Source organism: Salmo salar, chromosome 01, assembly GCF_965601325.2.
Source record: "Salmo salar chromosome 01, fSalSal1, whole genome shotgun sequence".
Lineage (NCBI taxonomy): Eukaryota > Metazoa > Chordata > Actinopteri > Salmoniformes > Salmonidae > Salmo > Salmo salar.
The window spans coordinates 133,912,142-133,984,230 of NC_138291.1; the positions used below are offsets into that span (position 1 = coordinate 133,912,142).

At 42.3% G+C, this 72,089-nt stretch overlaps 4 protein-coding genes across 4 annotated transcripts; 2 read left to right on the forward strand and 2 right to left on the reverse strand.

Moving 5' to 3' along the window:
* Window positions 1-4,218: 4,218 nt before the first annotated feature.
* Window positions 4,219-14,702, reverse strand: LOC145884228 (uncharacterized). The gene is made up of 2 exons (XM_082978813.1): window positions 14,123-14,702; window positions 4,219-8,014 (listed from the first exon to the last, which is right to left on the reverse strand). Exons 1-2 carry the CDS (start codon window positions 14,433-14,435, stop codon window positions 6,888-6,890), a joined length of 1,440 nt encoding a protein of 479 aa, XP_082834939.1. The 5' UTR covers window positions 14,436-14,702; the 3' UTR covers window positions 4,219-6,887.
* Window positions 14,703-16,971: 2,269 nt separating this feature from the next.
* Window positions 16,972-26,910, reverse strand: LOC145884319 (uncharacterized). Its single transcript, XM_082978816.1, has 2 exons — window positions 26,022-26,910; window positions 16,972-19,614 (listed from the first exon to the last, which is right to left on the reverse strand). Exons 1-2 carry the CDS (start codon window positions 26,299-26,301, stop codon window positions 19,469-19,471), a joined length of 426 nt encoding a protein of 141 aa, XP_082834942.1. The 5' UTR covers window positions 26,302-26,910; the 3' UTR covers window positions 16,972-19,468.
* A 32-nt stretch (window positions 26,911-26,942) lies between these two features.
* On the forward strand, window positions 26,943-39,767 carry LOC106561187 (uncharacterized). Its single transcript, XM_014124870.3, has 2 exons — window positions 26,943-27,696; window positions 34,983-39,767. Exons 1-2 carry the CDS (start codon window positions 27,297-27,299, stop codon window positions 35,870-35,872), a joined length of 1,290 nt encoding a protein of 429 aa, XP_013980345.3. The 5' UTR covers window positions 26,943-27,296; the 3' UTR covers window positions 35,873-39,767.
* Window positions 39,768-47,573: 7,806 nt separating this feature from the next.
* LOC145878091 (uncharacterized) lies at window positions 47,574-48,896 on the forward strand (the record flags this gene model as incomplete). The annotated part of the gene is made up of 1 exon (XM_082973739.1): window positions 47,574-48,896. A coding segment is annotated over one exon (855 nt), but the record flags the coding sequence as incomplete, so codon positions are not given.
* Between the last annotated feature and the right edge of the window lie 23,193 nt (window positions 48,897-72,089).

A 72,089-nucleotide genomic window follows, 5' to 3' on the forward strand; every position in this document is an offset into this window, starting at 1 on the left:
TTTCTCATAAAAAAGCGATAGTATTCCGACCGGGAATCTGCGTTTAGGTAAACAGACGAAAGAAAATAAAGCATTCGGTCGACTCGGGCACGCGCCTAAGCCCATAGTACTCTGATCGGCCACTTGCCAAAAGCGATAATGTGTTTCAGCCAGAGGCTGCCTCGATATCGTTCAGCTTTTTCCCGGGCTCTGAGAGCCTATGAGAGCCGTAGGAAGTGTCACGTTAGAGCAAAGATCCTCAGTCTTCAATAAAAAGAGCCCAGATGAAACACAACTTGTCAGACAGGCCACTTCCTGCATGGAATCTTCTCAGGTTTTGGCCTGCCATTTGAGTTCTGTTATACTCACAGACACCATTCAAACAGTTTTAGAAACTTTAGGGTGTTTTCCATCCAAAGCCAATAATTATATGCATATTCTAGTTACTGGGCAGGAGTAGTAACCAGATTAAATCGGGTACGTTTTTTATCCGGCCGTGTCAATACTGCCCCCTAGCCCTAACAGGTTAAAAAGAATAGTATGTCATATTAAATATATTACTCTATTGTTATCATATAGAAACATCATGGAATATTGTACATCATATTAGCATCAACATACATTATTGTTTCATTCAATTTCACATGATAAGGATATTTCATATTTTCAAGTTCAGAAGTCACAACCCATCACCTGCTATGTAAAAGAAACAGAAGAATGCACAATGGTCAATGCTATCCGGGATCCTTGGGACATCCCTACCCTAAACCCTAACCTTAACCATTTTAAATGTCATCTTCAACGGGCTAGGGACGTCTCAAGGATGTATCTCTACCTGAAAATACATGATCTAAGTGATTGATAGCTGGTATTCAGCAGTCATATTTACTTTAATGAACTACTAAAATAGTGATTTTGTCAGACAGCACCTTTACACTTAATTGACTGACTGATCCATTCATCCTTCCATCCCTCCTCAGCCTTCCTCTCCTCTGAAGACCCAGTGAGGGTGGAGCTCAGTCAGAGAGCTGTTGAGGGACTGGTTAGGAAGAACACTTCTACAGCCAGAGAGGTGAGAGGTCACACATGGTTTAGAAGGTAAATATTTATGTCCCCTTAGCGGTTCATCACGTCAGCAAAAGGGAATATGTTCCATCATCCATGTTTACTTACATTAGTGCAATTGTCCACTGATATTGGTTGTAATTTCCCACCCCTTTTGGCTGTATGAAAGTTCATTTGCTCTCAGACACACACATTTGTTCTTTGTTATTATGAAGGTAATTTGTGTAAAATGTACTTTTCCCCACTCATTCACCCCATCTCTTTACATTATTGATGCATATTTGGTGGCCTGACTGCATCCAGACTACGTCAAAGGCCCATCCTGGTAGATCTGAACCTAATGCAGCTTGGTGTGATCGGATGACAGAAGTCACATTTAGGTGCCAGGTGTAACTGAGGCCGTAGATGCTCCATATCCATTACTTTGAGTGTTTTATATTTTTTATTTATTTTTTATTTCACCTTTATTTAACCAGGTAGGCAAGTTCAGAACAAGTTCTCATTTACAATTGCGACCTGACCAAGATAAAGCAAAGCAGTTCGACACATACAACAACACAGAGTTACACATGGAGTAAAACAAACATACAGTCAATAATACAGTAGAAAAATAAGTCTATATACAATGTGAGCAAATGAGGTGAGATAAGGGAGGTAAAGGCAAAAAAGGCAATGGTGGCAAAGTAAATACAATATAGCAAGTAAAACACTGGAATGGTAGATTTGCAGTGGAAGAAAGTGCAAAGTAGAAATAGAAATAATGGGGTGCAAAGGATCAAAATAAATAAATAAATAAATACAGTAGGGGAAAAGGTAGTTGTATGGGCTAAATTATAGATGGGCTATGTACAGGTGCAGTGATCTGTGAGCTGCTCTGACAGCTGGTGCTTAAAGCTAGTGAGGGAGATAAGTGTTTCCAGTTTCAGAGATTGGCAGTTCCAGTCATTGGCAGCAGAGAACTGGAAGGAGAGATGGCCAAAGGAGGAATTGGCTTTGGGGGTGACCAGAGCGATATACTTGCTGGAGCGCGTGCTACAGGTGGGTGCTGCTATGGTGACCAGTGAGTGGAGATAAGGGGGAACTTTACCTAGCAGGGTCTTGTAGATGACCTGGAGCCAGTGGGTTTGGTGACGAGTATGAAGCGAGGGCCAGCCAACGAGAGCATACAGGTCGCAGTGGTGGGTAGTATATGGGGCTTTGGTGACAAAACGGATGGCACTGTGATAGACTGCATTCAGTTTATTGAGTAGGGTATTGGAGGCTATTTTGTAAATGACATCGCCGAAGTCGAGGATCAGTAGGATGGTCAGTTTTACGAGGATATGTTTGGCAGCGTGAGTGAAGGATGCTTTGTTGCGAAATAGGAAGCGAATTCTAGATTTAACATTGGATTGGAGATGTTTAATGTGAATCTGGAAGGAGAGCTTACAGTCTAACCAGACACCTAGGTATTTGTAGTTGTCCACATATTCTCAGTCAGAACCGTCCAGAGTAGTGATGCTGGACGGGCGGGCAGGTGCAAGCAGCAATTGGTTGAAGAGCATGCATTTAGTTTTACTTGTATTTAAGAGCAGTTGGAGGCCACGGAAGGAGAGTTGTATGGCATTGAAGCTCGTCTGGAGAGTTGTTAACACAGTGTCCAAAGAAGGGCCAGAAGTATACAGAATGGTGTCGTCTGCGTAGAGGTGGATCAGAGACTCACCAGCAGCAAGAGCGACATCATTGATGTATACAGAGAAAAGAATTGACCCAAGAATTGAACCCTGTGGCACCCCCATAGAGACTGCCAGAGGCCCGGACAACAGGCCATCCGATTTGATACATTGAACTCTATCAGAGAAGTAGTTGGTGAACCAGGCGAGGCAATCATTTGAGAAACCAAGGCTATTGAGTCTGCCGATGAGGATGTGGTGATTGACAGAGTCGAAAGCCTTGGCCAGGTCAATGAATACGGCAGCACAGTATTGTTTCTTATCGATGGCGGTTACGATATCGTTTAGGACCTTGAGCGTGGCTGAGGTGCACCCATGACCAGCTCTGAAACCAGGTTGCATAACGGAGAAGGTGCGGTGGGATTCGAAATGGTCGGTAATCTGTTTGTTGACTTGGCTTTCGAAGACCTTAGAAAGGCAGGGAAGGATAGATATAGGTCTGTAGCAGTTTGGGTCAAGAGTGTCCCCTCCTTTGAAGAGGAGGATGACAGCAGCTGCTTTCCAATCTTTTGGGATCTCAGACGACACGAAAGAGAGGTTGAACAGGCTAGTAATAGGGGTTGCAACAATTTCAGCAGATCATTTTAGAAAGAAAGGGTGCAGATTGTCTAGCCCGGCTGATTTGTAGGGGTCCAGATTTTGCAGCTCTTTCAGAACATCAGCTGACTGGATTTGGGAGAAGGAGAAATGGGGAAGGCTTGGGCGAGTAGCTGTGGGGGGTGCAGTGCTGTTGACCATGGTAGGGGTAGCCAGGTGGAAAGCATGGCCAGCCGTAGAAAAATGCTTTTTGAAATTCTCAATTATAGTGGATTTATCGGAGGTGACAGAATTTCCTATCCTCTGTGCAGTAGGCAGCTGGGAGGAGGTGTTCTTATTCTCCATGGACTTTACAGTGTCCCAGGACTGTTTTGAGTTTGTGTTGCAGGAAGCAAATTTCTGCTTGAAAAATATGACTAAATGTTTTTATTTCTGTGTTGCAGGGGCAGTCAAGAAATGAAACAGCAAGGCCACAGAACATGACATAAGCAGAGCTGTGGGAGACCACCTCAAGCCCCTGGTTGAGCCGGGGGTGGTGTTTACCACTCCACCACACCTTCAGCAGGCTTGAAAAGTGGGATTGATCTGTTTGATCCATTTGTTTGTTTCGGTTTGCAGTAGTTGAATCCTTTGACGTATTGTTGAATTAAACATTTTATCTTCAACAAATGCACTAGGTTGGTTGAAAAGTGATACTAAACATACATACCATGCACTATTTTGACATAGTGGAAGATATACTGAATTTATACTGTTTTTCATACTAAGATGGACTAAGATTTTGCACGTATTTGTTCATTGGTTTTGCAAGAGTGTTGATTGGTCAGTCATTGGGTTCATTTATTTTACAATATGTTCAAATCAAGCTTTATTTATACAGCACATTTCAGACATGGATGCAACACAATGGAAAAAACGAATATGATCAAATCAAATCAAGCTTTATTTATACAGCATATTTCATTCAGACATCGATGCAACACAATGGCTTCACAGGAAAAAATAATATTAAACAAATATTTAGTACACAAACAGAAGAGGATACAAAACAGAATAATAACAACTGAAAGGCTAATGAGCATCTAACGGAAATGTCATTGATTAAAATATTAACAATTGGATGCTATATCCAACCCAAAATATAAGCTTGTTTTACTCCATTGTTTGTTGTTACGTCCCCCAGCAAGAAAACCAGAAATGTCCCTTAAATAGAAGAGGGAACTAACAAAGAGTCACTGACAACAACCACAACTAAACAGTAGGGGTTTTAGGAGGGGTTCTGAAAGACACTATGGGGGTGTCCACTGAAAGTTGACTAGTAACAACAACTGGGACTTAAAAGACAAGTAAGACATAGATGACACCAATCAGAGGATAAAAAACAGAAGATTAACGACTGAAAGACTAATGAGCATCCTAAGGAAAATCAATTGATTAAAATATTAACAATTGGATGCAATATTCAACCATTACAAGATGGACAAGCCAGCACAGGTGTAACACATACTCACTAACGAGGTGACACAAATCAGTGCGCCATACGTGCTAACGAGCTATACGTGCTAACGGGCAAGACGTGCTGAAGTCCAATCTCAAAACATAAATGGAAAAACCAAAGCCTGTAATTCCTTCCCCCTTAAGAGAACAAATATATGCTATATTTTTGTTGGACAAGTTTGCTCACCACCAACAGAAAACAACTTCCACTTCACATTATAATGCTTCACTTTCTACAATATAAACATGGTGTCTACTGGCTGTCAACAATTAAAAACAAGAAAACACACATTTTTAAATTAAAAATATTTTTTGAAAAACTCACTAGCTTCTAGAACACTCGTCCCCTTGGAACGAGCCCAAACAAAACTAATCTCCAATACAGAAAAACGTGCAGTCAAAATACACTGCTCAAAAAAATAAAGGGAACACAATGTAACTCCAAGTCAATCACACTTCTGTGAAATCAAACTGTCCACTTAGGAAGCAACACTGATTGACAATAAATTTCACATGCTGTTGTGCAAATGGAATAGACAACAGGTGGAAATTATAGGCAATAAGCAAGACACCCCCAATAAAGGAGTGGTTCTGCAGGTGGGGACCACAGACCACTTCTCAGTTCCTATGCTTCCTGGCTGATGTTTTGGTCACTTTTGAATGCTGGCGGTGCTTTCACTCTAGTGGTAGCATGAGACGGAGTCTACAACCCACACAAGTGGCTCAGGTAGTGCAGCTCATCCAGGATGGCACATCAATGCGAGCTGTGGCAAGAAGGTTTGCTGTGTCTGTCAGCGTAGTGTCCAGAGCATGGAGGCGCTACCAGGAGACAGGCCAGTACATCAGGAGACGTGGAGGAGGCTGTAGGAGGGCAACAACCCAGCAGCAGGACCGCTACCTCCGCCTTTGTGCAAGGAGGGGCAGGAGAAGCACTGCCAGAGCCCTGCAAAATGACGTCCATCAGGCCACAAATGTGCATGTGTTTGCTCAAACGGTCAGAAACAGACTCCATGAGGCTGGTATGAGGGCCCGACGTCCACAGGTGGGGGTTGTGCTTACAGCCCAACACCGTGCAGGACGTTTGGCATTTGCCAGAGAACACCAAGATTGGCAAATTCGCCACTGGCGCCCTGTGCTCTTCACAGATGAAAGCAGGTTCACACTGAGCACGTGACAGACGTGACAGAGTCTGGAGACGCCGTGGAGAACGTTCTTCTGCCTTGCAACATCCTCCAGCATGACCGGTTTGGCGGTGGGTCAGTCATGGTGTGGGGTGGCATTTGTTTGGGGGGCCGCACAGCCCTCCATGTGCTCGCCAGAGGTAGCCTGACTGCCATTAGGTACCGAGATGAGATCCTCAGACCCCTTGTGAGACCATATGCTGGTGCGGTTGGCCCTGGGTTCCTCCTAATGCAAGACAATGCTAGACCTCATGTGGCTGGAGTGTGTCAGCAGTTCCTGCAAGAGGAAGGCATTGATGCTATGGACTGGCCCGCCCGTTCCCCAGACCTGAATCCAATTGAGCACATCTGGGACATCATGTCTCGCTCCATCCACCAATGCCACGTTGCACCACAGACTGTCCAGGAGTTGGCGGATGCTTTAGTCCAGGTCTGGGAGGAGATCCCTCAGGAGACCATCCGCCACCTCATCAGGAGCATGCCCAGGCATTGTAGGGAGGTCATACAGGCACGTGGAGGCCACACACACTACTGAGCCTCATTTTGACTTGTTTTAAGGACATTACATCAAAGTTGGATCAGCCTGTAGTGTGGTTTTCCACTTTAATATTGAGTGTGACTCCAAATCCAGACCTCCATGGGTTGATAAATTGGATTTCCATTGATTATTTTTGTGTGATTTTGTTGTCAGCACATTCAACTATGTAAAGAAACAAGTATTTAATAAGATGATTTCTTTCATTCGGATCTAGGATGTGTTGTTTAAGTGTTCCCTTTATTTTTTTGAGCAGTATATATTGTGATCCATGGCAACACACTGGCTAAACGCAAAACAAATCTTTTTGACGGGCCACTCTTGAGACGATCAGCAACCAAATACTCTTTCTACAATGGTTGATATAATGAAAAAACTCCTTCATGCATGTATTTTCTGATGTTTAATCAGATATCTTTTATCAGAGTATCTCTTGTCACATTGATCACAGCTATAAGGTTTCTCTCCTGTATGTGTTCTCTGGTGTGATATCAGGTGGCTTGACTGAGTAAAACTTTTCCCACATTGAGTACAGCTATAAGGATTATTTCCTGTGTGTGTTCTCTGGTGCGTAGTTAGCTGGCTAGATGTAGTAAAACTCTTCCCACATTGAGCACAGCTATGAGGTTTCTCTCCTGTGTGTGTTCTCTGGTGTGATATCAAGTGGCTTGACTGGGTAAAATGCTTCCCACATTGATCACAGCTATAAGGTTTCTCTCCTGTGTGTGTTCTCTGGTGTGATATCAGGGTGTGTGGCCAAGTAAAACCCTTCCCACATTGATTACAGCTATAAGGTTTCACTCCTGTATGTGTTCTCTGGTGTGATATCAGGCTGTTTGACTGAGTAAAACTCTTCCCACATTGACCACAGCAATAAGGTTTCTCTCCTGTGTGTGTTCTCTGGTGTACCGTCAGATTGTTAAATGTAGTGTAACTCTTCCCACATTCATCACAGCTACAGGGTTTCTCTCCTGTGTGTGTTCTCTGGTGTGATTTTAATTGCCCTGAGAGAAGAAAACTCTTTCCACAGTCAGAGCAGCTAAAAGGCTTCTCTCCTGTATGGATTTTCTGATGTACTTTAACGACTTTTGAGGAGGTGAATCTCTTCCCACATTGAGCACAGCTATAAGGTTTCACTCCCGTATGTGTTCTCTGGTGTGATATCAGGCTGGTTGACTGAGTAAAACTCTTCCCACATTGAGAACAGCTATAAGGTTTCTCTCCTGTGTGTATTCTCTGGTGTGATATCAGGCTGGTTGACTGAGTAAAACTCTTCCCACATTGAGTACAGCTAAAAGGTTTCTCTCCTGTGTGGATTCTTTGATGACTTTTAATGCCTGATGAGGTGAATCTCTTCCCACAGTCAGAGCAGCAGTGAGTTCTCTTCCCTGTGGATCTCTGCTGGTGTTTCTTGAGGTGTTCTAATGTGGAGAGACTGTTCTCTGCCTTGTCAGCATCATGGGGTTGTTGAAGCTCCCCAGAGGATCCACAATAGTCTCGTCTCTCTCCTGTGTGAACAACAAAGTCAGACAGATGGTTAAAGGCCCACAACAGCAGAAATACACTGTAAAAGGTGATGCCAACAGCGTAGCCATAACGTCTATAATGAATGTTAAAATGATTTAACAAATGTCTTAAAATGAGAAAGAATAGTCATATTTTCATCTTGTTTCCACATTAGTAGTGATATTGATGATTGTAGGCTAGAAGAAAGTTATTAAAGTTGTTGAAATCCTAAGCAGTGTGCCAGACGACTTTTGGTTTCCAATAAAGGACCCTTTCTGTGTTTGCTAAAATTGTGCCACGAGGGCGATGCACACACAATTTGGTTGCAGAAACTCCTCCATGCTCGCTAGTTTGGATGTAGCATATCTGCTTGGAGCAAAAATGGTGAGCGAAGATGTGTTTTTCACAATGTATTCTGAATATTACAGCGCACTATCAGTGCAAGATCAGGAGTGCTACTCAAGGAAACTCACATTAACTTCTTCAGTCTATTTAAACTCACAGTCTTAAGCCTAGGCGTCCCGCTTGCATGACAACATCCAGTGAAACTGGAGGGCACGCAATTCAAATTTATAATCATAAACATTATGAATATTAAACATTTAGGTACATATAAAGTTGAAGTCAGAAGTTTACATACAACTTAGCCCAATACATTTCATAATTCCTGACATTTAATCCTTGTAAAAATATCCTGTCTTAGGTCAGTTAGGGTCACCACTTTATTTTAAGAATGTGAAATGTCAGAATAATTGTAGTGAGAATGATTTATTTCAGCTTTTATTTCTTTCATCACATTCCCAGTGGGTCAGAAGTTTACATACACTCAATTAGTATTTGGTAGCATTGCCTTTAATTAAGGATAGGGGGCTGTATTTTCACGTCCGGATGAAAAACGTGCCCAGAGAAAACTGCCTGCTACTCAGGCTCAGAAGGTAGGATATGCATATTATTAGTAGATAGAAAACACTCAGAAGTTTCTAAAACTGTTTGAATGATGTCTGTGAGTATAACAGAACTCATATGGCAGGCAAAAACCTGAGAAAAATCCAACCAGGAAGTGGGAAATCTGAGGCTTGTAGTTTTTCAAGTGAATCCCTATCCAATTTGGAGTGTTAGATTATTGCAAAGTTTGCTTTCGCCGTGAAGCTTTTTTGAAATCTGACACAGCGGTTGCATTAAGGAGGAGTGTATATATAATTCTGTGCATAACACCTGTATATTTTGTCAAAGTTTATGATAAGTATTTCTGTAAATTGATGTGGCTCTCTGCAAAATCACTGGAGGTTTTGGAGGCAAAACATTACTGAACATTACGCGCCAATGTAAACTGAGATTTTTGGATATAAATATGAACTTTATCGAACAAAACATGCATGTATTGTGTAACATGAAGTCCTATGAGTGCCATCTGATGAAGATCATCAAAGGTTAGTGATTAATGTTAGCTGTATTTCTGGTTTTTGTGACGCCTCTCCTTGCTTGGAAAATAGCTGTGTGGTTCTTGTTAGACGCTGTCCTAACATATTCTAATGCTATGCTTTCGCCGTAAAGCATTTTTGAACTCAGACACTGTGGTTGGATTAAGGAGAATCTTATCTTTAAAATGGTGTATAATACTTGTATGTGTGAGAAATTTGAATTATGAGATTGTTGTTGTTTTGAATTTGGCGCTCTGCTATTTCACTGGCTGTTGTCAAATCGATCCCGCTAACGGGATTCGCGTGTTAAGGGGTCACTAGGAGGTTAAACTGTTTAACTTCGGTCAAACATTTCGGGTAGCCTTCCACAAGCTTCCCACAATAAGTTGGGTGAATTTTGGCCCATTCCTCCTGACAGAGCTGGTGTAACTGAGTCGGGTTTGTAAGCCTCCTTGCTCGCACACGCTTTTTCAGTTCTGCCCACACATTTTCTATAGGATTGAGGTCAGGGCTTTGTGATGGCCACTCCAATACCTTGACTTTGTTGTCCTTAAGCCATTTTGCCTCATCTTATGGAAGTATGCTTGCGGTCATTGTCCATTTGGAAGACCCATTTGCGACCAAGCTTCAACTTCCTGACTGATGTCTTGAGATGTTGCTTCAATATATCCACGTACTTTTCCATCCTCACGATGCCATCTATTTTGTGAAGTGCACCAGTCCCTCCTGCAGCAAAGCACCCCCACAACATGATGCTGCCACCCCAGTGCTTCACGGTTGGGATGGTGTTCTTCGGCTTGCAAGCCTCCCCCTTTTTCCTCCAAACATAGCGATGGTCATTATGGCCAAGCAGTTCTATTTTTGTTTCATCAGACCAGAGGACATTTCTCCACAAAGAACAATCTTTGTCCCCATGTGCAGTTGCAAACCGTAGTCTGGCTTTTTTATGGCACTTTTGGAGCAGTGGCTTCTTCCTTGCTGAGCGGCCTTTCAGGTTACATCGATATAGGACTCGTTTTACTGTGGATATAAATACTTTTGTACCCGTTTCCTCCAGCATCTTCACAAGGTCCTTTGCTGTTGTTCTGGGATTGATTTGCACTTTTCGAAACCAAAGTACGTTCATCTCTAGAAGACAGAACGCGTCTCCTTCCTGAGCGGTATGATGGCTGCGTGGTCCCATGGTGTTTATACTTGCGAACTATTGTTTGTACAGATGAACGTGGTCCCCTCAGGCATTTGGATATTGCTCCCAAGGATGAACCAGACTTGTGGAGGTCTACAATTGTTTTTCTGAGGTCTTGGCTGATTTCTTTAGATTTTCCCATGATGTCAAGCAAAGAGGCACTGAGTCTGAAGGTAGGCCTTGAAATACATCCACAGGTACACCTCCAATTGACTCAAATTATGTCAATTAGCCTATCAGAAGATTCTAAAGGCATGACATCATTTTCTGGAATTTTCCAAGCTGTTTAAAGGCACAGTCAATTTAGTGTATGTAAACTTCTGACCCACTGGAATTGTGATACAGTGAATTATAAGGGAAATAATCTGTCTGTAAACAATTGTTGAGTAATCCACTGGTTCAACATGCAGACAAAGGAATCCAAAAAGCTACCCCTAAAATTTGTTTCAACAACTCAAAATACATTTCTATTTACTCCTCAGATACCCTAAATGTAGTCAAACTATAATATTTCTTATGGAAAGAAGTATGTTCAATAGGATACCAATTTTAGCAGGTGGGTCCCGTCTTCATGTCGCGCGTGCAAACACTTATTTCCAAGACTGTCCGTGTACTAAAACTGATATTTATTATTCGTTTTGGAAATTACAAGCCTGAAACCTTGAACAAAGACTGCTGACACCCTGAGAAGCCATAGGAATTGCATCCTGGGAGTTAATATTCAGTATGCCCTTTCTCTTGCAATTCTAAGAGGATGGTCTCTCAACAAAAAACAAATTCTGGTTGGTTTTTCTTTAGATTTTCTTCTACCATATCTATTTTGTTATTCTCCTACATTATTTTAACATTTCTACAAACTTCAATTATATGCATATCCTGGCTTCAGGGCCTGAGCAACAGGCAGTTTATTTTGGGCACGTCATTCAGGCGGAAATTGAGAAAAAAGCTCTGTCTATTCACTAGTTCACCAACGTGGGGGAAAACTCAGGGGAGTAACCTCCATTTCCTGGTTGCTTATGAGTGCATTCACACAACTTTGGATTATAATTGTTAGGCTCGCTTGAATCTCCTGCTTAATATGTTTGTGTTATATTCGCAAATCAACTGCTTTTAACTTAAACACTTCAACCAGTAAAATGTACTTTGGCTAGCTTTGCCATCAGCCTTACAATGAGGGTTTGTAAGTGTTGGCCAAATTGGCCCATAACTTCACCTAACAATAATATAGACCTACTGTAGGACCCATAACGTCACCTAACAATAACATAGACCCACTGTAGGACCCATAACGTCACCTAACAATAACATAGACCTACTGTAGGACCCATAAGGTCACCAAACAACAAATATACCTATGTCGTGATGTTTGTCATGTGACTGTCATTCAGAAAATGATTTCTTGAATCAGCTGATGATAGTTGAACATGTGACTCACTAAACAGCTACAGTATTAAGAATTATGTGTAATTATTGAAGAACCACGTTAATGACAGTATCCATTTGGGTGTTGTTAATAAAGTTAAGGTGACTCTCGGTTAAAACCATTGGATTTAGCAAACTCTGAAATGATTTCGGATTTCTGTGCCCATGAAAACTGTTTTCCCAGCGTAACATAAGGAGACACTAAATGTTACGTAGTTAGAGTGCATTTCAGAGATCTGAATACAAAAACTGTCTGACAACAAGATCCCGTATTTAAGATTACTTCTTATCCTTTGCAAAAATAGCCTAAAGCTGTGTCTGTCCCGAACTCACTGGAAGGGGAAACTGAGGGCCCGGAATATTTTATACAATGTCACAAGCTCGCTATCGCGAGTTTCAGCCGACCCAGTTGATAGAATGTTTCAAGTTCGTGCAGCCAATGTGACTTATAGGATATTTATTTTTTATCATGATATTTTCTACCTGAAGGCTACAATGTTTTTATTTGTTGGCTTTATGTGGGCTATTTTTTACATAGTTGGAAATGGCAATAAAAGTTACTTTTAGATTTGTATAATTTTCTTCTTCTGGTTAGGTTATATTGATGACTGGCTCCCTCTAGTAATTTGTGTATCTGTAATTATTTAATCAAACAGCGTGCTTAAAGCATCAGACAAGTTATGTACATATAGTTGATTTTATAAAAACACATGGGGCGATTGGTAGAAAGAACAGATGACTCTTGGTTGACCAAGATGTATTTTAGTTGGGGACTTCCGAGTGTTTGGGGCTCCCGAGTGGGGCAGCGGTCTAAGACACCTCATCTCGGTGCTTGAGGCGTCACTACAGACACAGCCTGGATTCGAACCACGGTATCACAACCAGACGTGATTGGGAGTCCCATAGGGCGGCGCACAATTGGCCCAGCGTCGTTCGGGATAGGCAGTCATTATAAATAAGAATTTGTTGTTAACTGACTTGCCTAGTTAAATAAAGGTTACATTTAAATAAAATTTAAAAAAAAAAAAATGTGTTTTATGACAAACCATTTTTTACAAATCCGTCAAGGCACCAACTTTGAGAACAAAGTTAAAACAAAGGTTTCAAAGCAATTCATGAATGTAATTGAATCTAGGTATGTTTTGCCTTTAATGTAATGGCATTGAGAGAAAAAAATTGGCTGAATATTATATATCTAAGACACTGCATCTCGGTGCTCAAGGCTACAGACTTACTTACAAACCCTTAACCAACAAAGAAGTCAAGAAAAATGAGTGTTAGGTAAAAAATACAAAATAAAAGTCATAAATAATTAAACAGCAGCAGTAAAATAACAATAGCAAGGCTATATACAGGGGGTACCGGTACAGAGTCAATGTGCAGGGCACCGGTTAGTCAAAGTAATTGAGGTAACATGTACATGTAGGTAGAGTTATAAATGCCTAAAAATGTTAAACTGTCGTACCCCATCAGAACCCAAAATATAAGCTTTCTTTTACTCCGTATAAACACAGAATAAAAGGAGCAAGCAGGTATGATTTTCTCTTTCATTTTGAGCCCACGGGAAGAAGGCACCAGAACCTACTGTGCTAACGGGTTCCCTCTAGATAACACAACCACACAGTGCATGGAAAGCATGAGGTGTGGCTAATGTTGACAAGCTGTAGCACAGAGTAGATCCTCCATATGACGTTGAGAAATAGTGCATTGTGGGTAGTGTAGAAGACCCCTCTTTTACGCTGCTGCAACTCTCTGTTTATTATCTATGAGTCACTTTAAGTGATTTCTTCAAGAAACAATGGGTACATATCGTTAATGTATAAGTCCCAAAATGGATGTAACAACTGCTGATTGCCCCTTTAAGAGAACATCTTGGGCTAATCTAATAGGAGATATTGAGGACTACAGTATTTCTGGCATTGTCATTGGATGCATTTGATCAATTGTTAACGTTTTGTTGATGGTCCACTCTTGCTGTTCTACACGTTACAGTGTAGCTTCAGCCATTCCTACAGAACAACATTAAAGTGTAGAACCCCTTTACTGCATATTGGTTCAACGACTGCAGAGACGGTACTTACTGGTGTTAAACAGATCTCCAACCTCCTCTTCTTCCTCCAATGTGACAGTCATCTCCCCCTCCTCTTTCACTCCAAAAACTGCATCCTCCTCTTCTTTTACTGTAACATCCTCCTCCTCTTTCACTCTGAACGCATCTTCCTCTTCTTTCACTGAAACGTCTTTCTCTTCTTCTTTCACGGTAACAGCCTCACCCTCTACTTGTTTTTGTATTGTAACAGCCTCCTCTTCCTCCTCCTCTTTCACGAGAGTTTCTTCCTCCGTCCAGCAGACCTCCTCTTCTTTAGCAGGAGGAGAGTAACTTAGTGAACTCATGGTCGGGGATGTTAGCTAGCTAGCATTAGCGACTAGCTTAGTTTTAAGCTAACTTAGCAAACCAGCTAGCTGACAAACAACGTATATATATATATATAATTAAATGGGCCAACAAGTACATACAACAGAAGTGTGTTTAATATACAGCGACTAATATACACCAAAACAGTGTAAAGAGCGTGAACGTTGTAGCTATGTTTGCTAGAAAGCTACCGAGGTGTCTGACTAGCTGTTGTTGTTGAAGGAGCGTCCCGTCCACTAGATTATACGTCACACTGGCAGCATCGCCTGAACCTAAAAGACGCACATCGCCATCTGCTGACTGGAGTGGGCAACGCCGTTGAGGAACCAAACGTTTATTTTTCATTTATTTCATTAAAGTTTAAAATTATATTAAGTCGTTCAAAAAGAAGCATTTGTTGATTGAATCGTTTTTAATGAGTGAGAATTTAAAACAGACTTTACACTCACTACACATTTGCATTGAACCATACTTCTGACATGGATCATTTTGACCCCAGAGCCATATCTTGTATCATAGCCAAATGTGGTTTATTCCAGTCTTCAAATTTGTCATGTCCTTGTCAATCAACTTGTTCTTAATAAATCTAAATCATGGTTTAGTGTTTCTGTATCAATATGGACTTTTAACAAATTCAAATCCTTTGGAGTCATTTTGACTCCAGCCAAAAGCACCTTTGATAAAAAGGACATTTATTTCAAATCAAAATCGAATCACATTTTATTGGTCACATACACATGTTTAGCAGATGTTATTGCGGGTGTCGCGAAATACTTGTGTTTCTAGCTCCGACAGTGCAGTAATATCTAACAAGTAATATCTAACAATTTCACAACATATACCCAATACACACAAATCTAAGTTTTTGAATCTAGGTTTCTCTGTAGACATGATCCATCCCACCAGAGGATCGAGGGGCACCTGTATAAGTGGTTTTGACCAGATAGACACAAAGTATAGTGCCTCCCATGTACTCTCCTAAGATTGGGTTTTTCTTTACCATGTATCACGTGACTGTGTACAAAACTGCCAATGATAGAAAACTCTGCCAGTGGTATACAGTGCATTCGTAAAGTATTCAGACCCCTTCAATTTTTCCACATTTTGTTACGTTACAGCCTTATTCTAAAATGGATTAAATAGAAACATGTTGAATAATTTTTCATCCTCATCAATCTTCACACAATACCCAACAATGACAAACCCAAAACAGGTTTTTAGACATTTTTACAAATGTATTTACTTAAGTATTCAGAACCTTTGCTATGAGACTCGAAATTGAACTCAGATGCATCCTGATTCCACTAATCACCCTTGAGATGTTTCTACAACTTGATTGGAGTCCACCTGTGGTAAATTCAATTGATTGGACATGATTTGGAAAGGCACACACCTCTCTATATAAGGTCCCACAGTTCACAGTGCATGTCAGAACAAAAACCAAGCCACTAGGTCAAAGGAATTGTCCATAGAGCTCTGAGACATGACTGTGTCGAAGCACAGGTACCACAAAGGTACCAAAAAATGTCTGCAGCATTGAAGGTCCCCAAAAACACAGTAGCCTCCATCATTCTTAAATGGAAGACGTTTGGAACCCCCAAAACTCATCTTAGAGCTGGCCGCCCGGCCAAACTGAGCAATCAGGGGAGAAGGGCCTTGGTCAGAGAGGTGACCAAGAACCCGATGGTCACTCTGACAGAGCTCCAGAGTTCCTCTGTGGAGATGGGAGGACCTTCCAGAAGGACAACCATCTCTGCAGCACTCCACCAATAACACCTTTATGGTAGAGAGGCCAGACGGAAGCCACTGCTCAGTAAAAGGTACATGGCAGCCCGTTTGGAGTTTGCCAAAAGGCACCTGAAGGACTCTCAGACCATGAGAAACAAGATTCTCTGGTCTGATTAAACCAAGATTGAACTCTTTGGCCTGAATGCCAAGTGTCACATCTGGAGGAAAATTGGAACCATCCCTACAGTGAAGCATGGTGGTGGCAGCATCATACTGTGGAGATGTTTTTCAGCAGCAGTGCAAATTGTCCACTAACATTGGTGTAATTTATCACCCCTTTTGGCTGTATGAAAGTTAATAATTTCCCCTCAGACACACATTAATTCTTTGTTATTATGAATATTATGTAATTTGTGTAGAATGTACTTTTCCCCACTACTCTTTACATTGCTTACGCATATTCAGTGGCCTGACTGCGTCCAGACTACGTCAAAGGCCCATCCTGGTAGATCTGAACCAAATGTAGCTTGGAGTGATCAGATGACAGAAGTCACATTTAGGTGCCAGGTGTAGATGCTCCATATCCATTACTTTGAGTGTTTTATAGAATATGACTAAATGTGTTGCAGGGAATTTACTAAACCTACATACCATGCACTAGTGGAAAATATACTGAATATATACTGTTTTTCATACGAAGTTATGTGTTGCTTTTGCACATATTTGTTCATTGGTTTGCAAGAGTGTTGATTGGTCAGTCATTGGGTTCATTTGTTTTACAATATGTTCAAATCAAATCAAGCTTTATTTATACAGCACATTTCAGACATGGATGCAACACAATGGCTTCACAGGAAAAAAAAACTATGAAAATAAACTGAAATATTTACCACACTACAAACATAAGATAAAAAACAAGAATAATATCTGAAAGACTAATGCAGTCTAAGGTTAATGCCATTGATTTGGTCATTGGTTTTGCAAGTCTGTTGATTGGTCAGTCATTGGGTTCATTTGTTTTACAATATGTTCAAATCAAGCTTTATTGATACAGCACATTTCAGACATAGATGCAACACAATGGCTTCACAAAAAAAATCTAAAAAACAAGAGGATAAAAAAAACTGAAGTTTAAGAACTGAAAGACAAATGAGCATTTTAAGGAAATGCAATTGATTAAAATATGAACAGTTGGATGCAATATCCAACCGAAAATTTAAGCTTGTTTTACTCCATTGTTTGTTGTTACATTCACCAGCAGGAAAACCAGAAATGTTGCTCAAACAGAAGAGGGAACTAACAAAGAGTCATTGACAACAACCACAACTAAACAGGTTTGAGGAGGGGCTCTGAAAGACACTATGGGGGTGTCCACTGAAAGTTGACTAGTAACAACAACTGGGACCTAAAAGACACCCACCATGAGACAGCTATACGTAATAACGAGCTATACGTAATAACGAGCTATACGTGTACGTCCAACCTCAAAACACCTTCCCCCTTCAGACAACAAATATATCCTATATTGTTGTTGGACAAGTTTGCTCATATAACAGTGTAGGTTCCGTCCCTCTCTTCGCCCCAACCCGGGCTCGAACCAGGGACCCTTGCACACATCAACAACTGACACCCCACGAAGCATCGTTACCCATCGCGCCACAAAAGCCGCGGCCCTTGCAACGCAAGAGGCAACCCTACTTCAAGTCTCAGAGCGGGTGACGTCACCGATTGAAACGCTATTAGCGCGCACCACCGCTAACTAACTAGCCATTTCACATCGGTTACACTCACCACCAACAGAAAACAACTTACATTTCACATTATAATCAACTACAATGCTTCACCTTCTACAACATAAACATGGTGTCTACTGGCTGTCAATAATAAAAAAAAAAAACAACGTATTTCTAAATAATAATATACAATAGTATCTTTTCTCCTTTTTCATTCTATAGAATCCTAAAACTCACTAGCTTCTAGAACTCTCGTCTTCCTAAAACTCACTAGCTTCTAGAACTAGCTCCTTAATATCCGTAGTAACTTTCCACCTCACTACGGAGCTTCTCTCTCTTTTCAGGGTTCACTCGATAGGCATGGGGGCCCAGTCCCCAATGTCATGCTCTAGTACATTTGGGTTGGCACATCTGAGAATGAACCCTGATATTCTAAAAGCAGGGCAACAATGTCAATATAATTGTACCCAAAAATGGTCAGTTGGTTGCATAAATAATTATTATTACTTAATGTTACATGAATTGTAAACATGAATTATCAAAACCAAATGTACACACCTTTGTTAATATATATTGGCAATAATTCACTTAGTGGTGAGGCATGGAATAATAAAACATGTATCTTTTATAATGAATAATGAATTTTTTTAATATTTTGTCAGGCTGGATGTTTGAAATATGAGGTGATTTGAGACATGCTTCTTCAGTAGTGGAATAAAGACAATTAGCACATTAATGTTGTCATGAAATACTGGAGTGATGTAGGATTGTTAATAACATTGTAATAAATAATTAAATAAAAAATAATAATAAAAATAATAATAAAAATAATAAAATAAAATCCTTGAAGTTGAACTTGAAGTTGTTTTCAAGTAATTAAAAAAAATGACCAGAAAAACATCCTCAACTTTCACTTTCAACCAAATGTATATTGGACTTCGGACTTGGTCTTATTTTCAACATCTTTTCAATTACATTTTGCTAGGTGGGATATTTCATTGATATCATGAAACAACTGCTTCATGTATTTTCTGATGTTTGATCAGATGTCTTATCGGAAAATCTCTTGTCACATTGATCACAGCTACAAAGTTTGTCCACCTGTGTGTGTTCTCTGGTGTATAGTCAGATAGCCAGATGTACTAAAACTCTTCCCACATTGATCACAGCTAAAAGGTTTCTCTCCTGTGTGTGTTCTATGGTGCATCTTCAATGACCATGATGTTGAAAAGCTTTTCCCAAAATCTGAACAATGGTGAAGATTCTTTCCTGTGTGTATTCTCTGGTGCACTATCAAGGAGTTAGACACAGTAAATTTCTTCCCACATTGATCACAGCCATAAGATTTCTTTCCTGTGAGTGTCCGCTGGTGTACTATCAGGCTGTTTGGTAGAGTAAAACTCTTCCCACATTGATCACAGCCAAAAGGTTTCTCTCAAGTGTGAATTCTCAGGTGTACTTTAAGTGCATCTGATCTTGAGTAACTCTTCCCACAATCAAAACAGTGGTGAGCTTTCTCTCCTGTGTGTACTCGCTGGTGTATTTTAAGTTCAGATGAAGATTTGCAGTAAGATTTCTTCCCTGTGGGTCTCTGCTGGTGTTTCTTGAGGTGTTCTGATCTGAAGGGACTCTGCCTTATCAGCTTCATGATGTTGTTGAGGATCCCCAGAGGATCCATGATAGTCCCGTCTCTCTCCTGTGTGAACAACAAAGTCAGACAGATGGTTAAATCCCTGTAGCCCGTAGCTCAGTTGGTAGAGCATGGTGTTTGCAACGCCAGGGTTGTGGGTTCGATTCCCACGGGGGGCCAAGTACAAAAAGAAGAAAAAAAAAAATTGTATGAAATGAAAATGAAATGTATGCATTCACTACTGTAAGTCGCTCTGGATAAGAGCGTCTGCTAAATGACTAAAATGTAAAATGTAAATGTCCACAACAGCAGAAATCCATTGTTTATTTGAGGTAAAAGGTGATGCCCAGAGCATACCCATGAAGTTGTATAACAATTGACATCTGTTAAATTATTTGACAATTAAGACAGTCAAGTTAGTAACAATCATATTTTGTCTTGTTTTCACATTAGCGGTAGCTAGAAATAAGTTATTAAAGTTGTTGAAATCCTAAGCATTGTGCCAGAAGACTTTTGGTCTCCAATATGGGCCCCTTTCTGTGTTTGCTAAAATTGCGGGCAAAGCACATAAGTTGGTTGCAGAAACATGTAATATATCTGGTAATGAGGAAACCACTAGTTACGAATGTAGTATATCTGGTAATGAGGAAACCACTAGTTCTGGATGTAGTATATCTGGTAATGAGGAAACCACTAGTTATGGATGTAGTATATCTGCCTGGAGCAAAAATGGTGAGCGAAGATTTTAGTTTTTCAAAAAAAAAAAATAATATTAAAGTGCAAGATCAGGAGTGCTACTCAAGGAAACTCACATTAAGCTTTGTGTCTATTTAGTAAATCACAAACTGTGGGGGAAAACTCAGGGGAGTTCTCATAGGCTGAGTGCATTTCACACTACTTTGGATTATAATTGTAAGGCACGTTTGAATGTCCTGAATAATATAATGTTTGTGTTATTGTCGAAAATGTACTACTTTATATTTAAAAAACGACTTCAACCAGTAAAATGCTCTTTGGCTAGTTTTCCCATCAGCCTGACAATGAGGGTTTGTACACTAAGTGTTAAACAAATTGGCCCATAACTTCACCTAACAACAACAGACCTATTGTAGGACCCATAACTTCAGCTAACAACAACATAGACCTACTGTAGGACCCATAACTTCAACTAACAATATCATAGACCTACTGTAGAACCCATAACTTCAACTAACAACATAGACATAGGACTATATATAATTTAATATTTCAGGTGAAACATGGACACTAAAATGTCTTTCTCATGACATTTCATAACCTGATCACCAGATAATTTTGTGAATAATCCCACTAGGCTACTCTGTAATGTGTTGTCATTCTAAATGTCCTGAATAAAGGAAAATATCTCTGTGTGTTGTGCAATAGCCTATCCATCAAGGAACAGTTCTCTACACATTATGAGCTAAGTATCTCTGTTTCCAAACAGACTAACGAGACACTACAGTAAATCAAGCAGACAATAACACAATATAAACATCAATTTGTTTGAGATATTGGATCCAACGTGGAGCACAGCATAACTGTCTTTCAACCAGTAAAATGAGAGGGACAGAGACAGTTCGTGAAAGTATGTCTTATCTACTTTGAAGAACTAGTAAAATGATTTAATCAGACAAAACAAATCAAACTTTATTTGTCACCTGCGCCGAATACAACAAGTGTAGACGTCACCGTGAAATGCTTACTTAGAAGCCCTTAACCAACAGTGCAGTTCAAGAAGAAGAAAATATTTACCAAGTAGACTAAAATCTACTATCACCGGATGCTGGAGTGAGTAGTCGTGCTGTACTTCGCTCCGCAGGTAATATTACATTTCATTACATTACAATGGAACGATTTGATTAGTGTAATGTTAGTTAGCTACATAATTGTCTTTGCTGTCTTTGTATCAAAGATAAAGGTGTAGCTTTGAGAAACTAACAAGGTTAGCTAGCCAGCTGTATTCGTTCGCAGCGATGCCGTTTTCCAAACAAAGTCAACACCACAGCCTCTGCTAGCTAGCCAACTTTACCAACTAGCAGTACTGTAGAAACTAAACGGAACGATTTGATTAGTGTAATGTTAGCTAGCTACATAGTTGTCTTTGCATCAAAGATAAAGGTGTAGTACAGAGTAACTATCGAGGTTAGCTAGCCAGCTACATTTTCAAACAAAGTCAACAATGCAGCCACTGCTAGCTAGCCAACTCTACCAGCTAGCAGTACTGTATCATTTTAGTCAATACAATTTTTGCAACGTTAGCTTCACTTTCTGAACATTCGAGATGTGTAGTCCACTTGTGTAGCTAGCAGGACTGACTTTGTGTTAGCTAGCCAACGTTTAATTACTTCTGCGTTATGAAAGGAACTAGACACGGACACGAATGATCCATTGGTAGTTTGTTGTAACCAAGTATTGGTGCTAACTGTGTGTTATTGGATGCTAGCATGCTAGTTAGCTACGGCGTCATAGGATACGGTGCACTGGGTGGGTTTCACGGAAGAATACTGTACCATGTTATCTAGCTGAATAAACTAAGTTTGAGCCTATTCCTGGAAACATTGAACCACTGTAGTTTACATCAATTATAATTTCTAAAGTGGAAGTTGGAAAAGTTATATTTGAGTGTTTCAGTGAAAGGTTAGTGAGGGAGGCCCTTCTCTCTCTCGCTTCCCCAGTTGTTTAGTTAATTTTCATTCCAATCTCCTTTGCATTAGCGTAGCCTCTTCTGTAGCCTGTCAACTATGTGTCTGTCTATCCCTGTTCTCTCCTCTCTGCACAGGCCATACAAACGCTTCACACCGCGTGGCAGCTGCCACTCTAACCTGGTGGTCCCAGCGCGCACGACCCATGTCAAGTTCCAGGTCTCCGGCAGCCTCTGGAACTGCCAGTCTGCGGCCAACAAGGCAGAGTTCATCTCAGCCTATGCTACCCTCCAGTCCCTCGACTTCTTGGCGCTGACGGAAACATGGATTACCACAGAAAACACTGCTACTCCTACTGCTCTCTCCTCGTCTGAACACGTGTTCTCACATACCCCGAGAGCATCTGGTCAGCAGGGTGGTGGCACTGGAATCCTCATCTCTCCCAAGTGGACATTCTCTCTTTCTCCCCTGACCCATCTGTCTATCTCCTCCTTTAAATTCCATGCGGTCACAGTCACTAGCCCATTCAAGCTTAACATCCTTATCATTTATCGCCCTCCAAGTTCCCTTGGAGAGTTCATCAATGAGCTTGACGCCTTGATAAGTTCCTTTCCTGAGGATGGCTCACCCCTCACAGTTCTGGGTGACTTTAACCTCCCTACGTCTACCTTTGACTCATTTCTCTCTGCCTCCTTCTTTCCACTCCTCTCCTCTTTTGACCTCACCCTCTCACCGTCCCCCCCTACTCACAAGGCAGGCAATACGCTTGACCTCATCTTTACTAGATGCTGTTCTTCTACTAATCTCACTGCAACTCCCCTCCAAGTCTCCGACCACTACCTTGTATCCTTTCCCTCTCGCTCTCCTCCAACACTACTCACTCTGCCCCTACTCAGATGGTATTGCGCCGTCGCAACCTTCGCTCTCTCGCTCCTGCTACTCTCTCCTCTCTGCTCAAACCTTCTCCAACAAATCTCCTGATTCTGCCTCCTCAACCCTCCTCTCCTCCCTTTCTGCATCCTTTGACTCTCTATGTCCCCTATCCTCCCGGCCGGCTCGGTCCTCCCCTCCTGCTCTGTGGCTTGACGACTCATTGCAAGCTCACAGAACAGGGCTCCGGGCAGCCGAGCGGAAATGGAGGAAAACTAGCCTCCCTGCGGACCTGGCATCTTTTCACTCCCTCCTCTCTACATTTTCTACCTCTGTTTCTGCTGCTAAAGCCACTTTCTACCACTCTAAATTCCAAGTATCTGCCTCTAACCCTAGGAAGCTCTTTGCCACCTTCTCCTCCCTCCTGAATCCTCCTACCCCTCCCCCCATCCTCCATCTCTGCAGATGACTTCGTCAACCATTTTGAAAAGAAGGTCGACGACATCCGATCCTCGTTTGTTAAGTCAAACGACACCGCTGGTCCTGCTCACATTGCCCTACCCTATGCTTTGACCTCTTTCTCCCCTCTCTCGCCAGATGAAATCTTGCGACTTGTGACGGCCGGCCGCCCAACAACCTGCCCACTTGACCCTATCCCCTCCAGACAATTTCCGGGGACCTTCTCCCTTACCTCACCTCGCTCATCAACTCATTCTTGACCGCTGCTACGTCCCTTCTGTCTTCAAGAGCGCGAGAGTTGCACCCCTTCTCCAAAAACCTACACTCGATCCCTCCGATTGCAACAACTAAAGACCAGTATCCCTTCTTTCTTTTCTCTCCAAAACTCTTGAGCGTGCCGTCCTTGGCCAGCTCTCTTGCTATCTCTCTCAGAATGACCTTCTTGATCCAAATCAGTCAGGTTGCAAGACTGGTCATTCAACTGAGACTGCTCTTCTCTGTGTCACAGAGGCTCTCCTCACTGCTAAAGCTAACTCTCTCTCCTCTGCTCTCATCCTTCTAGACCTATCTGCTGCCTTTGATACTGTGAACCATCAGATCCTCCTCTCCACCCTCTCCGAGTTGGGCATCATAAAGTTAAGGTGGCTCTAGGTTAGAACCATTGGATTTAGCAAACTGAAATGATTTAGGATTTCTGTGACCATGAAAACTGTTTTCCCAGCGTAATATAAGGAGACACTAAATGTTATGTAGTTAGAGAGCATTTCAGAGATCTGAATACAAAAACTGTTCGACAGCAAGATCCAGTATTTAAGTTGAAGATCATCATATGACAAGCTTAACATTGTGACTATAACTACTGTTCCCTGAAGGAGGGAAACTATGGACAACATACTATTAAATCCACACCTCGCTGGAAGCCCCGCCTTCCACAGGTGATGAGCGTGAGACTCGGATATATTCCTTAAATTTAAAATCGCACTTCACTGACCCAGGAAGGGGTGGGGCCAAACAGATGTTGTACCTCGTTCATAACTGGCACGCAGATCGGTAGAAATGGTCAGATAAATTGGCACTACAAATGGAAAGAGTTTGCCAATTTTACCAGAAACTTCAGCAGCATAATGTCAGAATTTACGAAGGCCAGCAGCAGGTCGGGAATTGTTTATTTTCTTCTGGTTATATTAATCTCTGGCATCCTCAAGTCATTTGTGTGTTAATTATTTAATCAAACGCTTGAAGCATCAGTTCAGTTCAAGTTCTGCACATACAGTTGATTTTATTAAACACATGGGGTTTGTCAATATGAAATAATACACATAACATTTCAACCAATCAATTGGTAGAAAGAAAACTTTTTTTTTTATCTGCCCTAGAACATACAACATACATGCATTCAGACCCATTCCCTTTTTACACATTTTGTTAAGTTACAACCTTATTCTAAAATGGATTTAAAAAAAAATTATTATCAATTTTCAGACAATACCTCATAATGACATCACAATACCCCATAAAAGTGAGAAAAAAAGTTTAGAAATGATTGCATACCAGTGGTTGTATCTCTGTAGGTCATGCCACTAGGCTACAGTAGGTTGTAACTCGCTTGGTCATGCCAGTAGGCTACAGTAGATTGTAACTCGCTAGGTCATGCCAGTAGGCTACAGTAGGTTGTATCTCTCTAGGTCATGCCAGTAGGCAACAGTAGGTTGTAACTCGCTTGGTCATGCCAGTAGGCTACAGTAGATTGTAACTCGCTAGGTCATGCCAGTAGGCTACAGTAGGTTGTATCCAAGTGGAAACAACTATCAACCCAAAGTGTCGAATTTGGTCAACAACAAAACGAATGGCTTATTTGCTACGTGAGGTTTACTTGAGCTAACATAAGTTTCGTAATGATTAAGTTGTTATGTGGACAGGTGACATACCGACAACTTTGATAAAAACACTATAGTAGTTGTCTCCAGATCGCTATGCATATTCATGCTAGTAGCTTAGCATCTCTCTCCATTGAATACAGGCGGTTGACGATAACAACCCTCATAGAATATAAACAATAGATTACAATAATAAGATGTATCCACCAATCCAAAGAAAGGGTAGGTGGGAGCGAGACAACCCGCAGTGCAGCTTTGTGAATAACAACTCCCCTTGTTAGGGCGGAGAGACATCTTGTCAGTATATCCATAATCTTTGGTGTAGCCAACCCAACTCTCACATGGCACTATTGGGGGGCACGGTGTGTAGTAAAACATCACTACATTAAAATCACTACATGACGTGCCCCCCCAGATAGACCCTTCTCAACTATATGTTAAGTTACTTTTTGGAAACGGGACGGAGAAAACAAGGGGTAGCTTGTTCTCTACGTCGTCTGATTCTAGACATATCAGCCATCATCCTAGGGCCCTCCGTTGAAGAGGTATTGACGAGCCAACTCCGAATATACAAAGTTAAAAACAAATTGAAGGCGGTACTTACTGGTGTTAATCGGATCTCCTATCTCCTCCTCTTCATCTTTCAATGTGACAGTAATCTCCCCTTCCTTCTTCACTCCATAAACTGAATCCTCCTCTTTCTCTTCCACTCTGAACGCGTCTTCCTCTTCTTTCACTGTAACAGCCTCACCCTCTACTTCTTTTTTAACTATGACATCCTCCTCTTCCTTCTCCTCTTTCACGACAATGTTCAGCCCCAGAGCTTCTTCCTCCGTCCAGCAGACCTCATCTTTAACAGGAGGGGAGTAGTTTAGGGAGCTCATGTTCGGGGATGTTATCTAGCTAGCTATCATTAGCGACCAGGCTAGTGCTAACTTAACCAGCCAGCTACTATAGCAGACTAATAAAAAATAACGTAATATTAAATGTAATAGGTTAACAAGTAGATACGACAGAAGTGTGTCTAAAACACATAAGCTAATATAGACCGAAAGCGTATAAAGAGCTTGAATCTTTCGGCTATGTCGGCTAGCAAGCTACCGAAGTGGTTGACGAGCTGTTTATGAAGAACCGTCCACTAGATTATACGTCACGCTGGAAGCATCGCCTGAAAGACTGGAGGGAAACGCAGTTGAGGATCATATTTTATTTTCAGACAAATATTATTTTTAAATGGATTTAATTAAATCATACTATTATATTGAGACATACAAAGACAGGAATGTGTTGGTTGATTAGTGCGAATGAAAAATGTTTACTACAGCACATTTAAGGCAGTTTCATTCAGTCAAACAACATCTAAATAAGTAGCCAGCTACTGTAGGTCTATACTGCTCCTACATGGTGTAACAATACATCATGTAGATGTATATAATGAACAGACTAGGTCTATACTGCTCCTACATGGTGTAACAATACATCATGTAGATGTATATAATGAACAAACTATTTCTATACTGCTGCTACATGGTGTAACAATACATCATGTAGATGTATATAATAAACAAACTATTTCTATACTGCTCCTACATGGTGTAACAATACATAATGTGCGGCTTTAAGGCGATGCTGCTGTGTGACGTATAATCTAGTGGACGGAACGCTTCTTTCAACAGCAGCAACAGTTCGTCAGCGACCTCCGTAGCTTGCTAGACAAAATAGCCGAACCAATAAAGCTCTTTAGACGCTTTAGCCACTGTGTTTTAAACCCACTTCTGTCGTCTAGTTAGTTATCCGTTTCAATTTCATATTTACGGTGTTGTTGGTATTAGCGGGCTGGTTAAGTTAGCATTAGCCTAGCTAGCTAGCATCTCCGACCATGAGCTCACTTAGCTTCTCTCCTGCTAAAGAAGAGGTCTGCTGGACGGAGAAAGAGGGACTGTGGCTGAACGTTGTCGTGAAAGAGGAGGAAGAGGATGTTACAATACAAAAACAAGTAGAGGGTGAGGCTATTACAGTGAAAGAAGAAGAGAAAAACGTTTCAGTTAAACAAGAGGAAGACACGTTCAGAGTGAAAGAGGAGGAGGATGTTACAGTTAAAAAAGAGGAAGAGAAAGAGGAGGATTCAGTTTTTGGGGTGAAGGAGGAGGAGGAGGAGGAGGAGATGACTGTCACATTGGAAGAAGACGAGGATGAAACTGGATATCTGGGCTCGGTTTCCCAAAGGCATGTTAAGGCATCCAATGGTTCTAACGATAAACGGGCCCTGATTAACACTAGTAAGTACTGTCTTAAAAGCAGAGGCACAAACTCTGCAGTTGTTGAACTGATATGTGGTGTTAAAGGGTAAATATGCAATAGCTACATCCATATTTAGACTTTTCAAATGATTTATTTATAGCCATTGATTCTGTAAGAATATAACTCATGCCTCATGAGCTTAGTTCAACTGTTTACCCCATCAGAACCCCAAATAAGCTTTTTTTACTCCAATGTTTAGAAACAATTTAAATGATAAACAAACACTGTAAACACTCAAAACATGGTTAAAACTATAATGTTGATATCATGGATGGTCAGTCCTTGCATCAGTAGGTCCGTCTATGAATTTGAGAGTAGTTACATTTCTCCAGCCCCATCATCTTATAACCAAACAGTGGTGGAATTACATCTTTGTTATTGTTTGAACTGCAGATTGGTTGATTGATTGTTGTGTGGCTTTTTTAAAGGGGCAACCTAGGATTTAAACGGCAACAAAATGTTTGCCCTGAGACTTGGTTTGGTAAACAGCTGAGGGATGGGGCTGGAGAAATGTAACCACTCTCAAATTCATAGAGAAAGCTATTGTTGCAACCGTAACCCAACACCTAGCGACCTCGTTAAGAAGTTCAGACATCTTGGCGTAACAGTTATAAGGTGTTGGCTTGACAGTTGCTGGACCCAGGTTTGAGTTCAGCTCAGGGCTACCCCCTGAATTCAATACACTATAAATACAAGGACTGGCCATCCATGAGGTCAAAATTATAGTTTTTACCATATGTCGACGCTATACAGTGCTTGTTTACAAACAGTGGCGTTATACGAGCTTATGTTTTGGTTTCTGGTGAGGTAATAAAGTTGAAACTTTTGAGGCATTTATAAGTTATATTCTTCAAGAGTCAATGGTTATATAGTAAATGGGTCTTTCTATAACTGCCAGTGTAGATTTCCTGTCGGGGTCAAATTGTTAAAGCTGTTGATAAGTCATTAGCTGTGTTAAAATACTCATACTAACCGTACTATTTGTGATGTTAATCGAGTATATAGTATGCTTATTGGTCATAGTATGATGTAGTTAGTATGCCAAAAGTTCCCGGATGTCGTACCAAAATTCGCCATAATGACGTAAACACGCAGTACATTAGGGCCCCTAATGCAATTCTTCAGGAAATGGGCGTGGCTTCACATTGTTTTCATATTTGAAGAAAATGGCGGAAAATATGCAGCCGAAGTAAAACGAGAGCCGATACAAATTCATTGTTTTAACAAATTATGACAAATGTTAAGAAAATGTTGAGCAATGTAATAAAGTAATGACTTTCCAAATAAGTTACCTTACCCGTTATTTTGGCTGACAATTTGTTAGCATATTATTACAGCGGTATGTACCGGTATGTTAACTAGCTACCTAACGTTAGTTGGCTACTTATACATCAAACTTGGCAGTATATGAACTATATTCTATCTAACTAACTATCCAACGTTTATTGACTTATTCCCTTCATTCTTAGCTTAGCTACATTTACATTTACATTTACGTCATTTAGCAGACGCTCTTATCCAGAGCGACTTACAAAATGGTGCATTCACCTTATGATATCCAGTGGAACAACCACTTTACAATAGTGCATCTAAATCTTTTAAGGGGGGGGGGGGGGGGGGGGTTAGAAGGATTACTTTATCCTATCCTAGGTATTCCTTAAAGAGGTGGGGTTTCAGGTGTCTCCGGAAGGTGGTGATTGACTCCGCTGTCCTGGCGTCGTGAGGGAGCTTGTTCCACCATTGGGGTGCCAGAGCAGCGAACAGTTTTGACTGGGCTGAGCGGGAACTGTGCTTCCTCAGAGGTAGGGGGGCCAGCAGGCCAGTGGTGGATGAACGCAGTGCCCTTGTTTGGGTGTAGGGCCTGATCAGAGCCTGAAGGTATGGAGGTGCTGTTCCCTTCACAGCTCCGTAGGCAATCACCATGGTCTTGTAGCGGATGCGAGCTTCAACTGGAAGCCAGTGGAGAGAGCGGAGGAGCGGGGTGACGTGAGAGAACTTGGGAAGGTTGAACACCAGACGGGCTGCGGCGTTCTGGATGAGTTGTAGGGGTTTAATGGCACAGGCAGGGAGCCCAGCCAACAGCGAGTTGCAGTAATCCAGACGGGAGATGACAAGTGCCTGGATTAGGACCTGCGCCGCTTCCTGTGTGAGGCAGGGTCGTACTCTGCGAATGTTGTAGAGCATGAACCTACAGGATCGGGTCACCGCCTTGATGTTAGTGGAGAACGACAGGGTGTTGTCCAGGATCACGCCAAGGTTCTTAGCACTCTGGGAGGAGGACACAAGGGAGTTGTCAACCGTGATGGCGAGATCATGGAACGGGCAGTCCTTCCCCGGGAGGAAGAGCAGCTCCGTCTTGCCGAGGTTCAGCTTGAGCTGGTGATCCGTCATCCACACTGATATGTCTGACAGACATGCAGAGATGCGATTCGCCGCCTGGTTATCAGAAGGGGGAAAGGAGAAGATTAATTGTGTGTCGTCTGCATAGCAATGATAGGAGAGACCATGTGAGGATATGACAGAGCTAAGTGACTTGGTGTATAGCGAGAATAGGAGAGGGCCTAGAACAGAGCCCTGGGGGACACCAGTGGTGAGAGCGCATGGTGCGGAGACAGATTCTCGCCACGCCACCTGGTAGGAGCGACCTGTCAGGTAGGACGCAATCCAAGCATGGGCCGCGCCGGAGATGCCCAACTCGGAGAGGGTGGAGAGGAGGATCTGATGGTTCACAGTATCAAAGGCAGCAGATAGGTCTAGAAGGATGAGAGCAGAGGAGAGAGAGTTAGCTTTAGCAGTGCGGAGAGCCTCCGTGACACAGAGAAGAGCAGTCTCAGTTGAATGCCCAGTCTTGAAACCTGACTGATTAGGATCAAGAAGGTCATTCTGAGAGAGATAGCAGGAGAGCTGGCCAAGGACGGCACGTTCAAGAGTTTTGGAGAGAAAAGAAAGAAGGGATACTGGTCTGTAGTTGTTGACATCGGTATAGTAAATATAGCTAAACGGTATAGTCGTTGTGCTTTCTCAATGGACATTCGGGTGCTTTCATAAATTCGCTCTGGCTATCTACTCTGATTTCAGAGCTCTCTCGTCTAAGTACCAGAGAGCAGAATAATGAATTTACTAGCGCTCAACACCCGTTGAATATGTCCAGGTGTCAGTAAACATAGGCAAAAAAACGTAATTTAAATGTTTTCCAGCAGCACAGTTACAGTCACTCTGGATAACATGAAAACTGCCTAACCAGCTCTGCTAGGGCGAGTAAAATGGGCAGAGTCTCATTTGTGTCTGGACCTTAGCTTAGCCTTAGCTAGCAAGCTAAGGTCAGAACGGTCAAATCAACCCAACTCCTCGGCCGGAGCGTCCAGTGGCTCCGAGAGCGAAACGGGCTGAATTTACAAACGGACAATCTGACAACGCTCTGAATTTATGAGGCACTCTGGTATTCAAGATCTAATTTAAAAACGCACCCGAAGTCGTAAAATGTCTAACTAGTAATGTGTTATGCTAACTAGCTAGCTAGCAAGAGGTTGCATAGCAACAGCATAAACTTCCGGTAGACAGGAGAAGAGCGACAGTTTACTACAATTAACTAATAGTATGTAGTATATACTCATTAAGTATGTAGTTACAGTATACTACAATGAACTAATAGTATGTAGTATATACTCATTAAGTATGTAGTTATAGTATACTACAATTAACTAATAGTATGTAGTATATACTCATTAAGAATGTAGTTACAGTATGTTAGTATGGGTATTCAAACACAGCTATTCTCCTTTTTTCAAATGTTTTCAATGCCATTACATTACATCATTCCTTCAACTATTCCGCTCTTCACCTTGGTGTGACCAGGAACAATTCATGCTACTAAAACAAACAATTGGAACATGAGACTGTCTTACGTTGCGCCAACTAAACTGACCCTTAGTTGTAGAGCGTGATCACCCCATGGACTTTGTGTGGTTCTCATAGTTAACTAATCACAAACAATGTCCTGGCTTTAGCAATGAGTAAGATGGCTAAAAATGAGACCTAGACAATGAAAGTTCAGACCAAGGTAAAGTTGGATTTATATTTACACATTCAGACATTCAACAGACATTGGCCAAAAGCCATTTAAAATTGTAAAAATCAATAACTAATTCATTGATTGTCACAAAAACATCAAACTAGGTATGTTTTATTCTATAAATGTCTAGCATACTTTTACAATCTTTGTTTTGAATAAAAATTCCAGTTTTGATTTTATAGAAATACATAAAATCTATAAAATGCCATTTAAAAGCGGTATAAATCAATAACTAATTCACCATTTGTCACAGAAAAATTAATAATTAAAAGTTCAATTTGTTTAATTTATTTCCTTAATGCGTTTGAGCAAATCAGTTGTGTTGTTACAAGGTAGGGTTTTCTCACTTTCTAGTAGGCTTATATTGAAGATATGGCAAATAGGACTGGCAATGTCGTCCGCTATTATCCTCAGTAATTTGCCATCCAAGTTGTCAGACCCCGGTGGCCTGAAAAAGAAAAGGAGAACCTCACACTCTAGGAGCTCAGATGCAATAATTTAATAACCTAATAACCAACATTTCCACAGACAAGCTGTCTTCATCAGGGTATAATGACAAACACTGCAGGTAACTGGTTTATATTGTGTCAAAGGACACACACAGGTGTCTGTAATCATGTCCGAGTGTGGCCTGATATCATTGGTTAATTTACAGATATAAATAGAACACATAAAAACATAAATGTATAGCATACGGTCATAGATACAATATGGCTCCATAGAACTCCAAACATTTACAATGAATAGCAATATTACAATAATGGCTACGTTGAGACTGACGGGAGCAAGGCTCTTTAAATTAAAGATCCAGGCAGCCTCTTGTTTTTAACAATAAATCGTCGAGGTCACCCCCTCTCCTAGGGAGGGTGGCGTGTTCGATGCCAATATAATGTAGGGACAAAATCAAGGGGTTCGCTTCCAAAAAGTTCTAAGATAAATAACTGCCTTAGTGGTGCACGTGATAACACCTTTGATTGGGATCTGTTTCCCTGTTTGGGGGTGTTTGAAGGATCTATATTTATAAGTGCCATTGCATTGAGCACAGCCATTACATTTGTAGGTCCAAATGGACGGAGGTGCAAATAGACGTTGTGAAGGAGTATTTTGGGGAGGTAAATCAGAGTTTAGTAAGAATGCAAGAATGCTTGGATTTTGCTAGACTGTCCTTGAGAGTTCATTTCTTGATTTTTGTACCCCATCTCCTCTGTCAAATATACTGCTCAAAAAAATAAAGGGAACACTTAAACAACACATCCTAGATCTGAATGAAAGAAATAATCTTATTAAATACTTTTTTCTTTACATAGTTGAATGTGCTGACAACAAAATCACACAAAAATAATCAATGGAAATCCAATTTATCAACCCATGGAGGTCTGGATTTGGAGTCACACTCAAAAGTAAAGTGGAAAACCACACTACAGGCTGATCCAACTTTGATGTAATGTCCTTAAAACAAGTCAAAATGAGGCTCAGTAGTGTGTGTGGCCTCCACGTGCCTGTATGACTTCCCTACAATGCCTGGGCATGCTCCTGATGAGGTGGCGGATGGTCTCCTGAGGGATCTCCTCCCAGACCTGGACTAAAGCATCCGCCAACTCCTGGACAGTCTGTGGTGCAACGTGGCATTGGTGGATGGAGCGAGACATGATGTCCCAGATGTGCTCAATTGGATTCAGGTCTGGGGAACGGGCGGGCCAGTCCATAGCATCAATGCCTTCCTCTTGCAGGAACTGCTGACACACTCCAGCCACATGAGGTCTAGCATTGTCTTGCATTAGGAGGAACCCAGGGCCAACCGCACCAGCATATGGTCTCACAAGGGGTCTGAGGATCTCATCTCGGTACCTAATGGCAGTCAGGCTACCGCTGGACGTCATTTTGCAGGGCTCTGGCAGTGCTTCTCCTGCCCCTCCTTGCACAAAGGCGGAGGTAGCGGTCCTGCTGCTGGGTTGTTGCCCTCCTACAGCCTCCTCCACGTCTCCTGATGTACTGGCCTGTCTCCTGGTAGCGCCTCCATGCTCTGGACACTACGCTGACAGACACAGCAAACCTTCTTGCCACAGCTCGCATTGATGTGCCATCCTGGATGAGCTGCACTACCTGAGCCACTTGTGTGGGTTGTAGACTCCGTCTCATGCTACCACTAGAGTGAAAGCACCGCCAGCATTCAAAAGTGACCAAAACATCAGCCAGGAAGCATAGGAACTGAGAAGTGGTCTGTGGTCCCCACCTGCAGAACCACTCCTTTATTGGGGGTGTCTTGCTAATTGCCTATAATTTCCACCTGTTGTCTATTCCATTTGCACAACAGCATGTGAAATTTATTGTCAATCAGTGTTGCTTCCTAAGTGGACAGTTTGATTTCACAGAAGTGTGATTGACTTGGAGTTACATTGTGTTGTTTAAGTGTTCCCTTTATTTTTTTGAGCAGTGTAGTTTTTTGCAAATTCTTTTGATTCAAGAGTGAGACTCTCCTTTAGAGTCTATGTTATTAGGTCTATGTTGTTGTTAGGTGAAGTTATGCATCCTACAGTAGGTCTATGTTGTTAGGTGAAGTTATGGGTCCTACAGTAGGTCTATGTTGTTAGGTGAAGTTATGGGTCCTACAGTAGGTCTATGTTGTTGTTGTTATGGGTCCTACAGTAGGTCTATGTTGTTGTTGTTAGAGGAAGTTATGGGTCCTACAGTAGGTCTATGTTGTTAGGTGAAGTTATGGGTCCTACAGTACGTCTATGTTGTTGTTGTTGTTAGGTAAAGTTATGGGTCCTACAGTAGGCCTATGTTGTTGTTAGACCTACTGTAGGACCCATGACTTTACCTAACAACAACATAGGCCTACTGTAGGACCCATAACTTTACCTAACAACAACAACATAGACGTACTGTAGGACCCATGACTTTACCTATGTTGTTGTTGTTAGGTGAAGTTATGGGTCATACAGTAGGTGTGTGTTACTGTTAGGATCTTCCAGTAGTTATTGATGTTACTACTAATGTGAAAACAAGACAAAATATGACTATTGTTGCTATTGTTGACTGTATTAAGACAATTGTCAAATAATTTAACAGACGTCAATTGTTGTACAACTTCATGGGTACGCTCTGGGCATCACCTTTGACCTCAAATAAACAATGGATTTCTGCTGTTGTGGGACTTAAACCATCTGTTTAACTTTGTCGTTCACACAGGAGAGAGATGTGACTATCCTGGGTCCTCTGGGGAGTCTCAACAACATCGTGATGCTGACGAGGCAGAGAAGAGTCTCTCCAGATCAGAACACCTCAAGAAACACCAGCAGAGACCCACATTGAATAATCCTTACTGCTGCTCTGACTGTGAAAAGAACTGCAAATCTAAATCAGAACTTGAAATACACCGGAGAATCCACACAGGAGAAAAGCCGTACCACTGCTCTCATTGTGGAATGAGTTTCTCTAGATCATATTCATTGAAAACACACCTGCTAATTCACACAGGAGAGAAATCTTATAGCTGTACTCAATGTGGGAAGAGTTTTACTACATCTTCCAATCTGACTAAACATCAGAAAACACACACAACAGAGAAACCTTATAGCTGTGATCAATGTGGGAAGAGTTATGTTACATCTAGCTATCTGACTTTACACCAGAGAACACACACAGGAGATAAATCTTATAGCTGTGATCAATGTGGGAAGAGTTATGTTACATCTAGCTCTCTGACGGTACACCAGAGAACACACACAGGAGAGAAACCATTTAGCTGTACTCAATGTGGGAAGAGTTTTACTACATCTAGCTCTCTGAAAGTACACAAGAGAACACACACAGGAGATAAACCATGTAGCTGTACTCAATGTGGGAAGAGTTTCACTCGGTCAAGCTCCTTGGTAATGCACCAGAGAATACACACAGGAGAGAAACCATATAGCTGTAATCAATGTGGGAAGAGTTTTACTCAGCCAAATGGACTGATATTACACCAGCGGACACACACAGGAGAGAAACCATATAGTTGTACTCAATGTGGGAAGAGTTTTATTCAGGCAAGCTGCCTGAAAGTACACCTGAGAACGCACACAGGAGAGAAATCATAACGTCTTACAGATCATTGGGACGCCACTGTCCCACCTGGCCAACATCCGGTGAAATTGCAGAGCGCCAAATTCAAATTTCAGAAACCGTAATATTAAACATTCATGAAAATACAAGTGTCATACGTCATTTAAAAGCTTAACTTCTTCTCAATCCTGCCGCGTTGTCAGATTTCAAAAAGGTTTTACAGCGAAAGCACACCATGCGATTATCTGCACACAAAAGCATTACATACATTTTCCAACCGAGCAAATACGTCACGAAAGGCAGAAGTAGCGATAAAATAAATCATTTACCTTTGAAGATCTTCATCTGGTTGCAATCACAAGGGTCCCAGGTACATAACAAATGGTCCTTTTGTTCGACAAAGTCCTTCTTTATATCCCAAAAAAGTACGTTTCAATGGCGCGCTTGACTCAGTAATCCACCGGTTTCCCAAGTTCAAAATGCATACAAATAAATCCTGTAAGTTACCAATAAACTTCTTCTAAACAAGTCAACCAATGTTCTTAATCAATCCTCAGGTACCCTATTATGTAAATAAACTATCAAATTTAAGACGGAGAATACTGGAGACCATTACCGGAGATAAATAACGAAGTACGCACACTCACCGGAACGCGCTACAAACACTACAGCCAAAATGGGAGCCACTTAGAAAAACTACAAATTCTAGCTCTTTTTTTTTAAACAAGCCTGAAACTCTTTCTAAAGACTGTTGTCATCTAGTGGAAGCCCTAGGAACTGCAATCTGGGAGGACTTCCTTTTATATTCCCATTCCCAGCCATTGTAAACAGAGGTGAGCTGAAGAAAAAAAATCTGGATGGATTGTCCTCGGGTTTTCGCCTGCCATATCAGTTCTGTTATGCTCACAGACATTATTTTAACAGTTTTGGAAACTTTAGAGTGTTTTCTATCCAATACTACCAATTATATGCATATCCTAGCTTCTGGGCCTGACTAACAGGCAGTTTACTTTGGGCACCGCATTTATCCAAACTTCCGACTACTGTCCCCTAGCCCGAAGAGGATAACACTGCTCTGACTGCGAAAAGAGTTTTGTTAGCTTAAGTGATTTAAAATTGCACCAGAGAATACACACAGGAGAGAACCCTTATAGTTGTGATCAATGTGACAAGAGATACTTTGATAAAAGATCTCTGATCAAACATCAGAAAATACATGAAGGAGTTGTTTCATGATATCAATGAAATAATGTCACAATGTATAATGTTTTAACATTGTAGTAGGAGTATTTTAATGATGTCACAATGTATAATGTTTTAACATTGTAGTAGGAGTATTTTAATGATGTCACAATGTAGAATGTTTTAACATTGTAGTAGGAGTATATGAATGATGTCACAATGTAGAACCCTAAACGTATGCCCCCTGTTCTATTGATTTCAGCATGATATGGATATTAGCCTCAGGGGAAAAATCCAGGCTCTGAAATGGAAGAGTACTATTTATGTGATTTAACAAAAAGTGACTAACAAAAAAATAATTGTGTTACACTTACCACGTTGGTGACCCTCTGGAATCAAAATGCAACACTTCAAAATGTAGCTAGCTGTTTTCTACAAATTGTCCTCTAACCAGGGATGTACACATTACTCCCAGATTCTGTGTGGTTTTTGAGCCGTTCGTTTTAACAGGACGTGCAACCTCATCTACCTCCTCTCGCACAATTGATTTCAACATGATATCGATGAGTTATGACAAATAAGTGTTGTGTTCCTTTGTTTAGCGACCCCTACATTTAAATGTATCACTCCAAAATGTAGCTGACTGTCTTCTGCTGGTTGTCCTCTAACGAGTGAGGTAAAATATATCTCCCATTTCCATGTGTTTTTTAGTTGTGTTAGTTTCAACAGCATGTACAGCCTGATTTCCCCCCTAATCGATATCAGTGATTTATTGCTACTTGTCAAAACGACAGCAATTTTGATGCTTGTGCATTTTAAAAGATGCAAGTAATATGATTATTGTGGCAGACGTTTGTGTATGTTTCACATTTTATGTTTAGGTTTTCAATATATCACAAACTGTTTCTGCATATTGGTTATTGATTTAGACATGCTAAAACTGTGTTTTGACATTGGGGATATCCCACCTAGCATAATGTAATTGAAGATCTGTTGAAAATATGATGATGCAACCAAATATTTCATTTTTACTGTTCATGTAACATTTAGTAATGATAATTATTTATGCAACCAACTGACAATTTGTTGGTACAATTATATTGACATTCTTGCCCTGCTTTTAGAATATCAGGGTTAATTCTCACATGTGCCAACCCAAATGTACTATTGCATGACATTGGGGACTGGGCCCAGATCCAACAACATGCGTATCTAGTGAACCCTGAAAAGAGAGAGAAGCTCTGCAGTGAGGTGGAAAGTCACTACGGATATTGCAGGAGTTTCCTCTTGAAATCAGACATGTCCATGGTTAGGACAACTTGATTGTCTCAAGGGTGGGCAGTCAAAAAGTTTTGTGTTTTGCGTTTAGCCAGTGCGTTGCCATAGATCACAATTTATTTTGACTGCATGTTTTTCCGTTTTGGAGATGAGTTTTGTGTGGGCTCGTTCCAAGGGGACCAGAGTTCTAGAAGCTAGTGAGTTTTAGGAAGACGAGAGTTCTAGAAGCTAGTGGGTTTTAGGAAGACGAGAGTTCTAGAAGCTAGTGAGTTTTAGGAAGACGAGAGTTCTAGAAGCTAGTTTAATTGTTGACAGCCAGTTGATATGTTTATATTGTAGAAGGTGAAGCATTGTAGTTGGTTATAATGTGAAATGGAAGTTGTTTTCTTTTGGTGGTGAGAACTTGTCCAACAAAAATATAGGATATATTTGTTGTCTTAAGGGGGAAGGTGTTACAGGCTTTGGTTTTTCCATTTATGTTTTGAGGTTGGACTTTAGCACGTATAGCTTGTTAGCACTGTGAGGGAATTTTCTGTTAAACCTTACTAATGCTTATGTAGTAAAATATAATTCTTTAAGCCGAGGCATTGGGCTTGAGATTGGTAAAGAACTTAACTCCTATAACATAGAAAAGTGTGTTGATAGAGGCCTGTTCTAACTGTTCTGTGTGTGTAGAATGAGCCCATGATGTTCGGACACTCAGCCAAGAATATGACAGAAACTGACTGGTACCTCTTGATCCTCGACAGAGTAAAGGTTATATCCTGCACACCAGTAACAGAGCTATTGTTTTGGAGCCTGTTTCTGGGAAAAGATTGTGGTGGAGAAATCAGAATTAGCTAAGTAACATAGATAATTAAGGTGTCTTATCTGCAGAATATGCTGATATGAACTATTGACCTCTTGCTATTAGAATGTCTCCTTTCTGACTCTGGTGTTGGCAGCTGCACTTCCTCCCTCAAATGGGCCTCAGTCACTTTGGGTCCAGAGAGGGGAGAAGTCAGGCTTATCGATCACATGTCCCTGTTGCTATGCAGAATATCAGCATCTATCACATGTCCCTGTTGCTATGCAGAATATCAGCATTGATCACATGTCCCTGTTGCTAGGCAGAATATCAGCATCGATCACATGTCCCTGTTGCTAGGCAGAATATCAGCATCGATCACATGTCCCTGTTGCTAGGCAGAATATCAGCATCGATCACATGTCCCTGTTGCTAGGTAGAATATCAGCAGGGAGTAAGGCAAAGGAGATCAGAAGGAAACATTGTTTATTACAAACCATGTGAAGTGATGGCGCCAGTAATGGGAAACCAATCACTTGTCTCCACAGTGTTGGTTGGTGTTTGGAACCATTGTACGTCATCTCTGAAGTTGCACCTATCCTGAGAAAGTGTATATAACCTAGAAGCAAGCCTCCTTGTGATAACAAGTATTTTAATAAAAGTAAAAACCTTGATTGATTATTCATTTTGCCTCTCCTCATTATTGATTATGGGTAGAATTTCCACCACAGCACGTAGGGCGAACCGATTGGTCACCTCGTTAGTCAGAATGTGTTACATCTGTGCTGGCTTGTCCATCTTGTTGGGGTTGGATGTTGCATCCAATGACATTTCCTTAGGGTGCTCATTAGTCTCAGTTGTTAGTCTGTTTTTTATCCTCTTATGTTTCTTGTGTAGTAAATATTTCTGTTTATTTTCATAGTTTTTAATAATTTTTTTCCTGTGAAGCCATTGTGTTGCATCCATGTCTGAAATGTGCTGTATAAATATAGCTTGATTTGAACATATTGCAAAATAAATTAACCCAATGACTGACCAATCAACAGACTCTTGCTAAACCAATGAACAAGTATGTGCAAAAGCAACACGTATCTTGGTCAATCTTAGTATGAAAAACAGTATATATTCAGTATATCTTCCACTGTCAAAATAGTGCATTGTATGTACAATTAGTATCACTTTTCAACCGACCCAGTTCATTTGTTGAAAATCAACAATTTTGAAATCAACAATATGTCAAAGGATTCAACTACTGAAATCTGAAACAAACAAATGGATCAAACAGATTAATTCTACTGGACATTGGGTTTGATTCAGACCCTGCCAGCATGGCCAGAGATGTAACTTCTAACCAACACAGACCTTTCATGAATGACTAAAAGCACCTAAGTATTAGATTTACTGCCATGGCCTGTCACGCCTCAGACACTATTCACAATGCTGGCTGAGGTACGAGTAAAACATGACATTATTTCCTAATTGTCCAAAAATCCCCACTCCTTCGTCAACTAGTCTCTCACTGTTTAACCAGAATAACATGAGTTGTGCCCTTCAAACTGTTAGATTGTTAGTCCATAATCAACGAGTCTCTCACTGTTTAACCAGAATAACATTGTTTGCTGGGCTCCCCGTTTGTGCCATCAATTCGCTGCAATTTATCCAGAACGCCGCAGCCCGCCTGGTGTTCAACCTTCCCAAGTTCTCCCATGTCACCCTGCTCCTCCGCACACTCGAAGCTCGCTCCCACTACTAGACCTACGGAGCAGCAAGAGGACCTGCCCCTCCCTACCTTCAGGCTCAAACCCTACGCCCAGACCGAGTAGTTTATAGTTTGGGTTCTGACGGGGTACGACAGTTGAACTAAACTCATGAAACAAGTTATATTCTTCAATAATCAATGGGTACATATAATGAATTTATGATTGGAAAAAACTGATGTTGCAACTGCATTTCACCACTTTATTTAAAAAACAAAAGATGACAAAGTTGTTTTTGTCTTTTAGGCGATGCAGCCAGCGTGTGACGTATAATCTAGTGGACGGGACACTTCAACAATAACAGCTAGTCCGCCGCCTCAGTAGCTAGCGAACCAATATAGCCGACCGATTCAAGCTCTTTAGACTGTTTAGGTTGATATTAGTCACAGTGTTTTAAACCCACTTCTTTCGTATCTACTAGTTGCCCATTTAATTTAATATTTACGTTGTTGTTGGTAGTCAGCTACATCAGCTGTCTCGTTAACTTAGCACTAGCCGCTAATGATAGCTAGCTAACATCCCGACCATGAGCTCGCTAAACTACTCCCCTCCTGTTAAAGAAGAGGAAGTCTACTGGACGGAGAAAGAAGCTCTGGGGCTGAACATTGTCGTGAAAGAGGAGAAGGAAGAGGAGGATGTTACAGTAAAAATAGAAGTAGAAAGTGAGGAGGAGGAGGGAGAGAACTGTCATATTGAAAGAGGAGGAAGAAGAGGGGGAGACAGGTCAGATCAACACCATTACGTCCTAATCTCAATAACTGGCACAAACTCTTAAGTTGTTGAACTGATGTGTGGTTTTAAAACGGCATTATGCACTTCCTATATCCATTTATATATACCAATGCCATATATTGTTGAACAAAGTAACGTATAAATGCTAATTTCAACTGTCGCACCCCCATCAAATCCAAAATAGGTTGTTTTACTCCAATGTTTGGAAACAATATGGAAACAAACACTGTAGCCTATATTCTAATGGTAAAACTATAATGTTGATATCATGGATGGTCGGTCCTCTCCTCTCCTCTCCAGTACTCTCCTCTCCTCTCTCCTCATTGTTTCTGATTTAAATGTTTCTGATTTAAATGTAAAAAGCATGGCTGTCCTGTCGTGGAATCGCCCCACGATTAAGAAAAATCATGAATGATGAGTGAGAAAGCTGGGGGTGTATGATCTTTGTGCCTCTTTGTCACTCATCATTAATCATGAATCCATTCATGATTATCCATAATCATTATGGTAGTGTCCAGAAACATCTTCTATTTCTGACTGAAAATAAAAGTGACTTAAATGACAGTTCATTCAGTTTCTATGGGCAAAACACATGTAACTTTTGACTATTTTTCCAAAGACTTATGACTTCTCCAAATGGGGGGACTAGATACATAAAGTGCTATCGTCGTTGTTTTTCAATGTTGGAGTTTGCTCTCACTGTCTTCTGCTGGTGAAGATACATCAGAATTCTCGTCTATCAATCACAGACGCGTCATTTGATTTCACGCTCATATTCTGGACAAGACACGCCCCCGCTGAAGCTGCAGGTGCTGTGATTTGCTGCTGGTTGTATTCTGGGCAAGACACGCCCCCGCTGAAGCGCTGTGATTGGCTGCTGGTCGTTAGTCTCGAGCGAGAGATCTTCGTTGCCTTCCCGCCAAACCGCACCAGAGTTTCCTCGAGCGCTTTGCCCGCGCTGAAATCAGAGCGTGAAACTGACCAGAGTTACTTCATATGGTTTCCCCATCAGCTGGTGAAGATGGAGGACTCCGATAGGACACAGACAAGGTAATAAAGTTCATATATCCTCTGAGTCCTATTTTCTGCTTTGGTAAACTAGTCACTAGCTGTTATTCAACGCTAGGTTACAGAGGGAATGAGTCGCTAGCTCGTTGTTATTCAACGCTAGGTTACAGACGGAATGAGTCGCTAGCTAGTTGTTATTCAACGCTAGGTTACAGAGGGAATGATTCGCTAGCTAGTTAGTTGTTATTCAACGCTAGGTTACAGAGTAAATGAGTTGCTAGCTAGCTAGGTATTTGTTATTCAACGCTAGTCTCTAGCTAAGTTAACGTTATATAAATAAAGTTAGCTAATCAAGTCAGCAGCAATTGTAAACTAAGGGGCCTTATTTTGACATGAGTGTCACCAGTAATTCGTATCACTAAGAATCATTAGAAAGTAGTTGTTGAGGAGGATGTGTCCTCAGAGGAGAGGCTGAGTGGAGAGGAAACCTCATGCCCTGGGTGACCAACAAGGAGATATTTCACTGTGCCAACCCTGGGAATAATATCTCAGAGTACTCAGCATTGAGGTTTGTCAGTTTTTATTGAGGTTATGCTTAGCTGGAGGAACGGTCATCTGAAGGTCTGATCACCGGAGGTAGGGATGCACGATATATCGGTAAGCATATCGGAATCGGACGATATGATCTATAATCGGCCCGTTGTCTAGTTTAACTGCAATGTGCAAAACTGATGTCAAAACTGACGTGCATACATGTATAACGTAGGTAGATGACGTAATGACGCCACAAAAAATGTTGCGCTACACGTGCAACACAGCATTCCTAACCTAGCCCACAATGTCTGCTGTGTGGATCAAGCAGTCAACAAGTCCAGCAATCATTTGAAAGAGTAAGAACATTTCAGCGAGACAACTCAAAGCGAAATACGTTAACGCCAAGATAATGGAATTCACTGCCCTTGACAATCAACCGTTCTGTGTCGTGGATGATGTGAGCTTTCGCCGACTGGTCGAGTCCCGGTACACACTACCAAGTAGGAGCTATTTTACAGATGTGAGCACCGGTACACACTACCAAGTAGGAGCTATTTTACAGATTTTGTCTTAACGGAGTTACACAGTATTGTTGAAACGCACATCCATGAGCTACTTGCTATGGGCGTCACTGCTATTAGCTTCACGACTGACATTTGGACCAGCGATGTCAGCCCCATGAGCATGCTGAGTCTGACAGCACAGTGGGTCGACGAGGATTTCGTACTGAGGAAAGCCGTATTGCATGCTCAAGAATGTGCTGGTTCTCATACCGCTGCTGCCATTTCAATGAGAACATGTTTGAAACTTGGAAACATGAACACACTCCTAGCTCCATTCAAACAACTGACTCGAGAAATAAGCTCATCAACTGCATCTGCAACAGACATGATACCCTCAGTCATGGCATTGAAACGCTCAACAAAACTGCCTGGCACACTGTGGTAGTGAGTAAAGCCCTTGACAACCTGGCACACTGTGGTAGTGAGTAAAGCCCTTGACAACCTGGCACACTGTGGTAGTGAGTAAAGCCCTTGACAACCTGGCACACTGTGGTAGTGAGTAAAGCCATTGACAACCTGGCACACTGTGGTAGAGAGTAAAGCCATTGACAACCTGGCACACTGTGGTAGAGAGTAAAGCCATTGACAACCTGGCACACTGTGGTAGTGAGTAAAACCTCCCAAAATCCTAAATAAAGGCACTAGAGCATCATGGTAGTTGTAGGCTAAACGTGTTTGACATGAATGTATGAGGCTATTTATTCAGATCCGTGTCGTGTTGACACCACCATTTTCTTTTTCTTCCATTTAATAGTTGTTCAACAGTTGTCTGTATCGTCTTAACTTGTTTTCCCAAGATGAAAGACGAAACCCCCGACCCCACAGAAAAGACCCACTCCAATGGACCAATGCTGCACTTCTACCAGAAGCTCCCAGAGCAGTTTATTTAGGGTCAGAGTTGAGATAGCCAGGGATTCCAGAACCCTGTGGGAGCAGAGTCTGTGTAAATACCTCTAAGTGTTTATTTCAGCACTAATGGAACATTGTACAGTTGATTGATAAATATAATGAATGTACAGTATTTCATGATTCATGTGACATTGCAAAATAAATTGATCCAATTACGTTTTTGAATGTCAATCTGTCAATGCTTTGTTTGATGGAACAGCAAAATATAATTTACATGTTTTTGAATGTCCATGTGCCAATGCTTTGTTAGTTTGATGGAATAACAAAATATCATTTACATGTTAAATGAAAAATGTGTTTGTTGTATGAGTGGCATTGCTGTCTCAGATCAGTCAATGAATGGCAGTGGTATTGGTGGACAGAATGAAACAGGGCCCCATGTGTTACTATGGCTGTGGTATTGGTGGACAGAATGAAACTGGGCCCCATGTGTTAATATGGCTGTGGTATTGGTGGACAGAATGAAACAGGGCCCCATGTGTTACTATGGCTGTGGTATTGGTGGACAGAATGAAACAGGGCCCCATGTGTTACTATGGCTGTGGTATTGGTGAACAGAATGAAACAGGGCCCCATGTGTTACTATGGCTGTGGTGGACAGAATAAAACAGGGCCCCATGTGTTACTATGTCTGTGGTATTGGGGGACAGAATGAAACAGGGCCTACTGCGTTTGCCACTATATTCTGCTACTGTAGTGTGCAACTTCAAGGTAGACATTTTTCCTTAGAAAGATGGGACGTTTGGTTTCCATGAGTGTTGGAAGGAACTGCATTTTAGGACTCGTATAAACCAGCTGATCCAGCGGAGGTGTTCAAATCAAATCAAATGTATTTATATAGCCCTTCGTACATCAGCTGATATCTCAAAGTGCTGTACAGAAACCCAGCCTAAAACCCCAAACAGCAAGCAATGCATGTGAAAGAAGCACGGTGGCTAGGAAAAACTCCCTAGGAAAAACTCCCTAGAAAGGCCAAAAACCTAGGAAGAAACCTAGAGAGGAACCAGGCTATGAGGGGTGGCCAGTCCTCTTCTGGCTGTGCCGGGTGGATATTATAACAGAACATGGTCAAGATGTTAAAATGTTCATAAATGACCAGCATGGTCAAATAATAATAATCATAGTAGTTGTCGAGGGTGCAACAAGCACGTCCGGTGAACAGGTCAGGGTTCCATAGCCGCAGGCAGAACAGTTGAAACTGGAGCAGCAGCACGGCCAGGTGGACTGGGGACAGCAAGGAGTCATCATGCCAGGTAGTCTTGAGGCATGGTCCTAGGGCTCAGGTCCTCCGAGAGAAAGAAAGAAAGAGAGAAAGAGGGAATTAGAGAGAGCATATTTAAATTCACACAGGACACCGGATAAGACAAGAGAAATACTCCAGATGTAACAGACTGACCCTAGCCCCCCGACACATAAACTACTGCAGCATAAATACTGGAGGCTGAGACAGGAGGGATCAGGAGACACTGTGGCCCCATCCGATGAAACCCCCGGACAGGGCCAAACAGGCAGGATATAACCCCACCCACTTTGCCAAAGCACAGCCCCCACACCACTAGAGGGATGTCTCCAACCACCAACTTACCATCCTAAGACAAGGCCGAGTATAGCCCACAAAGATCTCCGCCACGGCACAACCCAAGGGGGGGGCGTCAACCCAGACATCAAGACCACGTCAGTGACTCAGCCCACTCAAGTGACGCACCCCTCCCATGGACGGCATGGAAGAACACCAGTACGCCAGTGACTCAGCCCTTGTAATAGGGTTAGAGGCAGAGAATCCCAATGGAGAGAGGGGATCTGTGTGTTTAAGGGGGAAAAAGCAATAAAACGCATTGCTCTCCAAAGTAAGTATTTCATAGGCAGAATGCTTATTATAATAGACATGTTGTGTCTGCCGGCAGGGAGAAGATAAATCAGTCTGCCTGACCCCTATGAGTTTATTAGTGGTCTCTAGTAGGAAGGCTGAAGCCATAGAGATAGAGGACTCATCTTTATCTGTGCCATTTTAGAGTCTGTGACTGCATGGGCAATATCCATTTTAAACTAGTCAATTTTCTTCTTCGTGATTGGCTGATCCCTCCTGATGGTTGGACATGACTCCAACAGGGTCGACCAGGAGGGATCAGCCATTGAAGTTGGAAGTCCCACCCAGTTGCCTACATCAAAATGGTGGAAGCCCCTCAATGGCGCTGCCCATGCTAATACACTCTTTTGGCCACTAGAGGCCTCTTATCATTCTCTATGGCATTAGCGCACCTAGCAAGCTATATCATGGTGCCTGGTGCTCTCTTCAGCTAGCCAATCAGGAGGATTATCCAGACTATCGGTGAGTAACCAATCGCAGCACTTCAGCTTCAGTGGGCGTGTTTTGTCCAGAAGACAAGTGGGAAATCAAAATAACGCCTCACAGACACCCAGCGCCCTGTTACCACGGTAACGGCCCTAATGACTCCAATACTTTCATTGAACATGGAACATTCACAGAACCTTCTAAAACACTCCAATACTTGTGCTCCTAAATGTATTCGTGTGCTCTTAAGAGCACATGTACTCCTTGTAATTAATGTATTCATGTGCACCTAAATATAAACTTAGGAGCACATGAACTCCTTTTAATAAATGTCAGCGTAGAGACATAAACTATAATAATAAATCATCTGCATCAATCAGCAATTTATCTGTCAGGACCGGCCCTTTGGTGGTTCTTGATGTCCAGTTGTACCACTGTTCATCATTACTATTGTATCTAAATGAATTATTTTAACACATTGGTTAAAGGAGACGGGTCAAAAAAACATTACATGGAGCAAATATCCCACATTACTTCTTACTTCTAATACATTTCCGGGGTTTAGAAACATTACAAAGCCTGCTCATTCGTCTTTTGTGGGGGGTTTTCATCTACCTACCGCAGTGGCTGGTGGACCAAAAACTGACTTAGAAGACAATTGTAAAAGTATTTAAACATTCACTATATTGACTATCTGACTTTGACGTTCACACAGGAGAGAGACGGGACTATTGTGGATCTTCTGGGGAGCCTCAACAACATCATGATGCTGACAAGGCAGAGAAGAGTCTCTCCAGATCAGAACACCTCAAGAAACACCAGCGGAGACCCACAGGGAAGAAACCTCACTGCTGCTCTGACTGTGGGAAGAGTTACTCAAGATCTAATTCACTAAAAGTACACCAGAGAATTCACACAGGAGAGAAATCTTATAACTGTGATCAATGTGGGAAGAGATGCTCTTCTTCATCAGAACTTACAACACACCAGAGAATCCATACAGGAGAGAAACCTTATAGCTGCTCTCAGTGTGGAATGAGTTTCTCTCGATCATATTCATTGAAATCACACCTAAGAATTCACACAGGAGAGAAACCATATGGCTGTGATCAATGTGGAAAAAGTTTTGCTACCTCAGCTAACCTGACTGCACACAAGAGAATACACACAGGAGAGAAGCCTTACCACTGCTCTGACTGCGGAATGAGCTTTATCACCTCAAGGGAACTACTCCTACACAAGAGAACACACACAGGAGAGCAGCCTTATAGCTGTGATCAATGTGGGAAGAGTTTTACTCAGTCAAACAACCTGATATCACACCAGAGAACACACACAGGACAGAAGCTGTATAGCTGTGATCGGTGTGGGAAAAGCTTTACTCAGTCAAGTCACCTGAAATCACAGCAGAGAACCCACACAGGGGAGAAGCTTTATAGCTGTGGTCAGTGTGGGAAGAGATACTCTGATTTAACCTCTCTGGGCTGCAAGCGTCCCACCTACTCAACAGCCAGTGTAATCCCGTGGCGCGATATTCAAATACCTTAGAAATGCTATTACTTCAATTTCTCAAACATATGACTATTTTACACCATTTTAAAGACAAGACTCTCGTTAATCTAACCACACTGTCCGATTTCAAAAAGGCTTTACAACGAAAGCAAAACATTAGATTATGTCAGCAGAGTACCCAGCCAGAAATAATCAGACACCCATTTTTCAAGCTAGCATATAATGTCACATAAACCCAAACCACAGCTAAATGCATCACTAACCTTTGATGATCTTCATCAGATGACAATCTTAGGACATTATGTTATACAATACATGCATATTTTGTTCAATCAAGTTCATATTTATATCAAACCCAGCTTTTTACATTAGCATGTGACGTTCAGAACTAGCATACTTCCGGTGAATTTACTAAATTACTCACGATAAACGTTCACAAAAAGCATAACAATTATTTTAAGAATTATAGATACAGAACTCCTCTATGCACTCGCTATGTCCGATTTTAAAATAGCTTTTCGGTGAAAGCACATTTTGCAATATTCTAAGTAGATAGCCCAGCCATCACAGGCTAGCTATTTAGACACCCAGCAAGTTTGGCACTCACCAAACTCCGATTTACTATTAGAAAAGTTTGATTACCTTTGGTGTTCTTCGTCAGAATGCACTCCCAGGACTTCTACTTCAATAACAAATGTTGGTTTGGTCCCAAATAATCCATAGTTATATCCAAATAGCGGCGTTTTGTTCGTGCGTTCAAGACACTATCTGAAGGGTAAATAAGGGTCATGCGCCCGATGCGTTTCGTGACAAAAAAATTCGAAATATTCCATTACCGTACTTCGAAGCATGTCAACCGCTGTTTAAAATCCATTTTTATGCCATTTTCCTCGTAATAAAAGCGATAATATTCCGACCGGGAAAGCGTGTTTACGTTCAAAGAGAGAGAAAATAAAAACATCTCGTGCACGAGCCCCAGTCTGATGGTCCTCTGACAGCCCACTATCCAAACGCGCTAATGTGTTTCAGCCTGGGGCTGCCTCGATATCATTCAGCTTTTTCCCGGGTTCTGAGAGCCTATGGGAGCCGTAGGAAGTGTCACCTTACAGCAAAGATCCTCAGTCTTCAATAAACAGAGCCAAGATGAACAAGAACTTGTCAGACAGGCCATTTCCTGTAAGGAATCTTCTCAGGTTTTGCCTGCCGTATGAGTTCTGTTATACTCACAGACACCATTCAAACAGTTTTAGAAACTTTAGGGTGTTTTCTATCCAAAGCCAATAATTATATGCATATTCTAGTTACTGGGCAGGAGTAGTAACCAGATTAAATCGGGTACGTTTTTTATCCGGCCGTGCAAATACTGCCCCCTATCCCCAACAGGTTAAGGGATCTGAATAAACATACTAACATACATGCAGGAGATCCAGAGTGTGGAATGACCTCCAACACCAGACCTGGGTAGTAGAACACAGAGTATAGAATGACCTCCAACACCAGACCTGGGTAGTAGAACACAGAGTGTAGAATGATCCCCCAACACCAGACCTGCAGTTGAAGTCGGAAGTTTACATACACTTAGGTTGGAGTCATTAAAACTATTTTTTCAACCACTCCATGAATTTCTTTTTAAGAAATTATATTTTTGGCAAGTCGGTTAGGACATTTACTTTGTGCATGATACAGGTAATTCTTCCAACAATTGTTTACAGACAGATTATTTCACTTATAATTCACTGTATCACAATTCCACTGTGTCAGAAGTTTACATACACTAAGTTGACTGTGCCTTTAAACAACTTGGAAAATTCCAGAAAATTATGTCTTGTCTTTAAAAGCTTCTGATAGGCTAATTGACATAATTTGAGTCAATTGGAGGTGTACCTGTGGATGTATTTCAAGGCCTACCTTCAAACTCAGTGCCTGCTTGCTTGACATCATGGGAAAATCAAAAGAAATCAGCCAAGACCTCAGAAAAAAGATTGTAGACCTCCACAAGTCTGGTTCATCCTTGGGAGCAATTTCCAAAGGCCTGAATGTACCACATTCATCTGTACAAAGAATAGTACAGAAGTATAAACACCATGGGACCACGCAGCCATCATACTGTTCAGGAGGAGATGCGTTCTGTCTCCTAGAGATGAACGTACTTTGGTGCGAAAAGTGCAAATCAATCCCAGAACAACAGCAAAGGACCTTGTGAAGATGCTAGAGGAAACAGGTACAAAAGTATCTATATCCACAGTAAAACAAATCCTATATCGACATAACCTGAAAGGCCGCTCAGCAAGGAAGAAGCCACTGCTCCAAAACCTCCATGAAAAAGCCAGACTACGGTTTGCAACTGCACATGGGGACAAAGATCAGACTTTTTGGAGAAATGTCCTCTGGTCTGATGAAGCAAAAATATAACTTTTTGGCCATAATGACCATTGTTATGTTTGGAGGACAAGGGAGAGGCTTGCAAGCCAAAGAACACCAACCCAAACGTGAGGCACAGAGGGTGGCAGCATCAAGTTTGTGTGGGTGCAATGCTGCCGGAGGGACTAGTGCACTTCACAAAATAGATGGCATCATGAGGCAGGGAAATTATGTTGATGTATTGAAGCAACATCTCAAGACATCAGTCAGGAAGTTAAAGCTTGGTCGCAAATGGGTCTTCCAAATGGACAATGACCCCAAGCATATTTCCAAAGTTGTGGCAAAATGGCTTAAGGACAACAAAGTCAAGGTATTGGAGTAGCCATCACAAAGCCCTGTCCTCAATCCCATAGAAAATTTGTGGGCAGAACTGAAAAGGTATGTGTGAGCAAGGAGGCTTACAAACCTGACTCAGTTATGTCAGAAGGAATGGGTCAAAATTCACCCATATTATTGTGGGAAGCTTGTGGATTGCTACCTGAAACGTTTGACCCAAGTTAAACAATTTAAAGGCAATGCTACCAAATACTAAGTGAGTGTATGTAAACTTCTGACCCACTGGGAATGTGATGAAAGAAATTAAAGCTGAAATAAATCATTCTCTCTACTATTATTCTGACATTTCACGTTCTTAAAATAAAGTGGGGAAACTACCTGACCTAAGACAGGGAATTTTTACTAGGATTAAATGTCAGGAATTGTGAAAAACTGAGTTTAAATGTATTTGGCTAAGGTTTATGTAAACTTCCGACTTTATATGTATATATGTATACTGATTATACATTTGTTACTGCATCATTACATTAGCCATTTAGCCCCCAATATGAAACTCAAATAGTCGAGTTGTGTCGTTCAAACTGTTAGACTGTTAGTCCATAAGCATATTCAGCTACTTAGATGTCATGTATTGTCATGTTATGCTCACTATAAGAAATCCTGAATGTATTGAAATGCCTGGAGGGGATGTGTTAATTCATAACCCATCATTTATACCGGTTAGTTCATAACCCATCATTTATATCTGTTAATTCATAACCCATCATTTATACCTGTTAATTCATAACCCATCATTTCTAAATGTTAATTCATAAACCCCAGGAAGAGTAGCTGCTGTCTTGACAGGAACTAATGGGGATCCATAATAAACCCTAGGAAGAGTAGCTGCTGCCTTGGCAGGAACTAATGGGGATCCATCATAAACACCAGTAAGAGTAAGTGTTGCCTTGGCAGGAACTAATGGGGATCCATAATAAACCCCAGGAAGAGTAGCTGCTGCCTTGGCAGGAACTAATGGGGATCCATCATAAACACCAGGAAGAGTAAGTGTTGCCATGGCAGGAACTAATGGGGATCCATAGTAAACCCCAGGAAGAGTAGCGGCTGCCTTGGCAGGAACTAATGGGAATCCATCATAAATCCCAGGAAGAGTAGCTGCTGTCTTGGCAGGAACTAATGGGGATCCATCTTAAACACCAGGAAGAGTAAGTGTTGCCTTGGCAGGAACACAGTCATGTGAAACCTGGTATAGAAAAGTCCAATCTTAGGAGAGTCCATGGGAGGCACTAAATCTGCAGGTGTCTATCTGGTCAAAACCACTGATACAGGAGCCCCTCCACCCTCTGGTGGGATGGATCATGTCTACAGAGAAACCTAGATTCAAATACTTAGATTTTTGTGTTTTGGGTATATGTTGTGAAATTTTTAGATATTACTTGTAAGATATTACTGCACTGTCGGAGATAGAACCACAAGCATTTCACTACACCCGCAATAATGTCTGCTAAACACGTGTATGTGACCAATAAAATGTGATTTTGATTTGAAATAAACATCCTATTTATCAAAGGTGCTTTTGGTTGGGGTCAAAATGACTCCAAAGGATTTTAATTTGTTTAAAGTCCATATTGCTACAGAAACAATAAACCATGATTTAGATTTATTAAGAACAAGTTGATTGACAAAGTCATGAAAAATTGGAAGAATTGAATAAACCACATTTAGGCAATGATAAAAGATATGCCTCTGGGGTCAAAATGATACATGTCAAGTATGGTTCAATGCAAATATGTAGTGGGTGTAAAGTTTGTTTTAAATTCTCACTTATTAAACATGAATCAATCAACACATGCTTCTCTTTGAACGACTTAATATAATATTAAACTTTTATGAAATAAATGAAAAATAAACTTTTGGTTCCTCAACTGCGTTGCCCACTCCAGTCAGCAGATGGCGATGTGCGTCTTTTAGGTTCAGGCGATGCTGCCAGTGTGATGTATAATCTAGTGGACGGGACGCACCTTCAACAAAGACAGCTAGTCAGACACCTCGGTAGCTTTCTAGCAAACATAGCTACAACATTCATGCCATTTACACTGTTTTGGTGTATATTAGTCGGTGTATTAAATACACTTCTGTCGTATGTACTTGTTGGCCCATTTAATCATATATTTACGTTGTTTGTCAGCTAGCTGGTTTGCTAAGTTAGCTTAGAACTAGGCTAGTCGCTAATGCTAGCTAGCTAACATCTCCGACCATGAGGTCACTAAGCTTCTCTCCTCCTGCTAAAGAAGAGGAGGTCTGCTGGATGGAGGAAGAAACTCTAGTGAAAGAGGAGGAGGAAGAGAAAGATGTTACAATACAAAAACAAGTAGATGGTGAGGCTGTTACAGCGAAAGACGTTTCAGTGAAAGAAGAGGAAGACAAGTTCAGAGTGAAAGAGGAGGAGGATGTTACTGTAAAAGAAGAGGAGGAAGAGAAAGAGGAGGATGCCGTTTTTGGAGTGAAAGAGGAGGAGGGGGAGATGACTGTCACATTGGAGGAAGAAGAGGAGGTTGGAGATGTGTTTAACACCAGTAAGTACCTTCTCTGCAGTCGTTGAACCAATATGCAGTAAAGGGGTTCTACACTTTAATGTTGTTCTGTAGGAATGGCTGAAGCTACACTAACGTGTAGAACAGCAAGAGTGGACCATCAACAAAACGTTAACAATTGATCAAATGCATCCAATGACAATGCCTGAAATACTGTAGTCCTCTATCTCCTATTAGATTAGCCCAAGATGTACTGTTAAAGGGGCATTCAGCAGTTGTTACATCCATTTTGGGACTTATACATTAATGATATGTACCCATTGTTTCTTCAATAAATCACTTATAAATGCCCCATGAGCTTAGTTCAACTGTCGTACCCCATCAGAACCCAGAATATAAGCTTTTATTTACTCCAATGTTTGTCAGTAAATATAACAAACACCGTATATCCTCAAAGCATGGTTAAAACTATAATGTTGATATCATGGATGGTTGCATTTCTCCAGCCCCATACCTCCGCTTTTTACCGAAACGGGCAGGGAGTACGCTTTGTTATTGTTTCTACTGCTGATTGCTGCCCCGTTACTCCTCAAGGTCCAAGGACTGTATGTTATTTTCAGAGGTAGACTGGCTCTGGCAGCTAAAATAGTCAACTATTCCATCTAAATGTGATTCGATTCTCAATTGCGATACGTTTCTAGAAACATAAATTGCTGTACTTTCATATCAATTCAGAATAGTTTCACACAATATTTAAATATCACATCAAAATAATTTCACATAATACTTTCCGGACTAGTCTCTCAGTCCCTGCTGCTGAAAAACATCCCCACAGCATGATGCTGCCACCACCATGCTTTACCGTAGGGATGGTGCCAGGTTTCCTCCAGACGTGACTCTTGGCAGTCAGGCCAATGAGTTCAATCTTGGTTTCATCAAGTGTCGTGGACGAATCAGAATTAGTTGGGTAACATAGATAATTAACCTGTTGGGGCTAAGGGGCAGTATTTGCACGGCCGGATAAAAAAACGTACCCGATTTAAACTGGTTACTACTCTTGCCCAGAAACGAGAATATGCATTTAATTAGCAGATTTGGATAGAAAACACTCTAAAGTTTCTAAAACTGTTTGAATGGTGTCTGTGAGTATAACAGAACTCATATGGCAGGCCAAAACCTGAGAAGATTCCATACAGGAAGTGCCCTGTCTGACAATTTGTTCTCCTTATGTGGCATCTCTGTCAAAAATACAGCATCTCTGCTGTAACGTGACATTTTCTAAGGCTTCCATTGGCTCTCAGAAGGCGCCAGAAAGTGTAATGGGGTGTCTGCAGTCTCTGTTTGTTACTGGTCAGGCTGGGGACAGTGACACTGGAGATGCGCGTTCATGAGAATTCTCCATGTTTTTCTTTCAGCCTTTGAATGAGTACAACGTCGCCCGGTTGGAATATTATTGCTATTTTACGTGAAAAATCGCATAAAAATTGATTTTAAACAGCGTTTGACATGCTTCGAAGTACGGTAATGGAATATTTTGACATTTTTTGTCACGAAATGCGCTCGCGCGTCACCCTTCGGATAGTTACCTGAACGCATGAACAGAACGGCGGTATTTGGATATAACTATGGATTATTTGGAACCAAAACAACATTTGTGGTTGAAGTAGAAGACCTGGGAGTGCATTCTGACGAAGAACAGCAAAGGTAATCCAATTTTTCTTATAGTAAATCTGAGTTAGGTGAGGGCCAAACTTGGTGGGTGTCAAATTAGCTAGCCGTGATGGAATTATGTACTATGTACTATGTACTCAGAATATTGCAAAATGTGCTTTCGCCGAAAACCTATTTTAAAATCGGACATAGCGATTGCATAAAGGAGTTCTGTATCTATAATTCTTAAAATAATTGTTATGTATTTTGTGAACGTTCAATCGTGAGTAATTTAGTAAATTCACCGGAAGTTTGCGGTGGGTATGCTAGTTCTGAACATCACATGCTAATGTAAAAAGCTGGTTTTTGATAAATATGAACTTGATTTAACCTCCCTGGGCAAGCGTCCCACCTTGCCCAGGGAGGTTAAGATGTTTTATTAGTATAATATGCTTATTTGAGGTACTTGTCATTAGAAAGTGTCCATTGGACTCTGGTGTCTTTTCAGTTGCACATCTACCTTAGCTGGGGCTCAGACACTTGGGGCCCAGAGAGGGGAGAGGTCAGATTTGTCGTCATGGGAATGTGTCTTTACTTATTCTTAAACCATGTGAAGGGATGGCGTGATTAATGGGGAACAAATTACTTGTCTCCACAATGTCTGTGACCAAGTCCCTCGTTTTCTTTATTGTGGTGAGGATTATGGCAGTAAATGGACCCTTGTATGTCCTCTCTTAGATCTCGCACTTATCCTGTGATAATATATGGCCTAGAGGCTCACTCCCCAGTGAGCCTGTCCAGGAGTAGGGTCAAGAGGGGGTTTGCTTGAGGTGGGAGTATCTAGAGTTGACAATTGATATATGCCATAGGATGAAATGGTGTTTTTGTTCTATACCGTACCAGGGAGGGACGGTTCTAAGGAGACCAGATACTGGGCTATTCAATGAACCAGGTTGACATAGCAGTTACTGTCTGCTGTGTTTTATGGATATCTGTCATACAAAACTTAACCTTTGTGAACTGTTACTAAGTATCTGTGGTTTGTCAATGTACGTTGAAGGGGGTGTATCGTTGCTATAAAAGATCTCTGTAGCCATTGTGTAATTACCTCATTCAATGGTTAATTCGAGAGAGTGCATTATTGGGGGTCAAGTACTTTTGCAAAAGTATCTTAAGTATTAAAGATGTAGTTTATCTCGGACTGGTGTGTTTGTAACTCTTCTCATTTGGTGATGCAGAAATTAGCCACCACACAAGCCAGAGAATCTTGTTTCTCATTGTCTTAGAGTCTTAAGGTGCCTTTTGTCAAACTCCAAGCAGGCTGTCATATGCTTTATACTGAGGAGTGGCTTCTGTCTGGCCACTCTACCATCAAGGTCTGATTGGTGGGGTGCTGCAGAGATGGTTGTCCTTCTGGAAGGTTCTCCCATCTCCACAGAGTTCGACCATCAGGTTTTTGGTCACCTCCCTGACCGAGGCCCTTCTCCCTCAACCGCTCAGTTTGGCCAGGTGACCAGCTCTAGGAAGAGTATTCCATTTATGAATGATGGAGGCCACTGTGTTCTTGGGGACCTTCAATGCTGCAGAATTATTTTTGGTACCCATCCCCAGATCTGTGCCTCGACACAATCCTGTCTCGGAGCTCTACGGACAATTCCTTTGACCTCATGGCTTGGTTTTTGCTCTGACATGCACTGTCAACTCTGGGGCGTTTTATAGACAGGTGTGTGCCTTCCAAATCATATCCAATCAATTGAATTTACCACAGGTGGACTCCGAACAAGTTGTAGATACATCTCAAGGATGATTAATGGAAACAAGATGCACCTGAAAGCAATTTCGAGTCTCATACCAAAGGGACTGAATACTTAAGTAAATAAGGTATTTTTGTTTTTTAACCTGTTTTCAATTTGTCATTATGGGCTATTGATGACACCCCTCTGAAACAAGATAGCCTAACCATCAGAAAAAAAAATCTTCCTTAGCCTACTCCTCCCGCTGCTGCTTGCCTTCGTAAATTCTGATGTTATGCTCCTAAAGTTTCTGGTGATGGTGATGCGTTGTGCAGACCTCACTACCTCTGGAGATTCTTTCGGTTATGGGCGGAGCAGCTGCCATACCAGGCGGTGATACAGCCCGACAGGATGCTCTCGATTGTGCATCTGTAAAAGTTTGTGAGTGTTTTTGGTGACAAGCTGACCATTACACCGGATAATCGCAGCTAGCTAGATGCTACCGAGTGGCCAAGCCTCGAAGCTAGCCTTGAGCCAGGCCCATCTCCCGGCCTGCTCAGTGGACCCTATGATCACTCGGCTACACAGCTGATGCCTCCCAGACTCTTAACTAAGACGACTAGAAGCCACTACATCACTGGATTCCTGCCGTAAGCTCTGGACCTTTGCACCAGATTGGCTATAGTGGCTAACGCCCTTGTCCCGAAGCTAGCACCAGTTAGCCTCGAGCCAGGTGCTTCTCCCAGCTAGCAAACAAAATTACTCCAGGTCGAATACCACTTTTGCCAATTGGCCTGGACCCTTTGTCAACACGGAGCCCCGCCGATCCATCACGACTGGTCTGCCGACGTAATTCCGTCCGATGTGCCCTCAACCGGCCTTTGCAGGACGTCGGTGACACCCTTGTCCCGAAGCTAGCACCAGTTAGCCTCGAGCCAGGCGCATCTCCCGGCTAGCGTAGTAACGAATACCCTGTTTCCTATATTCCTGTTCACTGGACCCTATGATCACTTGGCTACATAGCTGATTCCTGCTGGACTGTTCATTAATCACGGGTCTCCATTTTGTTTGTCTGTCGGCCACAGCCTCGAACTCAGGCCCTGTGTGTAGTTAAATGACCCTCTCTGCCCATTCATGGCCATTTTACCTGTTGTTGTCTTAGCTGATTAACTGTTGTCTTACCCGTTGTTGTCTTAGCTCTCCCAATCAACACCTGTGATTGCTTTATGTCTCTCTAATGTCAATATGCCTTGTATACTGTTGTTTAGGGTAGTTATCATTGTTTTATTTTACTGCGGAGCCCCTAGCCCCACTCAACATGCCTCAGAGAACTATTTTGTCCCACCTCCCACGCATGCGGTGATCTCACCTAGCATAACTGGTGCCTCCAGAGATGCAACCTCTCTTATCGTCACTCAATGCCTAGGTTTATCTCCACTGTACCCGCACCCTACCAAACCCTGTCTGTACGTTATGCCTTGAATCTATCCTACCACGCCCAGAAATCTGCTCCTTTTATTCTCTGTTCACGACGCACTAGACGACCAGTTCTGATAGCCTTTAGCCGTACCCTCAACCTACTCCTCTGTTCCTCTGGTGATGTAGAGGTTAATCCAGGCCCTGTGTGTCCCCAGGCGCTCTCATTTGTTGACTTCTGTAACCGTAAAAGCCTTGGTTTCATGCATGTTAACATCAGAAGCCTCCTCCCTAAGTTTGTTTGACTCACTGCTTTAGCACACTCCGCCAACCTTGATGTCCTTGCCGTGTCTGAATCCTGGCTTTGGAAGATCACCAAAAATTCTGACATTTCCATCCCCAACAACATTTTCCGTCAAGATAGAACTGCCAAAGGGGGAGGAGTTGCAAAGTTCTGTCATGCATTCCAGGTCTATGCCCAAACAGTTCAAGCTTCTAATTTTAAAAATGAATCTCTCCAGAAATAAGTCTTTCACTGTTGCCACCTGTTATAGACCCCCCTCAGCTCCCAGCTGTGCCCTGGACACCATATGTGAATCGATTGCCCCCCATCTATCTTCAGAGTTTGTTCTGTTAGGTGACCTAAACTGGGATATGCTTAACACCCTGGCCGTCCTACAATCCAAGCTACATGCCCTCAATCTCACACAAATTATCAAGGAACCCACCAGGTACAACCCTAAATCCGTAAAAATGGGCACCCTCATAGATATTATCCTGACCAACTTGCCCTCCAAATACACCTCTGCTGTTTTCAATCAGAATCTCAGCGATCACTGCCTCATTGCCTGCATCCGTTGTGTGTTCGCGGTCAAATGAACACCCCTCATCACTGTTAAACGCTCCTGTGAGCAGGCCTTTCTAATCGACCTGGCCCGGGTATCCTGGAAGGACATTGACCTCATCCCATCAGTATAGGATGCCTGGTTGTTCTTTAAAAGTAATTTCCTAAATAAGCATTTTCTTAAATAAGCATGCCCCTTTAAAAAATGTAGAACTAAGAACAGATATAGCCATTGGTTCACTCCAGACCTGACTGCCCTCGACCATTACAAAAACATCCTCTGGCGTACTGCACTAGCATCGAATAGTCCCCGCGATATGCAATTTTTCAGAGAAGTCGGGAACCAATACACACAGTCAGTTAGGAAAGCAAAGGCTAGCTTTTTCAAACAGAAATTTGCATCCTGTAGCTCTAACTCCAAAATGTTTTGGGACACTGTAAAGTCCATGGAGAATAAGAGCACCTCCTCCCAGCTGCCCACTGCACTGAGGCTAGGAAACACTGTCACCACCGATAAATCCATGATAATCAAGAATTTCAATAAGCTTTTCTCTACGGCTGGCCATGCTTTCCTCCTGGCTACCGCAACCATGGCCAACAGCTCCGCGCCCCCCGCAGCTACTTGCCCAAGCCTCTCCAGCTTCTCCTTCATCCAAATCCAGATAGCTGATGTTCTGAAAGAGCTGCAAAACCTGGCCCCGTACAAATCAGCTGGGCTAAACAATCTGGACCCTCTCTTTCTAAAATTATCCGCCACCATTGTGGCAACCCCTATTACTAGTCTGTTCAACCTCTCTTTCGTATTGTCCGATATTCCTAAAGATTGGACAGCTTCCGCGGTCATCCCCCTCTTCAAAGGGGGTGAGACTCTAGACCCAAACTGTTAGACCTATATCCATCCTGTCCTGCCTTCCTAAAGTCTGACCAAACAGATCACTGACCATTTTGAATCCCACCGTACCTTCTCCGCTGTGCAATCCGGTTTCCGAGCTGATCACGGTTGCACCTCAGCCACGCTCAAGGTACTAAACGATATCATAACCGCCATCGATAAAAGACAGTACTGTGCAGCCATCTTCATCAACCTGGCCAAGGCATTCGACTCTGTCAATCACCGTATTCTTATCAGCAGACTCAACAGCCTTGGTTTCTCAAATGACTGGTTCACCAACTACTTCTCAGACAGAGTTCAGTGTGTCAAATCGGAGGGCCCGTTGTCCGGACCTCTGGCAGTCTCTATGGGGGTACCACAGGGCTCAATTCTCGGGCTGACTCTTTTCTCTGTATAAACCAACGATGTTGCTCTGCTGCGGGTGATTCCTTGATCCACCTTTACGCAGACGACACCATTCTGTATACATCTGGCCCTTCTTTGGACACTGCGTTAATAACCTGATGTGGATAGGGGGCAGTATTTTCACGGCCGGATGAAAAAACGTACCCGATTTAAACTGGTTACTACTCTTGCCCAGAAACGAGAATATGCATATTATTAGTAGATTTGGATAGAAAACACTGAAGTTTCTAAAACTGTTTGAATGGTGTCTGTGAGTATAACAGAACTCATATGGCAGGCAAAAACCTGAGAAAAAGTCAACCAGGAAATGGAGGATCTGAGAATTGTAGTTCTTTTTTCTAGTCCCTTTCGAAACTACAGTATCTGTGAGGTTACGTTGCACTTTCTAAGGCATCCATTGGCTGTGAAGCCTTCAGAAAGTGGTTTGAGCCTTCTCCTGTCACTGGGCAGAGTATAGGAGCTCAGTTACTGAGTGGTCTGCCTGGCAACAAAGGGATTGGATATGCGCGGTCCCGCGAGCACGCTGTTTTTTCTTTTTCTCCTTGAATGAATACGCTATTGTCCGGTTGGAATATTATTGCAGTTTTATGCTAAAAATACCATAAAGATTGATTTTAAACAGCGTTTGACATGCTTCTAAGTACGGTAATGGAACATTTTGACTTTTTGTGTCTCGAATTGCGCTCGCGTGTTAGCCTTTGGATAGTGAACTGAACGCACGAACAAAACGGAGGTATTTGGACATAACTGTGGATTATTTTGAACAAAAACATTTATTGTGGAAGTAGCAGGCCTGGGAGTGCATTCTGACGAAGATCAGCAAAGGTAATAGCGTATTTCTAATACTAATTCTGAGTTTAGGTTGCCCCGAACTTGGCGGGTGTCTGTATAGCTTTCTGTGATGGCGAGCTATGGACTCAGAATATTGAAAAATGTGCTTTCTCCGTAAAGCTATTTTAAAATCTGACACAGCGGTTGCATAAAGGAGTTTTGTATCTAGAATTCTTAAAATAATTATCTGTTTTTGTAAATTCACCGGAAGTTTTTGGTGGGAATACATTTTCTGAACATCATGCGCCAATGTAAAATGCTGTTTTTGGATATAAATATGAACTTGATCGAAAAAAAACATACATGTATTGTGTAACATGACGTCCTAGGAGTGTCATCTGATGAAGATCGTCAAAGGTTAGTGCTTCATTTAGCTGTGTTTTGGGTTTTATTGACACATGTCCTTGCTTGGAAAATGGCTGTGTGGTTATTTTGGTCTATGTACTCTCCTAACATAATCTAATGTTTTGCTTTCGCTGTAAAGCCTTTTTGAAATCGGACAATGTGGTTGGATTAAGGAGAAGTGTATCTTTAAAATGGTGTAAAATAGTCGTATGTTTGAGAAATTGAAATTATTGGATTTTTGAGGTTTTGTATTTCGCGCCACGCTGTTCCATTGGATATTGGCTAGGCGTTCCGCTAGCGGAACGTCTGTCCTCAACAGGTTTTAACAAACCTCCAAACGAGCTTCAATGCCATACAACACTCCTTTCGTGGCCTCTAACTGCTCTTAAACGCTAGTAAAACTAAATGTATGCTCTTCAACCGATCGATGCCCGTACTCGCCCTTCCAGCATCACTACTCTGGACGGTTCTGACTTAGAATATGTGGACAACTATAAATATCTAGGTGTCTGGCTAGACTCTAAACTCTCCTTCCAGACTAATATTAATCATTTCCAATCCAAAATTAAATCTGGAATCGGCTTCCTATTTCGCTGCCAAACATACCCTCGTAAAACTGACTATCCTACCGATTTTTGACTTCGGCGATGTCATTTTCAAAATAGCCTCCAACACTCTACTCAGTAAACTGGATGCAGTCTGTCACTGTGCCATCCGTTTTGTCACCAAAGCCCCATATACCACTGCTCTTGTTGGCTGGCCCTCGCTACATATTTGTCGCCAAACCCACTGGCTCCAGGTCATCTATAAGTCTTTGCTAGGCCGCATTCACTCAGCTCACTGGTCACCATAGCAACACCCACCCATAGCACACGCTCCAGGAGGTATATCTCACTGGTCATCCCCAAAGGCAACACCTACTTTGGCCGGCTTTTCTTCCAGTTCTCTGCTGCCAATCACTGGAACAAATTGCAGAAATCGCTGAAGTTGGAGACTTAAATCTCCCTCACTAACTTTAAGCATCAGCTATCTGAGCAGCTTACCAATCGCTGCAGCTGTACACAGCCCATCTGTAAATAGCCTATCCAACTGCCTACCTCATCCCCATGTTTTTATTAACTTTTTTTGCTCACACCAATATTTCTACTTGCACATAATCATCTGCACATCTATCACTCCAGTGTTAATGCTAAATTGTAATTACTTTGCTACTATGGCCTATTTATTGCCTTTCCTCCGTACTCCATTTGCACACACTGTATATAGATTTTTCTATTGTGTTATTAACTGTACGTTTGTTCATCCCACGTGTAACTCTGTTGTTTTTGTCGCACTGCTTTGCTTTATATTGGCCAGGTAGCAGTTGTACATGAGAACTTGTTCTCAACTGGCCTACCTGGTTAAATAAAGGTGAAAAACAAAATTTTATTAAAAATACGTTAAAAAAATCATGACTTTACTGACAACACCCAAATGGATACTGTCATTAACGCAGTTCTTAATACTGTAGCAAACATTATATTAAGCAGGACATTCAAGCGAGCCTTACAATTATAATCCAAAGTAGTGTGAAATGCACTCATAAGCTTCCTGGAAATGGAGGTTACTCCCCTGAGTTTAACCCCCTTCACATTCAGAATACATTGTGAAAAACTAAAGTCTTTGCTCACCATTTTTGCTCTAATCAGATATAGTACATCCATAACTAGTGGTTTCCTCATTAGCAGGGAGGAGTTTCTACAACCAAGTTGCATGTGCATCGCCCTCGTGCCGCAATTTTAGGAAACACAGAAAGGGCCCTATATTGGAGACCAAAAGTCGTCTGGCACATTGCTTAGAGTTTCAACAACATGAATAACTTATTTCTAGCCTACAATCATCGATGTTAGTACTAAAATATGACTTTTCTTGCTCATTTTAAGACAAATGTCAAGTAATTTTAATGTTCATTACAGACGTCAATAGTTGTACATCATGGCAATGCTGTTGGTATCACCTTTTACAGTGGATTTCCACTGTTGTGGGCCTTTAACCATCTGTCTGACTTTGTTGTTCACACAGGAGAGATACGGGACTATCGTGGGTCCTTTGGGGAGCCTCAACAACCTCATGATGCTGACGAGGCAGAGAAGAGTCTCTCCAGATCAGAACACCTCAAGAAACACCTGCAGAGATCCACAGGGAAGAGAACTCACTGCTGCTCTGACTGTGGGAAGAGATTCACCTCCTCATCAGGCATTAAAATTCATCAGAGAATCCACACAGGAGAGAAACCTTATAGCTGTGGTCAATGTGGGAAGAGGTTTACTCAGCCAGCCAACCTGATATCACACCAGAGAATACACACAGGAGATAAATCTTATAGCTGTGATCAATGTGGGAAGAGTTTCACTACATCTGACTTTACATTTAAGTCATTTAGCAGATGCTCTTATCCAGAGCGACTTACAAATTGGTGCATTCACCTTATGATCTCAAAGAACCCACACAGGAGAAAAATCTCTTAGCTGTGACCAGAGATAATCTGATAAAAAGATCTCTGATCAAATTTTAGAAAATACATGATGAAATTCATGATATCAATGAAATAATGTCACAATGTAGAATGTTTTAACATTGTAGTAGGAGTATTTTAGTAATGTCACAATGTAGAAGCCTAAACGTTTTCCCCCTTATGAATTGATTTCAACATGCTATGGATATTAGCCCCAGGGGGAAAATCCAGGCTCTGAAATGAAAGAGTACTGCTTATGTGATTTAACAAAAAGTGACTAACAAAAAAATAATTGTGTTACACTTACCACGTTGGTGACCCACTTGAATCAAAATGCAACACTTCAAAATGTAGCTAGCTGTTTTCTACAAATTGTCCTCTTCCCAGAGTCTGTGTGGTTTTTGAGCTGTTAGTTTTAACAGGATGTGCAACCTCATCTCCCTCCTCTCGCACAAATGATTTTATTATGATATTGATGAGTTATGACAAATAAGTGTTCCTTTGTTTAGCGACCCCTAAATTTAAATGCATCACTCCAAAATGTAGCTGACTGTCTTCGGCAGGTTGTCCTCTAACCAGTGAGGTAAAATATATCTTCCATTTCCATGTGTTTTGTTTAGTTGTGTTAGTTTCAACAGCATGTACAACCTGATTCCCCCTAAATCGATATCAGTGATTTATTGCTACTTGTCAAAACAACAGCGTTTCTGGTGCTTGTGCAGTTACGGTGCTTGTTTAAACAAATACAGGTAACATGATTATTGTGGCAGATATTTGTGTATATAGCACATTTTATGTTTAGGTTTTCAATTTATCCCAAACTGTTTCTGCGTATTGGTTATTGATTTGGACATGTTAAAACTGTGTTTTGACATTGGGGCTATCCCACCTAGCAAAATGTCATTGAAAAGAGGACTGTGCCCAACGTCCAATATATACTGCTCAAAAAAATAAAGGGAACACTTAAACAGCACATCCTAGATCTGAATGAATAAAATAATAATAATATATACTTTTTTTCTTTACATAGTTGAATGTGCTGACAACAAAATCACACAAAAATAATCAATGGAAATCCAATTTATCAACCCATGGAGGTCTGGATTTGGAGTCACACTCAAAATTAAAGTGGAAAACCACACTACAGGCTGATCCAACTTTGATGTAATGTCCTTAAAACAAGTCAAAATGAGGCTCAGTAGTGTGTGTGGCCTCCACGTGCCTGTATGACCTCCCTACAACGCCTGGGCATGCTCCTGACGAGGTGGCAGATGGTCTCCTGAGGGATCTCCTCCCAGACCTGGACTAAAGCACCCGCCAACTCCTGGACAGTCTGTGGTGCAACGTGGCGTTGGTGGATGGAGCGAGACATGATGTCCCAGATGCGCTCAATTGGATTCAGGTCTAGGGAACGGGCGGGCCAGTCCATAGCATCAATGCCTTCCTCTTGCAGGAACTGCTGACACACTCCAGCCACATGAGGTCTAGCATTGTCTTGCATTAGGAGGAACCCAGGGCCAACCGCACCAGCATATGGTCTCACAAGGGGTCTGAGGATCTCATCTCGGTACCTAATGGCAGTAAGGCTACCTCTGGCGAGCACATGGAGGGTTGTGCGGCCCCCCAAAGAAATGCCACCCCACACCATGACTGACCCACCGCCAAACCGGTCATGCTGGAGGATGTTGCAGGCAGCAGAAAGTTCTCCATGGCGTCTCCAGACTGTCACGACTGTCACATGTGCTCAGTGTGAACCTGCTTTCATCTGTGAAGAGCACAGGGCGCCAGTGGCGAATTTGCCAATCTTGGTGTTCTCTGGCAAATGCCAAACGTCCTGCATGGTGTTTGGCTGTAAGCACAACCCCCACCTGTGGACGTCGGGCCCTCATACCACCCTCATGGAGTCTGTTTCTGACCGTTTGAGCAGACACATGCACATTTGTGGCCTGCTGGAGGTCATTTTGCAGGGCTCTGGCAGTGCTTCTCCTGCTCCTCCTTGCACAAAGGCGGAGGTAGCGGTCCTGCTGCTGGGTTGTTGCCCTCCTACGGCCTCCTCCACGTCTCCTGATATACTGGCCTGTCTCCTGGTAGCGCCTCCATGCTCTGGACACTACGCTGACAGACACAGCAAACCTTCTTGCCACAGCTCGCATTGATGTGCCATCCTGGATGAGCTGCACTACCTGAGCCACTTGTGTGGGTTGTAGACTCCGTCTCACGCTACCACTTGAGTGAAAGCACCGCCAGCATTCAAAGTGACCAAAACATCAGCCAGGAAGCATAGGAACTGAGAAGTGGTCTGTGGGCCCCACCTGCAGAACCACTCCTTTATTGGGGGTGTCTTGCTAATTGCCTATAATTTCCACCTGTTGTCTATTCCATTTGCACAACAGCATGTGAAATTTATTGTCAATCAGTGTTGCTTCCTAAGTGGACAGTTTGATTTCACTGAAGTGTGATTGACTTGGAGTTACATTGTGTTGTTTAAGTGTTCCCTTTATTTTTTTGAGCAGTATATATATATATACACACACACATACATATATATACACATATACATACATATATACATATATATACACATATACACATATATACATATACATATATATACATATACACACATATACACATATATATATACATATACATACACATATATATATAGATATATACATACATATATACATATATATACATATATACATATATATACACATATATACACATATACATACATATATATATACACACATATATATATATACACATATATATATATACACACACATATATATATACACACACATATATACATACACATATATATATATACATATGTATATATATATATACACACACATATATATATATATGATACAATATTTCACAATAATGGAAAAGTGAAAACAGGTATAAACAGAAATAACTTATTTACATAAGTATGAGAATCGAAATTGCTTTCAGTTGCATCCTGTTTCCATTAATCATCCTTGAGATGTATCTACAACTTGTTCGAAGTCCACCTGTGGTAAATTCAATTGATTCGATATGATTTTGAAGGCACACACCTGTCTATATAAGGTCCCAGAGTTGACAGTGCATGTCAGAGCAAAAACCATGCCATGAGGTCAAAGGAACTGTCCATAGAGCTCCAAGACAAGATTGTGTCGAGGCACAGATCTGGGGAAGGGTACCAAAAAATAATATGTAGCATTGAAGGTCCCCAAGAACACAGTGGCCTCCATCATTCATAAATGGAATACTCTTCCTAGAGCTGGTCACCCGGCCAAACTGAGCGATTGGAGGTGACCAAAAACATGATGGTCACTTTGACAGAGATCCAAAGTTCCCCTATAGAGATGGGAAAACCTTCCAGAAGGACAACCATCTCTGCAGCACTCCACCAATCAGACCTTTATGGTAGAGTGGCCAGACGGAAACCACTCCTCAGTAAAAGGCACATGACAGCCCACTTGGAGTTTGACAAAAGGCACCTTAAGACTCTAAGACCATGAGAAACAAGATACTCTGGCTTGAAGAAAGCAAGATTGAACTCTTTGTCCTGAATGCCAAGCTTCACATTTGGAGGAAACCTGGCACCATCCCTACGGTGAAGCATGGTGGTGGCAGCATCATGCTGTGGGGATGTTTTTCAGCAGCAGGGACTGGGAGACTAGTCAGGATCCAGGGAAATATTAACAGAGCAAAGTGCAGAGAGATCCTTGATGAAAGACCTGCTCCAGAGCACTCAGGACCTTAGACTGGGGCAAAGGTTCACAGTCCAACAGGACAACGACCTTAAGCACACAACCAAGACAACACAGGAGTGGCTTCAGTAGAAGTCTCTGAATGTCCTTGAGGGACCCAGCCAGAGCCCGGGCTTGAGCCCGATCTAACATCTCTGGAGAGACCTGAAAATAGCTGTGCAGTGATGTTCCCCATCCAACTTGACAGAGCTAGAGAGGATCTGCAGAGAAGGATGGGAGAAACCCCCCAAATACAGGTGTGCCAAATAGATTAGCTAAATGAAAAGGGGAAAAAGAACAAGGCTTTAATGTAACAAAATGTGTAAAAAGTCAAGGGGTCTGAATACTTTCTGAATGCACTGTATACAGCAACACCTCCCCCATAAGCATTCCTGTCTTTTCTGATGTTATATCACTGTATTGCTACTGCTGTATCAAAGGAATGATCTCAGTGAGTTTCAGAGATGAACAGTACAGTGCATTCCAAATTCAATAGGCAGGCAAGTAAACAAAAACTATTCCACGAAATGTTAAAGCGTATATAACTCCCGTCCAAGAGACAGTCGACCAATCGCGTTCACATTGTCATGCTGTGAGACGCAGTTCCTAAGCTAATTCTCTCAAAAATCCCTTTTTAAAGTCAGGGTATGAGTCGAGAAACATGCCTATTTTCCTTGAAAGTACGGAAAGTCACGGTTGCAAAGCGATACGATATTACAGAGAACAAGTTAATTATCTCACATCTCTGAAAATATTTGTTATGTGCTTCTTGTTCACGGAGGGTAATTCATGCCAATGTTCTTTTCTTTAAGCTGTTAATACGAATTGAAAGGAGTTTCCAATATCCTAATTTCTTAAAGTATTTCTGGTGATAGCTGGTGATAGTGATACACAAGCTAGGTCTTTTTGCCCAAAGTCAAGATATAAATTTTTCACACTGAACATAATTCATGCTGGTTATTATTTCAGGCTATTTTAGTTTTGGAGTCAAAGATAGTTTTGGAATAGTTTTCATTTTTCAAACAGGTTTGTTATTTTATTTCAGTTTACTAAATAGTTTTCCCCTAATTACTTTTTCAATATTAAGCATGGAGGTTTCCCCTATCAACCAGTCATAGGTACTGGTGACTGTCACGGGCTGGCTCGGAAAAACAGGAGAGGTAGAGTCAGGCGCAGGAGACAGAGAGTTCTTGACCACACTTCTTTATTCAAGAAAAACTGGAGGTGGTCGCCAAAAATATATAGGGACGCAGCCCTTAAATTATTCTGCGGTGGTGCACACAATGAAATCAACCACAGGCAGAAGAAAACCAACATACGTTCCTACAGCACATGAACCAGACAGGAAACACAATCACGCACAAACACAGACAATCTACGCTAAACTAAATTACCCCCCCCCCTACTAATGACTAACTCAAAACAGGTGCGTGCCTACCTAGACCTAACCAACAGAAAGTGAAACAAAAGGGGATCGATGGTAGCTAGTAGGCCGGCAGTCCGTAACGCCCGCTCGATGTCCGCGTCCACCTCCCAGACCACCGGTGCCACCAGGCAGGAGGCTTGAAGTATGGGCGTGGGATCGGTGGACCGTTCCTCGGCGTCATGGAGACGAGACAGTGCGTCGGCCTTAGTGTTCCGGGAACCTGGGATATACGAGATGTTAAACTGAAATCTCGTAAAGAACATCGCCTACCTGGCTTGACGCGGGTTCAGTCTCCTCGCTGCCCGGATGTACTCCAGATTGCGGTGGTCAGTCCAGATGAGAAAAGGGTGACGCGCCCCCTCAAGCCAATGTCTCCACACCTTCAGGGCTCTGACCACAGCCAACAGCTCCCTGTCCCCCACATCATAGTTACGCTCCGCCGGACTCAACTTCCTAGAGAAGAAGGCGCAGGGGCGGAGCTTGGGGGGGGGGCGCCCGAGCGCTGGGACAGCACGGCTCCTACCCCAGCCTCGGACGCGTCCACCTCCACTATGAAGGGCAAAGAGGGGTCCGGGTGCGCCAGCACCGGAGCGTCGGTGAACAAAACCTTCAGACGACTAAAGGCCCTGTCCGCCTCCGCGGACCACCGCAACCGCACCGGGCCCCCCTTCATCAGTGAGGTAATGGGAGCCGCCACCTGCCCAAAGCCCCGGATAAACCTCCGGTAGTAATTGGCAAATCCCAAAAACCGCTGCACCTCCTTCACCGTGGTGGGAGTCGGCCAATTACGCACGGCTGAGATGCGGTCACATTCCATCACTACCCCTGATGAGGAAATGCGATACCCCAAGAAAGAGACGGCTGGTTTGGAAAACACACATTTCTCAGCCTTGACGTATAGGTCATGCTCCACCAGTCGCCCAAGCACTTTACGCACCAGAGACACATGCTCGGCGCGTGTAGCGGAGTAGACCAGAATGTCATCGATGTACACCACTACACCCTTACCGAGCAGGTCCCGGAGAATCTCGTCCACAAAGGATTGGAAGACTGCGGGAGCATTCTTTAACCCATACGGCATGACGAGGTACTCATAATGGCCAGATGTGGTACTAAATACAGTTTTCCACTCGTCCCCTCCTCGGATACGCACCAGATTATATGCACTCCTGAGATCCAATTTCGTGAAGAAGCGCGCCCCGTGAAATGACTCCATCGCTGAGGCGTTGAGAGGTAGTGGGTAACTGAAACCCACTGTGATGGCATTTAGACCTCTATAGTCAATGCACGGGCGCAGACCTCCCTCCTTCTTCTTCACAAAAAAGAAGCTCGAGGAGACGGGTGAGTTAGATGGCCGAATGTATCCCTGCCTCAAAGACTCAGTGACGTATGTTTCCATAGCCGCTGTTTCCTCCTGAGACGGGATAAACGTGACTACGAGGAAGTGCAGCGCCCACCTGGAGGTTTATCGCACAGTCTCCTCGTCGATGAGGTGGTAATTGGGTCGCCTTCGTTTTACTGAAGGCGATAGCCAAATCGGCATACTCTGAGGGAATGTGCACGGTGGAGGCTTGGTCTGGACTCTCCACCGTAGTCGCACCGATGGAAACTCCTATGCACCTGCCCGAGCACTCATTTGACCACCCCTTAAGAGCCCTCTGTCCCCACGAAATCTTAGGGTTGTGAGTGGCTAGCCAGGGAATCCCTAGAACCACTGGAAACGCTGGGGAATCAATGAGGAAAAGACTAATCCGCTCCTCATGACCCCCCCGCTTTACCATGACCAGTGGCACAGTGACCTCCCTGACCAGCCCTGACCCTAGTGGTCGACTGTCTAGGGCGTGCACGGGGAAGGGTTGGTCCAACTGGACCAGGGGAACCCCTAACTTAGCCGCGACCCCACGGTCCATAAAACTCCCCGCCACGCCTGAATCGACTAGCGCCTTAAACCGGGAGTGAGGGGAGAAACAAGGAAAAGACACTGACACATACATGTGACGGACAGGGGGCTCTGGGTGAGGCTGGTGCTGACTCACCTGAGGTGTCAAAGGAGCGCTCTGCCTGCCTTCTGGACTCCCAGGTGAGTCTCTCCAGCACCGGTCCACAGTGTGCCCTCTGCGACCACATGAGGTGCAGGAGCGAACTCCCCCTCCGGTCTTCCTGGCTGCTGCCCCCCCTATCTCCATAGGGTGGGAGCAGGAGAGCTGGAGGCTGGAATGAGCAGGGCCCGGGTCGGACGTCCGCGGGCGGCCAGCAGATTGTCCAGTCGGATGGACAGATCCACCAGTTGGTCCAGTGTGTTGGTCGTGTCCCGACAGGCTAATTCCCGGCGGACGTCCTCCCTCAAACTACAACGGTAGTGATCTATAAGGGCCCTCTCATTCCACCCTGCTCCCGCGGCCAGGGTCCGGAACTCGAGAGCAAAATCCTGCGCGCTCCTCGTCTCCTGCCTCAGGTGAAACAGCCGCTCACCCGCCGCTCTCCCCTCGTAACATAGCTGGGAATGGGACAGACGGAACTCTTCTGTGGTAACAGACGGGCGATTTGTAATAAAATCGAATTCCCAGGAATGGGGTTCATATGAACCACAGAGACTGTGTGTGGGATAATAACATGGCCGTGTCCAACCCTGCTTGTTCCCTCGACTCCGCTACCAACCACCAATCTCCAACAGGGCCCTT

Excerpts from the sequence above, each read along its gene's own strand:
- LOC145884228 (XM_082978813.1), bottom strand. The coding sequence starts at position 14,435 with ATGAGTTCACTAAGTTACTCTCCTCCTGCTAAAGAAGAGGAGGTCTGC. Across the intron at positions 8,015-14,122 it reads TGGAGATCTGTTTAACACCA|GAGAGAGACGAGACTATTGT; the intron begins GTAAGTACCGTC and ends TTGTTCACACAG.
- LOC106561187 (XM_014124870.3), top strand. The coding sequence starts at position 27,297 with ATGAGCTCACTTAGCTTCTCTCCTGCTAAAGAAGAGGTCTGCTGGACG. Across the intron at positions 27,697-34,982 it reads ACGGGCCCTGATTAACACTA|GAGAGAGATGTGACTATCCT; the intron begins GTAAGTACTGTC and ends TCGTTCACACAG.
- LOC145884319 (XM_082978816.1), bottom strand. The coding sequence starts at position 26,301 with ATGAGCTCCCTAAACTACTCCCCTCCTGTTAAAGATGAGGTCTGCTGG. Across the intron at positions 19,615-26,021 it reads AGGAGATCCGATTAACACCA|GAGAGAGACGGGACTATCAT; the intron begins GTAAGTACCGCC and ends TTGTTCACACAG.